The following is a 72089-nucleotide window of genomic DNA, read 5'->3' as shown; positions in this document are numbered from 1 at the left end:
GTATTAGTAGTAGTAGGAATACTGATAATAGTATTAGTAGAAGTAGTAGGAATACTAATAATAGTATTAGTAGTAGTAGGAATACTGATAATAGTATTAGTAGTAGTAGGAATACTGATAATAGTATTAGTAGTAGTAGGAATACTGATAATATGAATATCACGTTCTATGAGCCATGTTTCCATGTTTCCATGTTTTCAGTTGCTCTATATTATGGCTGTAGTATCCAGAACATTCCTACATCATCTATAGACGCTTTATATGGTTCTGTGTCAGATCCAGTTACTGAGATGATGACCCGGATATTTTATTTTCTCAGATCATGTGTAAGAGAACAGATGGATCTTCATCCTTAGAGAAAGGAACATGAAAGTATCAGAGGTAAATCGGAGGTGATCATGGTCAAGGCCGAGGGTCACGCATCACATAAGGGGTGGTTTATTAACTCATTTTAACAATTCCAAAAATCCGATTTTGACAGATTTTAACTTTTTGATTCTTCTATATTAAAGATAACAAATTTTCAGATATATGAATGTTACACAGCGGGAAAAGGCTTAAACCTCCCAAAACATTCAGTGTTCTTCAGATAATAAAAATTAACAGCCCGAACTTTTTTATTTGGTGCCTCAAAAAATTTTGAAAAAACAGCATTGATTTTATTGTGAGACAAATGTACTTAAAAAGCCAAAACGTTATTGGATTTTATTCATTTCAATATACCGTATATACTCGTGTATAAGCCGAGTTTTTCAGCACAAAAAATGTGCTGAAAAACCTCATCTCGGCTTATACACGAGTCAATAATAATAAAAAAAAAATTAATACTCACCCTCCGGCTCTCGGAACCTCGGCGTGGGCTCCCGATCCTCTGCGGCGGCTCCCGATCCTCTGCGGCGGCTTCTCTCTTCTATCTTCACTTGCCGGCAGTCGCCTCTATGCGATCTGCCGGCGGGCGCACAATATGATGTAGCAGTGTCACGGCGACACCGCCGCATCGCACTGTGCGCCCGTCGGCAGATCGCATGTACGCAACTGCCGGCAAGTGAAGAGAGAAGCCGCCGCAGAGGATCAGGAGCCGCCGCCGCCGAGGACCGGGAGCCGCCGCCGAGGAACGGGAGCCGCCGCCGCCGAGGACCAGGAGCCGCCACTAAGCATCAAAGGTGAGTATCGTCGGAGGGTGAGTATTAAGTTTATTTTTTTATTATTCGCTAGGCATACTGAGGGCAGGCTGTATACTTTTTGTGGCAGGCTGTATACTTTTTGGGGCAGGCTGTATACTTCTTGGGGCAGGCTGATTGTATACTACTTGGGACAGGCTGTATACTACAGGGGCTGGCTGGTTGTATACTACAGGGGGCTAGCTGGCTGTATACTACACCCTCGGCTTATACTCGAGTCAATAGTTTTTCCCAGTTTTGGTGGTAAAATTAGGGGTCTCGGCTTATACTCGGGTCGGCTTATACTCGAGTATATACAGTAATTTGAGGTGAAATTGCAAAGATTGAAAAATTACATTTTGTAAATAATTTTATAAAATTTTAATAATTGATATTTGATATTTAAAATTGATATTTAAAAAAAAATGTTGCTCTTCTTTGCCTTATTGATTATTATATAAACTGGAATTTGAATAAAAGGTTGGTCATGAAAGAATTGATTAACATAGTTCAATTTATTACAAGGCAGTCCCCTACTTACAGACACCCGACTTACAGACGACCCCTAGTTACAGACGGACCTCTCTCCCCACTGTAACCTCTGGTGAAGTCTCTGAAAGCTTTACTATAATCCCAGGCTGCAATGATCAGCTGTAAGGTGTCTGTAAGAAGCTTTATTGATAATCTTTGGTCCAATTACAGCAAAGAAATTTGAAACTCCAATTGTCACAGAGGCAAAAAAAAAATGTCTGTATATAAGATTATAAATCTTATAGAAATCTACCACCAGGAAGAAGGATTGTGAACAAAGCAGCTATGGAGCTTGGAGCCCCTCAGGATCTTTTGCATTAATTCTAAACCCTGTTTTGTAAAAACATGGGCATGGGAGCTAAAAGAAGAGCAGATCCTAGCAGAGAGGACACACACTAGCATGTAAGTGCACTTGGTCTATAACCCTTTATCCTGGTGGTAGGTTTCCTTTAATGTATAGTCTTAGACAAAGAGGTCAATAATAGTATGTTCTACATACAGGGGATATTTTAGTCTTGTCCTTTACTTGACTATTATAATCATTGGTGTAATTGATATTTGTATGATCCCTGGGGAATAATTCTGTTAGTTAAGTTGTCCACTACAAATGGGGCATCTACCAGAGCATTATCATTTCTATTGGACTAAGGTCAGGACTGCGACCGGTAGGTTTGTAGGAGTAGAGGAGGTTCACCAAGGCCGCTGAAGGAGTGGTGATTCTTTGTAAATACGATTAAAACTTAAAAAAAACTTGACTTAAGATTCAAATTCCTATTCAAATTGATAAGGAACAACTCAGAAGTTTATTGTTTAAATTGTTCCTACTTCCTGCGGAAAAAGAACAAGCACAGGAAGTGGCTGAAAAATAATATAACCCCCACATCGAAGCTAGTATTGGGTGGCCAGGGCCCATCTCTATCTAAGGTATTACACCTAGGAGATCCACCTACATTCTATTATGTTCTTCTAGGACTGTAACATTCTTTCTGTGGGACAATGCGTAGGTTCATTGCTCACCGTGTCAATAGCCTACTGGCCGGTCTTGGTGAAGCTTTGCAAATTCAAACTCACAGGGATAGGGGAGGGATAATAATATATGAAATGTTTCTAAAGCAGTTCTTACGGTTACATAAAACAATCACTGTGTACAGAGATGATGGGAACTTACACTGCACTCTAAATGCTTAAAGGAGAAATCAAACAAATGATATTTATTTTTTATGAATTTATTTAGGAGAAAAATCAAACAGTGGGCACCGAGTTTTTACTCTTAGGATTTCAAATCAGCCAACTTTCAAAAAACATCCTGTTCTGTCTTCTCCTGGTGGTTTATTGTGGAACCATATGTGGAAATCTCCTGATCATCACCCTGGTGTCCACCAGCAGGAACCTCCACACTCCCATGTACTTCTTCCTTACACAATTGTCCATCAGTGACATTTTGTTGACCACGACTATTGTCCCCAACACACTTCGGATTCTTTTGGATAATGGAGGGACCACCAGTTTTGTTGATTGTCTGACTCAGTTTTTTTTCTTTTGTGTCTCAGAGGTATTTGAATGTTTCCTCCTCACAGTGATGTCATATGACAGATATCTGGCCATCTGTAACCCCCTCCTGTACACCTCCATCATGATGAGTGGACACTGTGTGATTTTGGCTGGATTTTGTTGGCTGTTAAGTCTCTCAATTACATTGATTTACAGTATAACAATATCTATGCTGACGTTTTGTGGACCCAATATCACTGACCATTTCTTCTGTGATGTTGTTCCTTTAGTGGAAATTGCCTGCTCTAGTACTTATATTATTGAGTTAGAAGTCTTTATAATGTGTTTTGTTATTCTGTTTTTCCCCATGGCAATAATTATCATATCTTATATTAATATCATTGTCGCCATCTTACGGCTTCAGTCCAGCGTGAGCCGACAGAAAACCTTCTCCACCTGCAGCTCCCACCTCATTGTGGTCACTATATTCTTCATCACTTTACTGAGCGTTTACCTCTTCCCGGGAGGACAGACCCTGAACCTTAGTAAATTCCTCTCCCTGCTCTACACTGTATTTACTCCACTGATCAACCCCATCATATACAGTCTGCGGAATAAAGAGCTTCTAACATCTCTACACATAATAATCAACAGATGTGCCAAAAGTCATTCTGGACCTTGGGACTGACTTTTGTGTATTAACATTTACAGCTTTAGTCCTTAAATATTTTTGCCTCTTATTACAATGATATTCATGTTTTGCATTTCATATATTTTACTGCAAACTACATACACTTACATAATATGTGCCTTCCTCTCCCCCTCACCTGGATAAAGATCTTATCTGCCTGTCGCTTTACTCTTCTCAGGATATGTTGTTTGCCGGCAGGAAGTCAGTGTATAAGCTAGTCCTGGAATGCAGGATAGGGTATGGAGGAATGGAGCAGCTCGATGCAGCGTCAGACAGAAGAACAATGGGGCTCATTTACTAAGGGTCCGAATCGCTCGATTCCATCGGGTATCCCGACGATTTCCAATTTGCGCTGAATTTCGACGGGATTTTGGTGCACGAGATCGGATTGCGCCGGGTTGCATGCTACGGAAATTGAGGGGCGTGGCTGTAAGAAAACCTGACGGATTCGGAAAAAACACAGCATTTAAAAAAAAAGTGCCGCTTGACACGCGCTTACCTGCACCAAGAAATAGAAGGTGAACTCCGGTGAACTTCTGCAGACCTCGGCACAACAGCGACACGGACCTTAGTGAATCCCGGCCAGACCCGAAACAGCGTCAGAGAACTTGTCCCTGGATTGCGACTGGACTGGATAATTAAATGTGCCCCAATATGTCTGCCGACCCTAAAGTCAGAAGATCCAGAGTTGAGCCTCGAGACAACTGAAATTGTGTACAGCAGGACTAACGTTGGAATTATATCCGTGAAATGCAGAATTTTTGTTAATAACAGTGAATAAGAAAATGTGATTTTGTATTGTCCTTAGTACATTTAAGAATCTTGTCTTTGTGGGAATACCCAGGGGCTTAATTTTGAGACTTCCGTTAACCTCTTGAAACATTGTACTTCATGTTTGTTTAAACTTTGGTGTGATATGTTTCTGTGTTCATGAAAAAAGAAGCAAATCCCTCAAGTTAGTTTAAAACTAACATTTAACATTGGTTTGTCTTATGCTAAATTTCCCTTTCCCTTATTTTGGATGTTACAAGACCCATAATTTTAATGGCAATTTTTTACAGTTTAATTTTAATCACCAAAAACCTACATTTTGAGGGACCAGCTCAGGTTACAAAGGACTTTTAGAAGCCAAAAAAAAATAGAAACTCTAAAACTTTATTTTAGAAACTTCACCCCTCAAAATATTGAAAACAGTTTTCATGAAATCAACCTATTCAGTGTTTCACAAGTAATTAAAATTCTTGGAAGTCAAATTTTGAATTTGTTTAAATTGATTTATAATTTTTCAAATTTAGAATTCAAATTATTTTATTATTTATTAATTTAAAGTTTGCATAATCATAAAACGTTAAATTAAAAAAATACTCATAATTTTATTGTTTGCAATTTCTTCAAATTATGTCAAAACATCTTTTTAAACTGCTGTAGAGACAGCTGCCGGAGCACAGAAGGGATAGAGCCCATTGGGTTTCTGGAGAGCAGATTTAACTTGACTAATTTTCAGGGACCAAGAAGGCATTCGGGAGGCCAGTGAGTTTTCAGAACAATGATAATCCAAAAAAAAGTTTTAACATTTTGCAAACTGTACCCCACTATGAATTTATCACTGAGCAATATGAGCATTTTAGAGTTGCAAAAATGTAATATTCCATGCCATGTACTGGGAAGAAGAAAAAAATTCCAAATGCAGTTAAAAATTCCCCTGACGAAGGCTCATGTACTGAGCCGAAACATGTTGTATTGATAATTTTTAACATTCCTTTTATACAATTTTAAATTTAAAATAAAAACCTTTCTTTTTGGAACTAAGCACTTTGGTTCCTAGAGGTTTTGTCTTTTTCCCTAAGTGTCAGATTTACTCCTGCCTTTCACTGGGGATTCCCAATATACTTTTCTACAACCCCGTGCTCTGGATCGGGGATTGTGTAAAACCAGGGGATCGTCGGCTGCTACATGGGACTGCATATGCTCTCTTTATCCGGAATAAGGTGAGCAACTTTTTCCATCATTACCTACTTGGTTTATTACATACTTCACGAGGTCAGAGCCTCTTGTCTTTTCCTCTGCTCTCTCTATATCTGAACTCTAACAGACACGGATATAGCGACCTTCCAGACCTTCACTTTATTTTACTATAATCATTATTTCATTAATATTACTGACAGACTAAGCTCCCATAGCTATGGACTCTGGGTCCCCACCAGAACCACAAAACATAACTAAAAACCTTAAGTTTGTTTTGGCAATGTAGCTGAGCAGCAATAGATCCCATATGTGGATGTGCAGTGCAGATCTTTCTCTCTCCAAATATCAATATAGTTTTTATTCTGTCCCTTGATTTATAATTTTTTTTTCCTGTTACAAACCCTGCATAATGCGGCCGCCAAATTGTTATCAAGTTTCTCAGATTACATGGAATGGTGAGCGTGCAAGACCTGTTCACATGGTGTGGAACTGCTGTGTGGTGCTGATACGGACCCACTGAAGATGTGAGCTTAGCCTCCCAGTATGGGTTCTGGAGAGTAGCTTGGTCTTATCTCTCTCTCTTTAAATTTTATTTACTGGGTTAAATGCTCTTTTTTATACACTTTTTAATACATTTTTAGAAGGAACACTATGGAGAAAAATATTGATATTTTGGTGAATTTTGTTTATTATGTCTCCCATATGGGTTGTAAAAAGTTTCAGCATTTTTGATGCAGGTGACAACCTGGTCCCTACTCTAGCTAAGTGCACAGAAAAGTAAGATAGACAAACAAAGAGACACAATCTGGCAACAGGTTGAAGAAATTGTATCAAAAGCTAAGATGAAAGTAAGGTGAAAAAATGTAAGACAGAAGAGCAATCAAGGTTCACTCAAAAGGTCACAATAACAGCAGAGAATCTTAGAATATTGCATTGAGCAAAAAGACAAAGACAATAAGAAGCAGTAGCAGATTTTAATTTAGAGACCAGAGACCACACCTGCAGCTGATTGGATCGGACGTCCATCACTTCAATTGGTACAAGAGTTTTATTACCAGCTCAGAGAGGCTGCAAACCTGCATGGAATAAAGGAAGGTGCAGAAGGTGTTTAATATATATATATATATATATATATACATACATATTTTTGTCTTTTCTCTTTTTACTTTATCATTGTTTATGCGCTGTTATGAGAAAAAATATATATATTTTAGGGGTTCATCTTACTGGTGAAAGTCCAAACAGTTATCAGGAGACAGGGATAGTGAACCCAATGAAGCACCGCGAGCGATGACGTAAGCTGACACTTGGGAACAGAGTCTAAGTCTTCTGTAAAGCAGGTCGCTCTACAGGCACGACTTTGCCCACGGTGGTGGTCATGGGGAGGTACAGAATCGTATGGCTGAAACTGAGTTGACTGGAAGACTAGATGGCGGGGCAGGATTGGAGTCATGTACAAGGCAGAAGGCCAGGGATGGTAGCACCCTTGACAATGGAGACAGACTAATATTTTCCAACTGGTTGTCTTCTAGTATTTATTACTTGTTGTAGTCACAGGCCCAACATGTACATGCTCAAAACAAGTTCCAAAAAAAAATACAAAGACCTGCCCAGAGGCGCACTAACATGGTACTTTTCCTCTTTGGTTACTCAATACAGAAAATAAATGCAACAGCTGTACCTTCAGGCTTGCCTTACTCAGCACAACCTCTGGCTATGGTCAGGGAGCCCCTCCCATGGTGCATCTATGGTTACAAAGCCCAGGTGCAGGCTAATGAGCTGCACTAAGGCTGCCCCAGAATCTGGATTTATCATCAATGATCATCCCTTCACTAAGCATAGGTGAAAAACCTAGCTAGAACATACTTGCCATTGATGACCTTTCCAACCACTGCCTTACTATCTCTCTCTTTTCTGATAGCATTTGAGCATGTATGGGGAAATATTGTTTTACCTGGCTGGATCTAACATGCACTGAAGTTCTGGAGTACATCACCTAAAAGAACCAGAACCAGGAGAAAGAAAACTTTGGATGCCTGCTTGCGTACTAGCATCCATGCCTGGTATCGCGATCTGGCACAAGCTGGGAGCAGCGGCAAGTGTCAGGACCCACTGCAGCGTATAGCTTGATGTAGTAGTGCAGATCTCAGTGACCCAGATATCACTACCCAGCAGCTGGGTCACCTCACAGTATACTACATTGATGTGGATTTAGGTTCGTCAGGTCAAGTTTGTTTTTACAACTTGACACGGCAACCTAGCATGTTATTTATAGATCCCTTTGCATACTACACTGATAAGGGTTAATTATCCACATAAAAGAGAGTTTAACAATCCTTTCTTTTGTGATCGCTGAAAGATTTAATTCAGAAGTTGTGAATGTATTACTTTATATGGCATAGGCCATTCGGCAGTTGTCGGAGATAGGGGGCATCCAGGTGGGTGACAGGGACCACAGGAACTGACTTTTTGCCGACGATGTGGTTATTTGTCTCACTGATCCAGAAAGGTCACTGAGAGGATTCATAGCTATCGTAAAACAATTTAGCAATACAAGCTATAAGATCAAACCAATCAAATCCCTAATATTGGATATGGAGCTTCACCCAATGACTCAGACTATGTTAAAGGGGTCATATACATTCCAGTGGGCTGTAGGGGAAGTGCCATACCTTAGTGTCAAATTGATGTACCCTATAAGCAAGCTGTTCTCATCTAACTACACCCCACTGATTTCCCTATTGGCTGTAGAGCTTCAGTACTTTTCTAATTTGCCTATGACAATATTTCCGCAGGCTACAACCGCTTCTAACATCATTTATGTGGAAAGGGCTAGAGTTAAACTATCAGTATTCCTCCCATCTATAGCCCAATGAGGACTGGGGTGTCCAAGTTTAGAGAAATATTATCAGGCGGTGATAGCAGACCAGTTGCAAGCATGGTGGCATGAGGACTCTGATAAATTGTGGGTAAATATTGAACAACACATTTCAGGTCTGCCATCTTTACGTTCATTACTATGGGAATTCCGATTTACCTATAAACCAACTACACCAGTATCCCTTCCTATGCTAGCGGCACTATCCATGTGAAAACATGTTCTATCTAGAAACCCTACAGTCCCCCTGCGGCTTTGGGACAAGCCAATGTCAGCAACTACTGCAGTAATCCCCAATACCAACTACTCAAGCTGGATAGCAAAGGGGATCACTAAGATGGAGCATATCTATAGCGACTCAAACATAAAGTCATTTAGTGATCTAATACAGGAGTTTGACCTGCCTAGAAGTGACTTTCATCAGTACCTGCAGCTATGTCACTTTTTGCAGAACTATGAACCCACTAGCCCATTGGAGGAATCAAGCTTTGCTAAACATTTTTTCTCTAAGAAACGCAGTAAAGGGATCTCCAAATCATACTTTGCCTTACTACCTGCTTACTACCTGATGTAAAGCCAGACCAACTCCCATGCCAAGTAAAGTGAAAAGAGGAGACAAACTGTACCTTTACCAATGCCCAATGGCGAATAGTATTGAAGAGTAAATATTCTACAGATGGTACTATACCTGTATAGGATATCAAAAATATTTCCAAACACACCAGCTCATTGCTGGAGATGTAAAACGGCAATCGGTACCATATTACACACATGGTGGTCATGTAAAGTAATAACTAGAGATGAGCGAACACTAAAATGCTCGGGTACTCGTTATTCGAGACGAACTTTTCCCGATGCTCGAGTGCTCGTCTCGAATAACGAACCCCATTGAAGTCAATGGGAGACTCGAGCATTTTTCAAGGGGACCAAGGCTCTGCACAGGGAAGCTTGGCCAAACACCTGGGAACCTCAGAAAAGGATGGAAACACCACGGAAATGGACAGGAAACAGCAGGGGCAGCATGCATGGATGCCTCTGAGGCTGCATAATCGCACCATTATGCCAAAATTATGGGCAACAGCATGGCCATGACAGAGTGACAGAATGAAGCTAGATAGCATCTAAAACATCCAATAATTGACCCTGACACTATAGGGGACGGCATGCAGAGGCAGCGGCAGCAGCGGCAGGCATGGCAACATACCCTAAATGGACTCAGGCTTCAAACCAATGGGTAGCAGAGAGGAACCAAAGGAGGTGAGCAAGAAGCGCTCAAATAATATCGGTACATGATAAAAGTTTGCCAGTATATTTTGTGGATTACACAGCAGGGTGGCGACAAAGTTAACATGGAAGCCATGAAAACAACCCAAAATTCTGCCTGACACAGCTCGTTTGATAAGGGGACCATGTATGGAGGCAGTGAACTAGTAGTAGATTAAAGGTGCTGCAGTTAAAACTATGTTAGTTGGATCTTGGCATGGAGCTGGCGCTCCGCTGCCAGGCGAGCTTTCGCCAATCCAAGCCCGTGTCTCTAGGCTACTCCCCAAACAGCACTTCTAAGAACCTTTTGTATAAGATCAAGTGTAGTAGCGTTCTTATAAGTTTAGGATATGCCGGGTGAGGGGAATGTAAACAGATGCGCAAGAAGCGCTGAAATAATATCCCTAAATGGTAAAAGTTTGCAAGTATATTTTGGGGATTACACAGCAGGGTGGCGACAAAGTTAACAACTTTGATGTGGAATGCCCTGTAATAGCTCTTGGGCGGTGTGCCTTTTATCGCCTAGGCTCAGCAGTTTCAGCACCGCCTGCTGTCGCTTAGCGACGGCACTGCTGCTGTGCCTAGAGCTACCGACTGATGGCGCCATGCCCACGGATGGTAATTCGGAGGAGGAGGAGGTGGAGGAGGGGTGGGAGGAGGTATAGTAGGCCTTTGAGACCTGGACCGAGGTAGGCCCCGCAATTCTCTGCGTCGGCAGTATATGACCAGCCCCAGGGTCAGACTCGGTCCCAGCCTGCACCAAGTTAAGTGTAGTAGCGTTCTCATAAGTTTGGGATATGGCGGGTGAGGGGAATGTAAACAGATGCGCAAGAAGCGCATGATGCGCATGGAGCTGGCGTTCCGCTGCCAGGCGAGCTTTCGCCAATCCAAGCCCCTGTCTCTAGGCTACTCCCCAAACAGCACTTCTAAGAACCTTTTGTATAAGATCAAGTGTAGTAGCGTTCTTATAAGTTTAGGATATGCCGGGTGAGGGGAATGTAAACATCTGCGCAAGAAGCGCTGAAATAATATCCGTAAATGGTAAAAGTTTGCCAGTATATTTTGTGGATAACACAGCAGGGTGGCGACAAAGTTAACAACTTTGATGTGGAATCCATGAAAACAACCCAAATTTCTGCCTGACACACCTCGTTTGATAAAGGGACGATGTATGGAGGCAGCTATATGGACGACTTTTGGAGGTAGCAATGGAGACAACGTGTGGAGGCTGCTATGGAGACAATTTAATTTGGATAGTGCCTGTATGTGGCAGTCCCAAACATTTTTCAAACCAGAGGAGCAGGTAGGTGGCCCTCCAGTAAAATGGGATAGATTGAGTGCCTGTATGTGGCAGTCCCAAAAATGTTTCAAACCAGAGGAGCAGGTAGGTGGCCCTCCAGTAAAATGGAATAGATTGAGTGCCTGTATGTGGCAGTCCCAAAAATTGTTCAAACCAGAGGAGCAGGTAGGTGGCCCTCCAGTAAAATGGAATAGATTGAGTGCCTGTATGTGGCAGTCCCAAAAATTGTTCAAACCAGAGGAGCAGGTAGGTGGCCCTGCAGTAAAATGGAATAGATTGAGTGCCTGTATGTGGCAGTCCCAAAAATGTTTCAAACCAGAGGAGCAGGTAGGTGGCCCTCCAGTAAAATGGAATAGATTGAGTGCCTGTATGTGGCAGTCCCAAAAATTGTTTAAACCAGAGGAGCAGGTAGGTGGCCCTCCAGTAAAATGGAATAGATTGAGTGCCTGTATGTGGCAGTCCCAAAAATTGTTCAAACCAGAGGAGCAGGTAGGTGGCCCTGCAGTAAAATGGAATAGATTGAGTGCCTGTATGTGGCAGTCCCAAAAATGTTTCAAACCAGAGGAGCAGGTAGGTGGCCCTCCAGTAAAATGGAATAGATTGAGTGCCTGTATGTGGCAGTCCCAAAAATTGTTCAAACCAGAGGAGCAGGTAGGTGGCCCTGCAGTAAAATGGAATAGATTGAGTGCCTGTATGTGGCACTCACAAAAATTGTTTCAAACAGAGGACCGGGTAGGTGGCCCTCCAGAAAAATTAAATGCATGAAGTACTATAGCAAGAGCCAGTGGGCCCTGTCAAAAAATAGCCAGTTTCCTCTGCTTTACTGTACAAAGAGGAGGAGAAGGAGGAAAATGAGGAGGAGGAGGAGGAGTGGATCAATTATTCAGGTTGAGCTTCCTTCACCTGGTGGAGATTGGAAATTCTGAGAAATCCAGCCTTTATTCATTTTAATAAGCGTCAGCCTGTCAGCGCTGTCAGTCGACAGGCGTGTACGCTTATCGGTGATGATGCCACCAGCTGCACTGAAAACCCGCTCGGACAAGACGCTAGCGGCAGGGCAGGCAAGAACCTCCAAGGCGTACAGCGCCAGTTCGTGCCACATGTCCAGCTTTGAAACCCAGTAGTTGTAGGGAGCTGTGTGATCATTTAGGACGATGGTATGGTCAGCTACGTACTCCCTCACCATCTTTCTGTAAAGATCAGCCCTACTCTGCCGAGACTGGGGACAGGTGACAGTGTCTTGCTGGGGTGACATAAAGCTGGCAAAAGCCTTGTAAAGCGTACCCTTGCCAGTGCTGGACAAGCTGCCTGCTCGCCTACTCTCCCTCGCTACTTGTCCCGCAGAACTACGCACTCTGCCGCTAGCGCTGTCAGAAGGGAAATACTGTTTCAGCTTGTGCACCAGGGCCTGCTGGTATTCATGCATTCTCACACTCCTTTCCTCTCCAGGGATGAGAGTGGGAAGATTTTGCTTGTACCGTGGGTCCAGGAGAGTGAACACCCAGTAATCGGTGCTGGAATAAATTCTTTGAACGCGAGGGTCACGGGATAGGCAGCCTAGCATGAAATCTGCCATATGCGCCAGAGTACCAACGCGTAAGAATTCACTCCCCTCACTGGCCTGACTGTCCATTTCCTCCTCCTCCAACTCCTCCAACTCCTCTTCTTCTGCCCATACACGCTGAACAGTGAAGGACTCAACAATGGTCCCCTCTTGTGTCTCGCCAACATTCTCCTCCTCTTCCTCCTCATCCTCCTCCACCTCCACCTCCTCCGATATGCGCTGAGAAACAGACCTCAGGGTGCTTTGGCTATCAACAAGGGAATATTCTTCCCCCGTCTCTTGTGACGAGCGCAAAGCTTCCGACTTCATGCTGACCAGAGAGTTTTTCAACAGGCCAAGCAGCGGGATGGTGAGGCTGATGATGGCGGCATCGCCACTGACCATCTGTGTTGACTCCTCAAAGTTACTCAGCACCTGACAGATATCAGACATCCACGTCCACTCCTCATTGTAGACTTGAGGAAGCTGACTGACCTGACTACCAGTTCTGGTGGAAGTTGACATCTGGCAGTCTACAATCGCTCTGCGCTGCTGGTAAACTCTGGATAACATGGTCAGTGTTGAATTCCACCTCGTGGGCACGTCGCACAACAGTCGGTGAGCGGGCAGTTGGAGGCGGCGCTGCGCTGCCCTGAGAGTGGCAGCATCTGGGCTGGACTTCCTGAAATGCGCACAGATGCGGCGCACCTTCGTGAGCAAATCAGACAGATTGGGGTATGTCTTGAGGAAACGCTGCACTATCAGATTTAACACATGGGCCAGGCATGGCACATGTGTCAGTCTGCCGAGTTGCAGAGCCGCCACCAGGTTACGGCCGTTGTCACACACAACCATTCCCGGCTTGAGGTTCAGCGGTGCCAGCCACAGATCAGTCTGCGCCGTGATGCCCTGTAATAGCTCTTGGGCGGTGTGCCTTTTGTCGCCTAGGCTCAGCAGTTTGAGCACCGCCTGCTGTCGCTTAGCGACGGCACTGCTGCTGTGCCTAGAGCTACCGACTGATGGCGCCGTGCCCACGGATGGTAGTTCGGAGGAGGAGGTGGAGGAGGGGTGGGAGGAGGAGGAGGCATAGTAGGCCTGAAACACCTGGACCGAGGTAGGCCCCGCAATCCTCGGCGTCGGCAGTATATGAGCAGCCCCAGGGTCAGACTCGGTCCCAGCCTCCACCAAGTTAACCCAATGTGCCGTCAGCGATATATAGTGGCCCTGCCCGGCAGCACTCGTCCACGTGTCCGTGGTCAGGTGGACCTTGTCAGAAACGGCGTTGGTCAGGGCACGGATGATGTTGTCTGACACGTGCTGGTGCAGGGCTGGGACGGCACATCGGGAAAAGTAGTGGCGGCTGGGGACCGAATACCGAGGGGCGGCCGCCGCCATGAGGTTGCGAAAGGCCTCGGTCTCTACTAGCCTATAGGGCAGCATCTCCAGGCTAAGCAATCTGGAGATGTGCACATTAAGGGCTTGGGCGTGCGGGTGGGTTGCACTATATTTGCGTTTCCGCTCCAGCGTCTGGGGTATGGAGAGCTGAACGCTGGTGGATGCTGTGGAGGATCGTGGAGGCGACGATGGGGTTTTTGTGGCAGGGTCCTGGGCAGGGGGCTGACTAGCAGCTGACACAGGGGAAGGAGCAGTGGTGTGCACGGCCGGAGGTGAACGGGCTTGTTGCCACTGAGTGGGGTGCTTAGCATTCATATGCCTGCGCATACTGGTGGTAGTTAAGCTAGTAGTGGTGGAACCCCTGCTGAGCCTGGTTTGGCAAATGTTGCACACCACAGTCCGTCGGTCATCCGGTGTTTCCTTAAAGAACCTCCACACTTCTGAAGATCTAGCCCTCGCCGCAAGAGCCCTCACCACGGGAGCTTCACTAGTTGACAGTGGCGCTGATGCACCAGCTCTGGCCCTGCCTCTCCGTCTGGCCCCACCACTGCCTCTTCCAACCTGTTCAGGTCGAGGACTCTCCTCCGTCTCAGAAGCACTGTGTTCACCCGGCCTCTCAACCCAGCTTGGGTCTGTCACCTCATCATCCTCCGATCCCTCAGTCTGCTCCCCCCTCGGACTTCCTGCCCTGACAACAACTTCCCCACTGTCTGACAACCGTGTCTCCTCATCGTCGGACACCTCTTTACACACTTCCACTACGTCAAGAAGGTCATCATCACCCACAGACTGTGACTGGTGGAAAACCTGGGCATCGGAAAATTGCTCAGCAGCAACCGGACAAGTGGTTTGTGACTGTGGGAAGGGTCCAGAAAACAGTTCCTCAGAGTATGCCGGTTCAAATGCCAAATTTTCCTGGGAGGGGGCAGACTGGGGGGGAGGAGGCTGAGGTGCAGGAGCTGGAGGAGTGGCGATTTCGGTGACATGGGTGGACTGCGTGGAAGACTGACTGGTGGTGGACAAATTGCTCGAAGCATTGTCAGCAATCCACGACATCACCTGTTCGCACTGTTCTGGCCTCAACAGTGCTCTACCACGAGTCCCAGTAACTTCAGACATGAACCTAGGGAGTGTAGCTCTGCGGCGTTCCCCTGCTCCCTCATCAGCAGGTGGTGTCTCACCCCGCCCAGGACCACGGCCTCTGACCCCTGCAGTAGTTGGACGCCCACGTCCCCGCCCTCGTCCTCTACCCCTAGCCCTCTGGTTAAACATTTTTAAAATGAGAGTTATAACTTTATTTTTTTTTTTACTTTTTTTTGTTTTTTTTTGTGTTTTTTTTTTTTTTTTTGTGTTTTTTGTTTTTTTTTGAGTTTTTAAAACCAAACAATGCTATCCTATTGCTATGGCTATTTTCTAGCCAAGTATCAAAGGAAGCACAGTACTATGCCAGATGAGATGACACTGAGTTCTTGCCTAATAGAAATCCAACCCCTACTGAATTTTGCCACTTCAGCCTTTGCTATGGATATGTGCGCCACTAAGCGCAGAACACAGCGGTCGCAAGTCCCACTACAAATTGCTCAGAATTGGCAAGTACATGCACTGCAGAAACTACAGTCACCAGCAGATCAACCAGAAATCAAATATATAGAACGCTACTGTAGGCTTCAAGAAGCTGTTTGTATTCTCCTATGGCTATTTTCTAGCCAAGTATCAAAGGAAGCACAGTACTATGCCAGATGAGATGACACTGAGTTATTGCCTAATAGAAATCCAACCCCTACTGAATTTTGCCACTTCAGCCTTTGCTATGGATATGTGCGCCACTAAGCGCAGAACACAGCGGTCGCAAGTCCCACTACAAATTGCTCAGAATTGGCAAGTACATGCACTGCAGAAACTACAGTCACCAGCAGATCAACCAGAAATCAAATATATAGAACGCTACTGTAGGCTTCAAGAAGCTGTTTGTATTCTCCTATGGCTATTTTCTAGCCAAGTATCAAAGGAAGCACAGTACTATGCCAGATGAGATGACACTGAGTTATTGCCTAATAGAAATCCAACCCCTACTGAATTTTGCCACTTCAGCCTTTGCTATGGATATGTGCGCCACTAAGCGCAGAACACAGCGGTCGCAAGTCTCACTACAAATTGCTCAGAATTGGCAAGTACATGCACTGCAGAAACTACAGTCACCAGCAGATCAACCAGAAATCAAATATATAGAACGCTACTGTAGGCTTCAAGAAGCTGTTTGTATTCTCCTATGGCTATTTTCTAGCCAAGTATCAAAGGAAGCACAGTACTATGCCAGATGAGATGACACTGAGTTATTGCCTAATAGAAATCCAACCCCTACTGAATTTTGCCACTTCAGCCTTTGCTATGGATATGTGCGCCACTAAGCGCAGAACACAGCGGTCGCAAGTCCCACTACAAATTGCTCAGAATTGGCAAGTACATGCACTGCAGAAACTACAGTCACCAGCAGATCAACCAGAAATCAAATATATAGAACGCTACTGTAGGCTTCAAGAAGCTGTTTGTATTCTCCTATGGCTATTTTCTAGCCAAGTATCAAAGGAAGCACAGTACTATGCCAGATGAGATGACACTGAGTTATTGCCTAATAGAAATCCAACCCCTACTGAATTTTGCCACTTCAGCCTTTGCTATGGATATGTGCGCCACTAAGCGCAGAACACAGCGGTCGCAAGTCCCACTACAAATTGCTCAGAATTGGCAAGTACATGCACTGCAGAAACTACAGTCACCAGCAGATCAACCAGAAATCAAATATATAGAACGCTACTGTAGGCTTCAAGAAGCTGTTTGTATTCTCCTATGGCTATTTTCTAGCCAAGTATCAAAGGAAGCACAGTACTATGCCAGATGAGATGACACTGAGTTATTGCCTAATAGAAATCCAACCCCTACTGAATTTTCCCACTTCGGTCTTTGCTATGGATATGTGTGCCACTAAGAGCTAAACACAACGGTAGCAAGTCCCCCTGCTAATTCCTCACAAAATGGTAAAAGATGCAAATTAAAATAAAAAAAGTAGAACGTTATTGTAGCCCTAAGAAGGGCTGTTGGGTTCTTTGAGAATCACTCCTGCCTAACAGTAAGCTAATAGAACACCCTAACGCTTTCCCTGAGCAGCAGCAGCTCTCTCCCTAGCGGCATCCAGAGACAGAATGATCCGAGCAGCGCGGCCAGCGGCTAGTCTATCCCAGGGTCACCTGATCTGGCCAGCCAACCACTGCTATCGACGTGTAAGGGTACCACGTCATGCTGGGTGGAGTGCAGAGTCTCCTGGCTTGTGATTGGCTCTGTTTCTGGCCGCCAAAAAGCAAAACGGCGGGAGCTGCCATTTTCTCGAGCGGGCGAAGTATTCGTCCGAGTAACGAGCAGTTTCGAGTACCCTAATGCTCGACCGAGCATCAAGCTCGGACGAGCATGTTCGCTCATCTCTAGTAATAACCCCTTACTGATGGGAGATTTTTTTTCACTGATTATGAGGGTATCCCCCCTCCCTGGGGCCCACAAGGGGCCCTGCTTTCAGTGGGGTTAGAAGATCTGGACAAGTATGAAAGGGCGTTAGCATTCCAAATCCTCACAACAGCTAGAATCAGTCTAGCTAGATTATGGAAAACTTCTGATGTTCCAGCTGTAGGAAGCTCAATATAACTGCACTCTAGAGCATCTTATATCTAAGAGAATTCGGTCTTCAATAGTTTACTAAAAGGCGGAATAAGTGGTTTACTTTTATGGGCCTTGCTATGCCAACTACATGGAGAATTTAATAGAATTATATTTTATAGTGTACACACAATTAGTGCTGATGGATATAGGTGCTCAACCCGACTATGTATCTTTACAAGTCCTGCTATCAGTGATGACTTTTTCTCTGTTTTCCTTTTTCTTTTACCTTATTGCCCTGTTTTATGACCTCTCCCATAATCCTACTTCCTCACTACCCTCCTTCCCCAAAACAGAATGTTTACAGAAGATGACTCCTGATTGGGAGTCTCCCTCTGTTGTATGTATTATTGTTATTAAAACTCAATAAAAAATTTGTTGAAAAAAACATAATTGTACTTTTTGTTTCCATGGCCCAAGTGCATAACTTTACATTTATCTACATTGAACCTCAACAAATATATCTGTGCCCACTCCGCAAGCTTCCGAAAATCCCTCTGTAATGCTACACTATCCGCCTCTGTGTTAATTACTTTACAGAGCTTAGTATCATCTGAAAATATTGAAACTTGACTGTGTAAACCCACTACAATATCACTAAAAAAATATTAAAACGAAAAGGCAACAATACAGTGGCCCCCTCCACTGGTAATGTTAATCCAATCTGATAATGTGTCATTAATGATGAACTAAGCCAATTACTTACCCAAATACACAGATTTTCCACTAGTCCCAGCAGTCTCATTTTATGTACCTAGCTTTTATGCAGCACTGTATCAAATTCTTTGGGAAAGTCCAGATATAGATAATCCACAGCCTCCCCGAGGTCCAGTCTAGAACTTACCTCCTCATTAAAGCCACTCAGATTAGTCAGACAGGACTAATAACCCCATGCTGACGCTGGGTTATAAGGTTATGCACAGTGAGATACTCCAGGATAGCATCTCTAACAAACCCCTCAAATATCTCCCCCACCACAGAAATTAAACTCACAGGTTTCCAGGATCGCTGTTTTGCTTTGCGCCAGTCCTGTGGAACATAACCAGTCCCCAGGGAATCTTCAAATATTAAAAATAACGCTTTGTCTATCACCGTACATAATTCATGCAGAACCCGGGGGTGTATGCCATCTGGCCCCGGTGATTTATCTATCTTAGTGGTTGCGAGGCGGCGCCGTACCTCTTCCTGGGTTAAACTGTTGACATTATAAAAAGAATTAACATTATTCCTCATTGTGTCTTCCACCAGGGGATTTTCCTGGGTAAAGACAGTTGAGAAGGCGACATTCAGTAGATTGGCCCTTTCCTCGTCTCCTTCCACCATGACCCCCATGTTCTTCGTAAGGGGGCCGACACTCTTTTTTAGTTTCTTATCATTTATATGCTTAAAAAATAATTTGGGATTATTTTTGCTCTCCCAGGCAATATTTCTCTCAGTCTCTATTTTTGCAGCCTTTATCTGCTTTTTACAGGATTTATTTTTGTCACTATATTCCTGTAACGTCTCATAACTACCTTTGTGTTTTAGGAATTTAAACGCCTTATCCTTCAACTTTATTGTTCTCCTTACAGTACTAGTTGCCACATTGGCTTTTTCTTGTCTCTCTTATGCTTTTTCCTATATGGTATGTGGTGTCCAGGTAATGTTTGTGGCAGGTAAGGGGCACTGTTCTTAGGAAACGTGCCCCAATGTGTGCACAGGTCTCCAGGCTTGTCCTACACATCCCCCGCAACACACAGCACTATCCAAAAAAAATTATGTGCAGTTAGAATTGCTGGCCTCGGTCCGTGCTTAGTAAGCCACTTAGAGTAGGTTTATTTTAGCAACACCATAAGGGCAAGTATTAAAAACACTGAAAATATTTCAAGGTGAACACAAGAAAAAAGCAACAGACTGGAAGATAGATGCGGCACAACGAAGGAAGCCAATCTACTATGAGTAAAAAAACAATATATTATACCAATTTACTAGATGCATTGGTCTTCCCCAACAGAAACATGGTAGAATGGAAAAGTATCTACAGTATTCAGCATTGGGGGCTGATAAAACCAAAAAAGGGGATGAAATGAAAAAGGGAAGCACAGCACGGTGTAATGAATCCTGGGTAAAAGCGGCATATACTGCAATAGAGTACAGTACAGTAGTATTGCAGTATATGGTAGGAACGATTAGACTGAACGAGTAAAGTACCCTAGAGGGTCTATATAATAGGATTTTTTTTTTTTTTTTAAAGAAGTCAATGAAATAAAAAAATAAATAAAAATTGGAAATCCCATAAGAGAATAAACGCTGTGACGTGAAGGGGGTTATACTTCCCTGGGTTTATTATTAACCTTTATAGGGGCAAAGGATGAGAAATGCCATTTTATAAATGCAGATTTGAGGAGAAACCCCAAATGATTTTATTCTATGTGATTGCGGCAGAATGGAGCTTATTTACTAAGGGTCGCAGATCGCACTTTCGTCGAACTGTTTGCGGGTTTCGGGATTTGCGCCGCTTTGACAGGTGTTTAACAGGGGTTTGCACTGAGATTGTGTCGCACGCGATTGGATTGTAGCGCAGCTGTGCGGCTTTCATGCGATCCAGTGGCCACTGGATGATGCGACTGATTCGGATGGAGCGCGGGATTTAACCCCTTTGTGTCTAAGCCATTTTAGACTCTTAGGACCAGGCCTGATTTTTAAAATTTGCCCTGTGTCATTATAAGAGGTTCAAACTTTGTGACACTTTAACATATCCAGGGGATTTTGTGATTGTTTTCCCGTCACACATTGTACTTCAAAGTAATAAAAACATTTTGATGATATCTTTTGTGTTTAGTCATGAAAAAAATTGAAATTTGGCTAAAAATTCTAAAAATTATTCATTTTCAAAGTTCAAAATGTTCTGCTTTCCAGGCAGATAGTTATAAAGTTACTTGTGTGCTATAACTAACATTTCCCAAATGTCTGCTTTATATCAGCATGGAGTTTTACGCCTCCTCTCTCTTTTTTAGGTTGTTAGGATGTTCAGAATTGTGGGAGCAATTTTTCTCATTTTTATGAAAATCACCAAAACCCTTATTTAGAGGCACCTGCTCAGATGTAAGTGACTTTGAGAGGCCTAAATAACAGGAAAACCCCGTAAATGAGGCCATTTTAGAAACTGCACCCTTCAATGTGTGAAAAATCAACTATAAAAAGTGTGTTAACCCTTTAGATGCTTCACAGGGGTTAAAACAAAATGGAGGAGAAATTTACAAGCTGTAATTTATTTTAGAAAATATATTAATTTTGGCCAAAAATTAAACCGTCACAAAATATTAAATGATGAAAAACTCCACAAATTTTGATACCCAATTTCTCCCGAGTCAGAGGATCCCCCATATGTGGTGGTGACTGCTGTATGGGCGCACGGCCGGGCATGGAAGGGAAGGAGTCATTCACAGCAGATCTGCAATGTCACATTTTACAGGCTATAAAATGTTTATTTTTTTGTAATTTGGACATATGGGGGATTTTTTTTTAATTATGGATGAGATCTACGTTTCAGGTACATCATTTCTAGAGGGTTCTATAGCTAATAATCAGATTTTATTAACACTTTCTTGGTGGAGGTTAAAAAAAGCATTAATTCTTCTTTATGGTTTTTAGCATTTTTTTCCCTAGATGTTCACCTTATAATAAAAATAATGAGTTCTCTTTATTCTGTGGGTCATCACGATTACTGCGATGCCCCATTTATTTAGCGTTTTTATGGTTAACTTGTTTAGCAGAATATAGAACGCAATTTGTGAGAAATTTGCTAGTTTTTGCATCGCCATGTAACAACGGGCAGAACATTTATATATATTTTTTGTTTACAGAGCTGTTTTAGAGCTTATTTTTTGCGGGACAAGCTGTACTTTTTCTTGGTATCATGTTGGGGTAAATTTTACTTTTTGATCACTTTTTATGCACTTTTTATGCGGTCAGATGTGAAAATTTCATAATTGCTGTGAGGTTTTTTTGTGTGTGTTTTTTTACGGCGTTCACTGTACGGGTTTAGTGACAATTTTATTTTATTGTATGGGTTGTTACAGATGTTGTGATACCCAAGATGTTGTGCTTTTTTGGTGATTTTCACTTTTTTAATGTTTTAATTAATTACTGCATGGGACGGAACTTAAGGGGACTTTTATTCTTTTTTAATAATTTTTTAAAATTTTACTTTTATTTTTAAACTTTTCATTTATGCCAGGGTGGGACATGAACACGTGATCATTTGATTGCTTTTTCATTGTAATATACTGTAATACTAATGTATTACAGCATATTACATAGTCAGCCTATGCATTTTACATAGGGCTGACAGCTGCAATATTAGATCGTGCACAGTGCACAATCCTAACAGGAAGCTACTATAGGCAGCCCTGGGGTCCTTAACGGACATTAGGGTTGCCATGGTAATGATTGGCACCTCCGTGCCCTGCACGGAAGGTGGCGATCGTCGCGCCGATGCACCATAGACCCCGCGGTCACTATGACCGCGGAGTCTATAGGGTTAAACAGCCAGGATTGAGAGTATCGCAGGAAGAAGAAGGTGAACTCCAGGGACCTGAGCGGGGAAGCGACACATGCAGGATGTCAGGCGGACAATCTTAGTGACTCCCTGCACAGCGCATTATACACGGACAATGCACTTACATGCACCAGGAAGAAGAAGGTGAACTTCAGGGACCTGAGCGGGGAAGTGACACATGCAGGATATCGGGTGCAGGATCTTAGTGACTCCCCGCACAGGGCATTATACACGGACAATGCACTTACATGCACCAGGAAGAAGAAGGAGAACTCCAGGGACCTGAGCGGGAAAGTGACACATGCAGGATGTCAGGCACAAGATCTTAGTGAATCGCGGCACAGTGCATTATACACGGACAATGCACTTTTGGGAACTCTGAGGGACCGGGTAAGTAAATGTGCCCCAATGTCTATCTCTATTCCATATGATGTGAGAAATTTCATATTGGGTATGAAGTGTTATACACTTTCTTTACTAATTGCTTAGAAGGGGCTGATGCTGGCAAGAAAAGGGACATGATTTAGTTATAAAGCAGTATTTCCACCTGAGCCGCTGATCGTGAGGATAGGATGGATGTGCCGGAGGACACGGCTGAGAGACGGAAAGAAGGGATGAGGAAACCAAACTATAAAAAATTGGGGCTGGCATGGTCATCTAAAGAAACCAACATGGAATCATTATAGATGGCATCTTATTTTTATTTTTCTATGCCTAAATAGGGGGATAAGGGGTTTTATTCAAATTGCACCTGGAAAACTAATAGGGAGCCCACACAATGCGGATAGACCAATGATATCTGATGACATCTGATCTGAGGAGACAACAAAAACCACTAATAGAATGTTCATTGGGTAGGTGTGATCTATATGGAGGGAATGATAACTACCTGGCTACTACTTTATCCACAGTTATGGATTTCATTCACATTAAGTTTTACTTTGTTTTTACTTACTTTTTTTTTAGAAACTTCTGATCTCCTGACAATGATTTCTGTTGTTAGAAGTGTTTCCTCCAGAGATGTGTAGCACAGGAGACACATGAGGTCACGTCTACCATAGACCCCCCCCCATCCCTGTGATTATATATGAAGACAAGGGGTCACATTGTGCCTGATCACCTCACTGATCCCTACAGCTGCTGTGTCATAGGAAACAAAGTGACTTCTAATTCATACTTATCAAGAGGCAAAATGATTCAGGAGGAAGATTCCAAAATCTGATGTAAGTTTTATCTAATATTTTAATAATAATTAAAAAGTTTGCTATTATTGGGATCACATTAAAATTACTTGTTGTTGTTATCAGAAGTAGCAATAGCACAGTACATGTAGTCATAGTAGTAGTAGTAGCAGTAGTAATAGTAGTAATAGTAGTAATAGTAGTAGTAGTAGCAGTAGTAATAGTAGTAATAGTAGTAGTAGTAGCAGTAGTAGTAGTAGTAGCAGTAGAAGCAGAAGTAGATGTAGTGTTAGCAGTGGTAGTACTAGCAGGAGCATCTACTAGCAGAAAAACCGATAGCAGTAGTAGTAGATGCAGCAACAGTAGCTAGTAGTAGTAGTAGCTGTAGTTCTACCAATTCTACACTAGAATTGGTAGAAACAGTGGTAGTTGCAACAGTCGTAGCAATAGTAGTAGTAGTGCAGAACAGTTGCTGGAGGAGAAGGTGCATTTGAAGGTTTCTTTTTGTTTAATTAATTTTTCGAGAATATTTTTAGTGTCTTTCAGTCACCGACTTTTATATAATTCCCACATCATCTATAGCCGCTTCATATGGTTCTGTGTGAGATCCCGTTATCTTGGATGACGTCCTGGTGCATGTACTGACCCGGATATTTTATCTTCTCAGATCAGGTGTCACAGAACAGATGGATCTTCATCCAGACAAAGGAACATGAAAGTATCAGAGGTAAATCATATTCATGGTCAAAGCCAAATCTCACACATTGCATCAGGGCTGAATAAATAACCCATTTTATCAAATCCTAAAATCCTATTCTTTACAGATTTGAATTTTTTTGTGTCCAGATCGAATTAGAAAGAAGACGACTTATTTTCACATTTATGAATATTAAAAAGTGAAAAGGCTTAAATATCTCAAAACAACCGGGATTTTTTTAAAAATAGATTAATAGCCCTAACTTTTTTTTTACTTGGCGCACAACCTAAAATTTTTTAAATGCAATTGAAAAAAATCAGGTTTACTTAATAAAGAGCAATTTTTTTTTAAGTTCAATGTTATTTGGGCTTAACAAATACAGTGAAAAAATATCATAGTGGCAAAGAGTGAAAAAATATCATAGTGGCAAGTCCACATCAGTAGCACGTGTAATTTATGTTGTGATGAAGAGCTGCTTGTGGTGGGGTGTGGCCACGAGGATCAGGCATCCATCGGTCTCTTCTGGCGGCTAGAAGCATATCATAGTGGCAAGTCAAGGATTTCCATCTTGACTTGCATCTTCATATGGCTCTCGTCTTTTTATTTTGGTAGATAAAATATAACATGAACTACATATTTCGGCGCTGGACTAGCGCCTTCGTCAGCTTCAGAATCGAACCTGAAGTATTCTGAACCTGATGAAGGCGCTGGTCCAGCGCCGAAACGCGTAGTTCAAGTTATATTTTGTCTACTCTATGAAGATGTGCTACTGATGTGGAAATTCTTGACTTGGCACTATGATATGCTTCTAGCCGCCAGAAGAGACCGATGGACGCCTGATCCTCGTGGCCACACTCCACCACGAGCAGCTCTTCATCACAACATAAGTTACACGTTTGGCTACAAGGTGAGCACCGCAATTTTCTCATCTCTTAGAATTGATAATCTAACACTACACCTAAGTCGCTCGCACTCTGTGTTTCCTCTCTGTCTCTGATTCAGTGGATCAGTCCATATTAGCCTTTACCAAAGAGTGAAAAAGTACATTTTGAAAATAACTTTTTAAATGATTAAGTAATTGACAGTATAAATTAAATTACTCTTCTCTGCCATATTGAATATTGGAAAAAACCCAACGAAACAAGGGGAAGGGAGCTGACACGGCGCTGCTCTTTTTCATTCAACAGATGCAAGACGTATTTATGGAACACTGCACACTGAATTGAACAGCAGCACATCATTTCCAATTGTCTTTGAAGAAGGGTTTTAGTAACCCGAAATGCGTTTACACTATTTTGGAAAAAGAAACTTTTATATTATACTTACCTGCATGTGTTGAGTGAAAGAAGAGTAGCGTCGTGCCAGCTCCCTTCCCCTTGCTTCGTTGTTTTTTTTTTTTAAATATTCCTTTACTTGATTTACCGGAGATGAATCCATCCTGGATGATCATGCAGGCTAGCTGAAGGGCGACCACTTTAACACTCTTTTATATGCTCTTAATTGAGTGTACCAAGGTGAGCCAGGGCGGGACTTTTCTTGGATGTCTCTCTACCATCTAGAAAAAATCCCACTATTTTCATAACCATGAACACACACCTTAGAATACCTCCTGAAATACTACACGAGGCACCGTCCTCCTTGTTTGTCCATTTTTTGTTTTTCTTCATTTGTCTCTGCCATATTGACTATTATAAGTAACTTTATTCTGAGTAAAAGGCCGGTCATAAAAAAAAAAAAAATAAGAAAAAGCCAATGAATTAGCTAATTAGCAACAAAAGAGAGGTGATTGCGCCGAGGCTCCTTGGTTGAATGGTTTCTGCGTGATATGGGGTTATATGAGAGGGAAGAGTGGGTGTTCTGTAGGTTTATTGATTGTTAGTGTTGGTCATGAAATTTAGTTTTTTATTTTTTGTACTATACTTTTAAATAAATCTCATTAAATTAAAGATGACTTGTTTTCAGATTTATGTACGTTCTAGAGCGTGAAAAGGCTTCAGATGAAGTAAATTAATGGTAGAGATGGTCGGACCGAACATTCTTGTAACACCCCTGGCCAATCATAGCAATTGCTAGGTGCTGGAGGCATCAATTTGCCCCCACTTGGCGGTTCAACCACCAATCCCACAGTATATCTGGGTTAGAAGGTCGACCTAAACCCCAAACCTGGACTTGATTGTCAGGTCCACTCATCTCTATCAGTTGGTTGAAAAACCTTAAAAATGTAAGTTGCAGTTGCAATAAAAGTGCAATGATTTTATTGTGAGACAGGTTTGTTAAAAATTTGCAATTTTATTGTTTTTTTTTTATATTATCTGAGGTTGACAGTAATTTATGGATAAAAAATTGTTACTGTTCTTAGAAATATTGGGGCTTATTCACTAAGGGTCTGTGGAGTGCATTTTCGTCTGGTCTCCCGATGATTTCACGTGATCGGTATTTGGCGCATCGGCGCCGGCTTGCATGTGATGTGACAGAAACCGGGGGGCTGGCCGGCGGAGGACCTGACGGATTCGGACAAGGCGCAAGATTTAACATTTAGAATTATGTTTCAAGACACGCACTTTCAAGCACCAGAAAGAAAAAGGAGAACTCTGGTGGACCCCGGCGGGGAAGCGCCAGATGCAGGAACTCGGGTGCACGATCTTCATGAATCGCGCCGGACTTCATCCTCGTCAGACTGTCTGAATCAGGGATCGCGACAGGACCAGGTAATTTGCCCCATTGTTTGTTAAAAGGAACTTGAATTTTAGTAAAGGGTAAGTCAGGAAAGAAGAGATTAACATAGTTTAATTAGCACAAAATTTTATATAAAAAAAAAAGTGTGGAAAAAGCACCAAGGTGCCTTGGTTGAATTGTTTCGGTTTTGTTGCCCTTTATGGGGCTATGTAGGAGGGAAGAAGGGATTCATCTAACTAAATGGTGGACTTTCCAGCGCGACCACTGAAAAGTTGATCTTTTACTCCCTCAAATAAAGATTGGTCTACATTTAGGTCACTTCCCCTTGGATGTGTTTTCTCTCCTTGCATCTGACCTCCACCTCTTGCAATTTCTTTTGTTTTTATTTAATGCATTGGATTATGGTAGGTTTATCGATTGTTACGGGCGGTCATGAGATCTTGCTCAGCAATGGGAAATCACACACCATACCAAGTCTATCAAATGTATTACATTAAGGTGCAGCCCTTCTCTCCTGTTGTGTTTTTCTAGGACTGTGACTTGGACATTAGAAAATTAGAAAATAAATTTGCCTTTAGGACAATGAGTTGAGTATGTTGATTCGTTGCGCAATAGCCTACTGGCCGGTCTTGGTGATCTTTTCAGATCGCAACTCACAGGGTTTGGATAGGGGACGAATTGATATACATGTAATATTTCTATAGCAAATCTCATGACTATACAAAACAATCACTGAGTATAAGGATTGGGGGGTTCTCACGCTGTACTTTAAATACATAGAGAAGATCAAACAAATGATTCTTATTTCATATGAATTTATTCAGCAGAAAAATCAAACAGTGAGCACCGAGTTTTTACTCATAGGATTTCAAATCAGCCAACTTTCAAAAAACATCCTGTTCTGTCTTCTCCTGGTGGTTTATTGTGGAACCATATGTGGAAATCTCCTGATCATCGCCCTGGTGTCCACCAGCAGGAACCTCCACACTCCCATGTACTTCTTCCTTACTCAATTGTCCATCAGCGACATTTTGTTGACCACGACTATTGTCCCCAACACACTTGGGATTCTATTGGATAATGGAGGGACCATTATTTTTGTCAACTGTTTGACTCAGTTCTTTTTTTTTTGTATCTCAGAAGTATTTGAATTTTTTCTCCTCACGGTGATGTCTTATGACAGATATCTGGCCATCTGTAACCCCCTCCGGTACACCTCCATCATGATGAGTGGACACTGTGTGATTTTGGTTGCCCTTTGTTGGCTGTTAAGTTTCTCAATTACATTGATTTACAGTATAACAATATCTATGCTGACGTTTTGTGGACCCAATATCATTGACCATTTCTTTTGTGATGTTGTTCCCTTAGTGGAAATTGCCTGCTCTAGTACTTATATTATTGAGTTAGAAGTCTTTATAATGTGTTTTGTTATTCTGTTTTTCCCCATGGCAATAATTATCATATCTTATATTAATATCATAGTAACCATCCTACGGCTTCAGTCCAGCGTGAGCCGACAGAAAACCTTCTCCACCTGCAGCTCCCACCTCATTGTGGTCACTATATTCTTCATCACTTTACTGAGCGTTTACCTCTTCCCCGGAGGACAGACCCTGAACCTTAGTAAATTCCTCTCCCTGCTCTACACTGTATTTACTCCACTGATTAACCCCATCATATACAGTCTGCGGAATAAAGAGCTTCTAACATCTCTACACATAATAATCAACAGATGTGCCAAAAGTCATTCTGAAGATTAGGACAGACATTTTTTTTATCGATTTTTATAACTTCTGTGTGTTATTTAATGCTTTATTACAATTCTAGTCATATTTTGCATTTTTATACATTCATGTAGCAAACATTCATGGAAGAGCCTTTATTTATATTTCTGAGGGGACCCTTTATGTCCTCGAAGGTTCGTTATATACCTTTTAGTGTTCATGTGATGGGGCACTTCAAGGGTCCTTGATTAATCCAGACAATCCAGATGCAGCTCAATTTCTTTATTTGTAACCCACATATACAAGGAAATGCCTCAAGTCCGCTTCTTATCTTTAGCCTGGCCGTAACCTCAGATCCTTGTTCCTTCCAAGACACAGCACTCTGACCCCACAACCCCCGATCACATTGGCTCTACACCCTTCTCTCTGATCAGCCCATGGGCGGGTAGAGGAATACATAATGAGTACCCAGGCTCCAACTCCCTCCTCTACAGGGTCAACAAAGTCCTCTCCTACTCTAGACTCTACACAGAGAAGCAGCTCCACAATGTCTACCAGTGTAGTTGGTAGCTGGGCCCCTTGGTGAGTCCCTTGATACCGTACCCCCTTCCCCATAATAACATATTGGTAAGTCTCCTATACAAATCATAAGTACATAACATTCAAGAGTCCAAAGGGACATCACAGTTTATATCTTCTCAAAGCTGAAACATTGTAGTTTTTACTTTTATTACTTTTGTTGTTCTTGTTTGTTGCATTTTCACTAAAACTTTTATTGATATATATTTCACTGTGTATTGCAGTAAGATTTGAATATTTTGGAAAACCTGTAGATTATTCTTAATATTTTCACATTGAAAATAACAAAGGCAGTTAAGTTTGTGACATTTTGCCACTTTTTTGAAAAAGATTTGTAGAAAATTTGGAAACCTGTGGTGTTTTCGAAAATCAAAATCGGATAGTTGTTAGTCCGATAATCCAAGCACTCAAATTAATATATTTTATTTATGCTGAAATGATGTCAAGTCTATTTTCCATTTTTTAAGATGTTATGAAACATTTTTTAATGTTTAATGAAAAAGCCATTTGGTGGAAATAAGACTCCTGGCTTTGGAACAGCTAATGACAGTGCAGCCCATGGCAGGTATGGGAAAAGACGGGCAAAGCAAGCAGCCAACATGACTTGCCCCATCGACTGTTCAACCATGGATCAACTAAGAATAAAGAATTCCATTGAAAGTGATGATATAAGTGAAGCAAAGAACATCCAATACCAGAAGACCCATGGGTTCATGGCAATGGACAAGACTGAGGAAAAGTGTGCAGTGACAGTCCTCAAAGAGAGTGGACAATTTAGAATCAGGAGAGTGGACCCAAAAGAAACCTGGACTGCCAGTATCACTTCACCGCAGCAGCTAGTAATGCAAAATGTACTGAAAACAAAAGAGGTATTTCTGCCAGCTCTCGATGTCTAATATGCAGAACATGGTCCATTACAATCTTAGACCTCCCAAGGTATTGGAAATATTTGTAGCTGAATGGATGGAACATAGTTAATAGGGGGAGGGTATAGAGGAAGATATAGGTGTCAGTATAAAAAAGGAACCTGTACATGGGGAAATACATATCTGGAGGAGTGTGTTGAGACTTTAGAGATGACAGAATGGGTACAAAGAATTGTAAAGGGGAACATTTCTGGAGGGAAGATCAGCCCAACAGTAAATTTAGCACAAGATACAGGCAGGAGCTCAGAACAGACTTTTACTTCTTTCTTACACTAGTTAAGGAACTGTCAACTTTTTATGTGTGTATAATTATTAAAGCTTCTCTTTTTGACTTTGAAAACATTTGTGATCTTGTTGAATTCTGCCTCTGTTCACACAACCTCAGGTTTTCTATTTACTAATAAAATTCAGTGAGTGAGCTTAAATAAATCACACCAAGATAAAGTATGATATAGTCTCTCAATCTCGCTGGAGAAGTGATGCCATGCAAGGCTAGGCAGATGTGAGATGCTTTATTTGCATCACCAAGGATTGTACAGAAACTTTCAGTGTGGCAGGACCTGGGCTTGGTTAGTTAGTGATAATGAAGTAATGTCCATAGTTCATCAATTATTGAATTATCACATGGGCATCGCAGAATCCAAATGTGTTGTTTTCCCTGGAATTGGTAGGATTGTATATCAGCCCTGGGAGTCTTTCATTCTTAGCTGAACATGAGGCAGTTATCACAATGTCATCAATCTTCATCCACAGTTGAGCGCCCTCTTAGTTCAAGCATTTAGCAAGCATAAAAGCATTTTCATTAATTATACAGCAATACTTCACAATCTCTTGACCAAAAGTTGAGACGTGTAACACAAGAGACACATGTGGTCATGTCTGAAATTGAGGAGAAAGAGACCTGTCATAAGAAGCTAAGATAAGAGTGGATCCTGCCAGAGGGGGCACACCCCAGTATATAAATGTGCTTGGTTTAGGATCCTTGATGCTGTTGGTAGATGCCCTTTAAAGATTTTTTCACAAATCCGTTCTCAGTTTGCTATATGTTATTTCTATGACTACAAAATGTTAAAAATAATCTTTTAACATTTCTGTTCATTAAACTTTATTGAGGATTAACACATGGCAAGGTTCAAGGCATAACCAGTACATCAAGTGCATTCAGTGTGTACACATTTTCTTGCAACATGAGAAGCGAGCACCAAATATCCATCGGCCCGATAATATCGTACAAGCGTGGTCTTGTCTGGAACAAACAATATAAAGTCTATCTCTGTTCATGGGAAGCATATACATAAATGTTGTATATGACCATGTCTCAAGTTACAAGTGCTAATAGCAATACTAGCAACAAAACAAACATCAGTAACAAAGCACATTAAACACATAAATACAAAGGGATGCACACATGGGATGAAAAGGGATGGGAGAGGGTGGGTGAGCATTGGGAGGAGACACGTAAGGAAGAAGAAGAGGGAAAGAGGGTGATAAAGATACAACCAACTGAAACCCAAGTATCCACTGCTCGGCCTGCACCTAAATGGCAATTAATAAAGTATGGATCTACGAGCTACCTGCCACCCGCTATCCAGGATGCAGATTCCGTCGACCTAAGTCAATCCATGGGGACCAGATCTTGGTATATCTATCCATTTGTGAATCTACAACCCCTCCATAGCTCTCATCTCCTCCATTCTCAAAAAATATTTTAACTTTTAACAGAAAAACTTATGTGAATAAGAACTAAGGTCGGTGGACAAAACACATCTCCATCCTTTTCAATAATCCATTTACACATAAATGTATGCACAAAACATTTATTGCAAGTGTATTCCATGCTTTTGAGGGAATATGATTAAGACTGGAGTTTTAAACAACAGTCATAAGTTTACACCATCCGGCGCTCCAGCACCCATGTGTACCAAGAGGCTCCGGTCTCTTTGTAGATCAGGCCCAATCTATTCCACTTCAGACCTAATACCAGTGCTGGACTGGGGAAGATTCCTGCTACAGCCTCTGCTGGTTTTCCAGTGGACTATGATAAATGTGGTGGCCTGGTGCATTCAGGTCTCTGCCCGGCCCGTTCCTACAGCCATCCCCAACAAGTGGCATCGGAGACAGGGAAACAGTGAAACTGGTGGGGATGGGGAGATTTATGTTCATTTTCACCAGAAGTCAAAATGAATCTCTCACATTGGGCCACATTTATAGAAACTCGTTCATTCTGTACTATGTGCGGTTTGCCTGTGGAGTGGGCAGAGTTTGGAAGTGGTGCAGAGTCTTCATAATTCGGGAGCAATCGGCATGCAACACTATTCTGTCTATAAGTACGTATTCATGCACATGTATACTAGCAGGTATCTATCAACGCACTGAGCTGCTCGTCACTTCTGATGCCAGTGCTGAAATTCTGGCTTATACATGGACCTATTTTCCCCAGGATTATGAGTAAGCGTGTGCTAACACTGTGGCTGTCCCTTCTACTAGAGCATCTGCTCCCCCACCATCTAGCAATCCGCGCTCCCGTGGTCACTACACACCATGTTTCAGGTGAATTTAATGCCCCAGCAGGCTCATATGAAGACAATGACAATGGGCCTCGAAGGACGAACATGCATCTGGGTCTATTCTAGAGGATACACCGAAAATCAATAAAAGAACACAATGAAGGCTAAATCTACTGCAATAATCTTTATTGTTCATATATAAAAATGTCCCCTACAGACAGGGATAGGAACATGTGGTAGACCATACAAAAACAACAGTCAGACAAAAACAAAACTCACTACCCTAATGGTGGTATAAATAATGCCGCTATAATCCCTGTAAAAGTATAAAAATACAAACAGTGCCAACAAGTCATAAACAAATGACCAGTAATAATATACAGGGCCGGACTACGCATTAGAATGTGCTCTAACAGGGAATGGCTGGTGACGTAAAACATATCGCGAGACCATGTTACTCGCGATGCCATCGGGTATCCAGCTCACATTTCTAAAAATCTCGCGGGATTACGTGCGCATCGGGAGAAGAGCATTATAGGTAACCAAGGACGCCCAGCCCTGCTTCCATATAAAATGCAAAGTGCAAGAAGGTAATATCATATGAGTGGTGAATAGGATACAAATAATTATTAATGATGTTAATATAAAAATATATTACACAAATACAAAATGTATAAATATATTTATAAGTGAGTTAGGCAAATTACTAGTGATACGACGATTAATACAATGAATTAGTGCCTAAAACACCATTATCATAAATCCATGCAAAAAATACATAAAAATATAAAAATAGCCCTATAAAAACAGGCAGCCATTTCCAATCTCGTCATTTCACACTGCATGTGCTATCTCTGGCATCTATCTGCTTGTACACAGTAGCTGCTGGAGTGATTTTTGCTCCAATTCTAGGGTGTCCATTTTTGGGGGATCTGTACACCACAAATTTCAGTTCTTTTTTGTTGCTGAATTTAATAGAAGGAAATCTGTGTAAAATCCACAGAGTTGATTAAACAATGTGTCAGACAGAGAGGTTGCAGGTGGAGCAGGCACAGGTTGCCGCACAGTAAGGAGACATCGCAGGAGGGGTGACTCTGTGAGGCCAGAACTGCCATTGTCATCTAGAGGCAGTGTGTTAATAAACAACCCAAAGGGTCTCAATTGGTTAACTAGGTCATCCACCTCCTCCCAAATGACATCTGGCAACCCTAACCAAGAGTCTGTGGGTTCGTCAGATCCCACTGGCATGGCCCAGGAGCAGGTCAGAGGCCTTCACTTGTCCTCAACCAGACTCTTTCCTGTTCATTTCCCTCAGCCAGAGATTTACTAAGTGGTCTGGTCTCAGTGCCACTATACAGTGAGGATGAACTCTTAGAGGACAGTCAGCAGCTGCTTGGCAGTGAAGAAGTTGGGCAGACATCCTCTGCTTTGTGCAGTAGGCGGGAAAGAATAGATGTGGAGAGTGGCACGGGAGGTTATGTTGCATTTGCCAGTAGTCAGGTTGTGCATACTGAGACTGTTGAGGAGAATAGCAGTGACAGGGAAAAACAAATCCATGATGATGTAACGGATCACACTTGGGAGCCGGGTGAAGCAAGGGCTTCATCATCATCGTCAGGCGAAGAGGGCGTCAGCTTGTGTGACATATTTTTAAATATGGGCAATTTTCCTCACTCTGCTTCTTGTTTTTTCAGGCCTGCAACAACCCCTGAGCTAGATTGATGAGTTCAGGGCTCTAACTTTTCGGGAAAACATGTATCATTCTGTATTTGAATAACTGGATCTGAACACCCACAGCACCTTTAGCTACAGTGCGATGAAGGGCCTTTGGTTTTCCCATAGTTTTTTTTTATTCCTATGTTGAAATCAACATGATTAAATTTCATATCAAATAAAGTAAAGTAGCAAGAAGGTAACAGAATGGGCAACACCCTGATAGGGATCACAAATGGACAGTTGGACTATTGTAAACCAACTGATGGTATCAAACTCCTGGAGTTGGTCTCTCCCATTATTATGGGGTGTAAATCAGCCATATTCTGTAATTTACAAGAAAGTAGTGGAATGCGGTGCCCTCTTATCATGGTTATGTGAGGAGAACACCTGGAGGGCCAACTGTGGTTGTTTACTGGGTTGCTGATATTGCCATAGGCCATTATGACACAGAGTCTACCAGAAGGACAAGGACGCCATCCAAAGGAGAACACTTTGAGAATGGTGAACTGGGTCTGAACATCCCTTACACCATTAACCAGTGTGATCATTTTTCAAAAAGTATATTTAATTAAATCCAGGTTTTTTATTAAAAGGTTCTGGTTAGAGATGGCCACGAGCACAATGGGGGTCATTTACTAAGGGCCCGATTCCCGTTTTTGTGACGGGTTAACCAAATTTTTCCGTTTTGCGCCGATTTTCCCTGTATTGCCCTGGGCGCATCGGCGCCTGCATGCACGCAACGGAAATTGGAGGGGCGTGGTCATAAAAAACCTGACGGATTTGGAAATACTGCCACATTTAAAAAAAAAAAGGGTCGCTCGGCACGCGCTTACCTTCACCGACGATGGCTCGGTGAACTTCAGTGCGTTCCAAAGCTCTTCAGCGCAGCAGCGACACCTGGTGGACGTCGGAGAAACTGCCTTAGTGAATCGCCGGAAGACCCGAATCCACCGCAGAGAACGCGCCACTGGATCGCAAATGGACCGGGTAAGTAAATCTGCCCCAATGTGTTACATAGGGCAGAGAACTCTGGCAAAAATAAAGGAACACGGTGTCTGTGTCAAATCAACATAGTTGATGGAGTGAGTTTCGCTCAAAAATCCAGATGGGTCTGATGGTGCTTGAACACTAGTCTTATCACCTCCCATTGAGAAGATATAATTCATGGTAGTTCTGATTATGTTCCAGCCAGGAGGTGTTTCTGCCTAGAGGTGGTGGGTTCTTTTGTCTTCCTGGATGGACAACACCAAGATAATAACAAAAGGCATGAAGAATCTTCCGGTGCAGGTCATCCCTCTACATTGGTGCAGCAAACTCTAATTAATTTTATTGTGATTGATTTATTGTGATTTTAATTAATTGCTTATACTTGTTTTATGCCTCCGTGTCAACGTATATCACCATGTTCACACTGCATTAGTTTTGAAAGGCATTTAGATATGATCCACACCACCTTAGTCACATACAATGGACAGAGAATGAAACAGATGTAAAAGTAAGGTAATTTTTTTCTCGCTCTCCCACTAATGATCTTACTAATAATCTTATATCTAGATTTCTCTGTAGACGTTTACTCAGGAGAATATTGAAGACAAAGACAAATCATCTCCATGGAGGATTTGGCACAGGATATATATGTAGGGGCGGCACAGTGTAATATAATATTGATTCTTCTGTTTATCATCTCATACAAATGTGGTGAAACCGGGGAATTAAATAAAAGAATAGAATAAAAGATGAATAAATATGAGGTGAGTCCTGGCTGCAATCACTTGGTGAAGCGGAATTAGATTCTTTTCATTTTAGGCATTGAGCTACAATGTAGGATCAAGCATGAAACGGGCCGTCACCTCCAGTGGGCTCCTGCTCTACTCTTCTCTCCTGCAGCTTATGTTTTAACGCAATGGGGCTGATTTACTAAGGGTCCTGCGGTCGTGATTCCATCGGGTTTTCCCGAATATTTACGATTTGCTCCGTTTAGCGCCAAATTGCCCCAGGATTTTGGAGCATGCGATCGGATTGTGGCTCATTAGTGCCGGCTTTCATGCGACAGAAATCGGGGGGCTTGGCCATCGGACAACCCAAAGGATTTGGAAAAACCGCGGAATATAAAAACGCTTTGTGTCACAAGATCAGCACTTACATGCACCGGGAAGAAGAAGGTGAACTCCGGCGGACCTCAGTGCAGCAGGTGACATCTGCTGGATATCGGGCGCATGATCTTAGTGAATTCCGGCAGACCCGAATCCACGTTGGACAATGCGCTGCGGGATCGGGACTGGACCGGGTAAGTAAATCTGCCCCAATGTTAGAATAAATACTGTACGTTTACGTTGGTGAGTCAGCTCTTTTCTTTCTTTTTTATTATTGGCATATAAACTTCACAGATTTTTGAGCTGGAGCACCTCCATTTCTCCTTATGATCTGCACCCCGCACTTCATCTCCTTATGATATCTCTGAGGACACATCCTGAGGACACATACAGTGTGCCCCTCATATGTCTCTTCCACTTTGAAATGCTTTAACATATCCAGGTGATTTTGAAATTGTTTTCTGGTGATACTTTGCATTTCATTTTATTTTACAAAACTTTCTGGTATGTTTTGTGTTTATTTATGGAAAAAAGGCTTGTTTAGTGATAAATTGGAAAAATTCTCAATTTTCTAATTTCAAAAAGTTCTATTTTTTCGACACAATCCTAACAACAAAAAAACTTGATTACTAACATTTACCAAATGCCTGCTTTATGCTGACATGATTTTTTATGCATCCTCTCATTTTTGTAGAATGTTATGGGGCAGTGGACTTTAGGTGCAATTTTTTACATTTTCATAAAAAGGCAAAATCAGACTTTTGCAGGACCTGCTCAGCTTTCAAGTCACTTTGAGAGACCTAAAAAAATAGTAAAACCACACTGTTTTACAGGGGTTAAAACAAAATTTTGTGCAGTCATTGTATTTGTTTTCTTGTATTTTTTTGGGCCTGTAGAACATACCATAAAATTTTATTTTGTCTCATACCTCATTAATATAGTTTATTTATATATTTTTATAATTGTACTGAAGAAAAACGAATACAGGCAGTCCCCTAGTTAAGGACACCCGACCTACAGACGACCCCTAGTTACAGACGAACCCTTCTTTCTTCTGTGATCTCTCGTGAAGATCTCTGGATGCTTTCCTTTAGTACCAGGCTGTACCGACCAGCTGTAAGGTGTCTGTTATAAAGTATTATTGATAATCCTTGGTCCCACTACTGCAAACAAAAATTGAAAATCCTATTGTCACTGGGACTAAATAACCTTTTTGTCTGGAGCTACAATTATAAAATATACAGTTATGACTTACATACAAATTCAACTTAAAAACAAACCTAAGGAAACTATCTTGTACATAACCCCGGGACTACCTGTATAGAGAAAATATCATTTGTTTTTGTATTGCTATCTTTTCGGAGATATAACTTCAATATTTTTTTGTATGATGTTGTTTTCCTAAGATCCTATATATTGTATTGAAATTATTGCTACTTTTCCTATTTGTACTTTCTCTATTTGCAGGTTAACAATGTGACTGAATTTTTGGAGTTTGTTCTTTTGGGTTTTCAGGGTCTCCAATACCTAAGGATCCTACTCTTCTCTTTACTCTTTGTAATATTCTGTGGGACAATATGTGGGAACCTAATGATCATCATCCTGGTGTTCACCAGCAGGAGCCTCCACACTCCCATGTACTTCTTCATCTCACAACTGTCCATCAGTGACATCTTACTGATGTCAGATATTGTCCCCAACCTCCTCTACATTATATTACATGATGGGGGAGTTATTACATTTATTGACTGCTTAACACAATGTTTTTTCTTCCTAACTATAGAAGGGTTTGAATGTTTCCTCCTCACGGTGATGTCCTACGACAGATATGTGGCCATCTGTAACCCCCTCCGATATACCTCCATCATGACGAGTACACGTTGTGTGACCTTGGTCATCATATTATGGTTACTTGGAGCTTTCTTTGGACTTACTTACACTTTACCATTATCTAGGCTCAAGTTCTGTAGACAAAATACCATTGACCATGTGTTCTGTGATGGTGTTCCATTATTAGAACTTACCTGTTCTGATACATTTTTTATAAAACTTCAAGTATATTTACTGAGTATTCCCTTTGTGATTATCCCCAGTATAATAATTATTATTTCTTATGTGAATATTGTCTGGGCCATCCTACGGATCCCATCTAATATCAGTAGACAGAAAGCCTTCTCCACCTGCAGCTCCCACCTCATTGTGGTCTCCATATTCTTTTGGACTCTATTAGGTGTTTATGTTTTTTCAAAAAACGGACAAACACCAGATATTAATAAAACTCTATCCCTGATATATACTGTCTTTACCCCATTGGTTAATCCCATTATATACAGCTTTAGAAATAAAGACATGAAGAAAGCTGCCCAGGAATTGATTCAGAAACATATTTCCACCTTTACTTAAGCTTGAGGTTAACAAAAGGCTCCAATTTCTCAGTAAAACCAATTGAAAAGATTATTCCATGCCCCCACCTCTATTTTTTATAGGTGGTCATCATCTGCCATGTACTTGCTTGTGTTTCTGCTAATTTAAGGTTTGACAACATTTTTTTCTAATCTATGAAGTCCACTTTACTCTCAATTCGATTTACAAGCCCCTCCCCTTCCCTCATATCTAATAACTTTGTAATACAACCAGTACTTTACCATTTGCATATATGATTTACTACACTGTTATCTGTTGCTTTTTAACAAAGGGGTTGTTTGGAGGAGCATCAAAAGCTTTTACAAAATCTGAGCTCAACATTTTTCACGAGCTGAACTCGAATATGTAAGATTTTTTCCATTGAGAGTTATTTTTCTCTCAAATATTTTTTTAAATAAGTCTGGTGTGTTGACTGCTCATAATGCCTTAATATAATACCCATGGATGCATTATGTCCGACCATTTTTCATTTTCTGACTATCTTTCTTTAGACTGTGGTATTTTAAGTAGACTCTTATTCAAAAATTTTGATGGTCTCAAAAACCACCAGATATATTTCCTTCACAGGGAGCTACACCAGCGCTATACTTAACATGATATAAGCTGGAGACTCAACTACTTATTTGTTTGAGAGAAGACAGGCAAAGGTCATTAACTAATACATAGGGTCTCCATACTCCTCTACATGGCTGGCAAGTCCATGTCTGTGTCTATGTCAGTTTACACTAACAGGTTGAGGAAATGTTGACTGTGGCTTACTCTCGCCTGGCAGTGTGAGCTATGTTAGTATTAGTAGCTAATGTGAGTATTTTCACCACACCCATCCCTCTGCAGCCAGGCTCTGCACCAGGAAGAGTTAAGACCATGTGACTATGAGTACCCGCTCCAACCACCTGTGGCAGAGTTTCTCATTATTATAAATATCCTGAATGCTGGTCACTCCTTGCTGTTCAAATTCTTTTGCTACCTCATTTTCTGCTGTTCTGTAGATTTCTACCTCAGGACTCTTTCTAGTTGATTCTTGTCTTTGTTTTATGACTATTCTTCTGTATTGACAATTCTGTTTCTTGTATGGTCTCTTGCTTATGACCTGGGCTGTTTACTACCCTTTAATGTTTATTTGTTTATCTTATTAAGTGTCTGCACAGTAAAATTGCTAAGGATTGTTTTTGTGGTTGTCCAGTTTCAATAGAATATGCAGAGGCTATTGTCCCTTTTAGAATGTCTTAGTGACAAATTTTGGTCTGATTGATAAATTATTAATAACCCGTAACCCTAACTACAGAGCTTATATGGACTATGTTCTGATGAATCCTGGTCTCAATCCTGGTCCATGTCAAAAACATTTTTAGAATGAACCCATTTTTACAATTGAAACCTCTAAAATGCTAATTGTCACTCTGATTCAGTCTCGCCTAGACTACTGTAACTCCAAAATAATCGGCCTTCCATTTACTAAACTGTCTCCTGTTTGTAAGGATCTAAAATTATGTAGCAGCTATAGGCCAATATAGTTATTAAATGCAGACGTAAAGTGGTGGGCAAAAGTGTTAGCAGCAAGATTCCACACATCTCCCCGGATCATCCTGGATTTGTAGGTGGGGTGGCAATAATGGGACAATACATGCCGGGAAATATGCTAAATAGAACATGCTAAGAAACATACACTGTCGCTGGTCCTTCTCGGCACAGATGCCTTCAACAGGGTGAGCTGGATGTTCATGAAACAAACCCTTCTAAAGTTTGGTTTACCAGAAATTATTTCCAGAATTATTTAATTATGCTCTGCCCCCCCAAGCTAGAGTAAAGGTAAATGGCACCCTGTCAACTGCCTTTAGAATTACTAAGGCCCTTTGTCATCGAGTCTGTTCATCATTGTGATGGAGACACATATCCAGGGAATAATATAGGAAAACAAAGTTGGGGGGAGGGGGGGTAGATAGTAGGTGAATTCACCTATAAAACAGCGGCTTTCTAGAAATCCAAAATTCCCAATTTCACATTGCCGCAAGAATAAGTTGAAAAATACATCTAAGTTTTAATGGCCAGATACCTCAATAAATTACTTGGGGATTAAATTGCCCAAAGACCCCTTAACCCCTTCATGACCAGGCCCCTTTTTGTTTTTGCATTTCAAAAATCTACAAAAATCTTTAACTTTTGTGTAACAAATTGTACTTTATAGTGATGGTATTTAATATCCCATGCTGTGTACTGGGAAGTGGGAAAAAAATCCAAATGCAGTGAAATTGGTGAAAAAAAGCAATTACGCCGATTTCTTGTGGGCTTGGATTTTACGGCTTTTACTGAGTGCCCCGCATGACTTGTCTAATTTATTCTTTGAGGCGGTGCGATCAAGGGAAATCAAATTTGAAACGATACATTTAAACCGCCTGCACAAAAAAAAAAAAAAAATTGCCATATTCTGGGGCTAATTACTTTTTCATAATGAATGTTGTATGGAGCTGTGGGTTGTGTAACTTATTGCGACTTTTGATGATGCTTCTATTTTTAAGACTGTATGACTTTTGATCACTTTTTCTTGAATTTTTAATATTTTTCTAAATGCCAAAATATGCTATTTTTCTTTACGGTGTTAAACGCTGTGAAAAACTGTTACTATAGTTTGATAGATCGGACTTATTGAGAAAGGGGGTGATTTGAATTTTTAGGTTTTTTAATAATCCTTTTTTTTTTTTACTTTTTTAATTAATTTTTTGTACTATTTTTCAGTGCCCCTAGGGTACTTTAACCCTAGCTTGTCTGATTGATCCTACCATATACTGCCATACTAGAGTATTGCAGTTTTGGGGATTTTCCTTCTCATTCATTGTAATGAATATGTTAAAACCCAAACGCCAGAGGCTGCTATGGCAACCGATCACTGACCCCTGATGACGTCACAGGGAGCAGCGATCTTCACTGGTACATGGGCAGGCAGAGATGGACAAGTTAACACTTTCTATGTTCAGCAAACACTTACCGGCTATAGAGAGTGCTCAGCCCGTGAGGCCACTCCATTCACCCGCAGCCAACACATGAAGTACTAGTATGTCACGTGTTGGTAGGGGGTTAAAGAGTATTGAAACTCACATATCATAGGTCACTAAGCATTCCTTATGTCTCCTGGTTCAGTAGAAAGAACTTGTTGAAAACTTACATAATGCCAAGGAGCACTTACCTTCTGCACACAGCACTGATATTACTACCTCATCAATATCTATATCCATATCTGATTCCGATACCAGATGCAGACTGCACTTAAAAATAAATTATGGCTGGGTTTGCCCAATTTTACAACTTGTTACTGGTTGGCCCAAATGCAAAGGTGGTTACAAATGGCTCATGTTCACTCTGATAACTTGTATACTAGTCTAGAGAAACATCTACTGAATAGAGCAGAGAAACTCCATTGTGGTTTGTCAGACACGGGGATCTGAAAGCGACATACAACAGCTGCCTAATACAAGGTGCATTATCAACCTGTTCTTTTCTAAACATGAGGTGGAAACTGCTGGGAACACTCTCTACATTAAGGCCTATACCTGTATTACCATATATAGACGATCTATCAAAAAAGCCGAAGCCATTTTTCTGGGATGACTATCATGACATTACTATAAGACATTGGCTTGGAGACTTCCAGGGAAAGATGGACTGGCTTTTGGACAAAGGAAGACAGCTTCGCTTTTAGCAAAACACACTTAAACAAACTTGTAAGAGGGTGATAGCTAAATTGAAAACACATTGCTGGAGTGCTACTCCCTTGAAAAACTACTGGTCAGCTTTATAAGTACCTACTCTTTTCAGACACTAGGGCCCCCTCCATAAATTGCAAAATGGGAAGCGGATATGGGGGTCCAATTTACGGAAAGTGAGGTGACACCCACACTCAGAAGAGCACATGTTTTTTTCCAGATGTATAAGAATTCAGCTTCAGCTTGTATCTAGGTGGTATAAGACCCCACATATCCTTTATAAGATAAACTCCTCCATCCCAGATGCATGTTGGAGATGCCAGAGGACTGGAATGGGCATCTATCACATCTTTTGGATAGTCGATCTTTGGAAAACCGTAGTGGCAGAGATAAAATAAGCTTGCCTTAACTACAGCTAGTTCTGGGGTTAATATGACTTTGGCTACCTAACAGTGCACAAACCTCGGAGGGACAACCTTAGGACACAATTGCTGTCGCAGCAAAATTGTTAATCCCAAAAATGTGGCTGCAAAAAGTAGAGGAGCCATATTGCATGGAATAGCTAGTGCACTGGGATCTGGGAAAGAGAGCCAACTTCCTCAAAATATAGACCGCTTTGCGAGACTAAATGTCGAAAAGCTATTAGTGCAATATTATTATAATCCTCTGCTTTCCAAATGAAATACCGCAAATTATGTGATGTACTCGCTTGTTTGTATGAGGCTCTGTTAAAACAATAAAGAGTATTTGAAAACAAGATCTTATGCCTCTTGTTTCACCTCCTCATCCTCATAGACTGTAAGCTCTTTTGTCACCTCCTCATCCTCATAGACTGTAAGCTCTTGTGTCACCTCCTCATCCTCACAGACTGTAAGATCTTGTTTCACCCCTTCACTCTTATAGACTGTAAGCTCTTGTTTGACCCCCCCATCCTCATAGAATGTAAGCTCTTTTGTCACCCCCATCATCCTCATAGATGTAAGCTCTTGTGTCATCCCTTTATCCTCATAGACTGTAAGCTCTTGTGTCACCCCCCTCATCCTCATAGACTGTAAGATCTTGTGTCACCCCTCATCCTCATAGACTGTAAGCTCTTGTCTCACCCCCTCAACTCCATAGACTGTACACTCTCGTGTCACCCCCTAATCCTCATAGACTGTAAGGTCTTGTTTTATCCCCTCATCATCATAGACTGTAAGCTCTTGTGTCACCCCCTCACCCTCATAGACTGTAAGCACTTGTGTCCTCCCTCATCCTCATAGATGGTAAGCTCTTGTGTCCTCCCTAATCCTCATAGACTGTAAGCACTTGTGTCACCCCTCATCCTCATAGATATCAGGATCGGTGGTAGTGGATCCTGTACCATCAAGGACGATGACTTATGCCGTCACCTGGGACTGGAGTCTAAGTGGTTACCAGTTTTCACCAGAGCCTGCCGCAAAGCGGGTTGCACTTGTTGCAGCATGGTACCAACAGGTCGTTACACAGGCATGACTTTGTCCACGGTGGTGGCCACGATGTAGCACAGAAACGTAAGGCAAATTCGTGGTCTGGGATGGGCAGGGGATCGAGACAGGCAGCACAGGATCAGAGGCGGGGACGTAGCGGTAGGTAGGAAAGGCAGCACGGAAATGGAGTCAGGAACGGAATTTAGGTCACAACTGGAAATCTGAATAATTGCAGAGGGCTTGGAATACAGCTTTCTCTCAGACATGGAAGCACAAAGATCTGGCAGGGGACATAGGAAGAGGCAGGAATTTATCAGGGCAGTCAGCTGGCCAGCGGTAATTAGTGGCCTGCTGGCCCTTTAAATTTTACAGAGCCAGTGCACCCTAAGACACGGGAGTGCGGACAGTACAGGGACCGCCGCTGGAGGCGGGACAGGTAAGTTAGGTCCCTTGGGCACACGGAGGTACACGTGTGCTCCTGCGACTCGGTATATGGGTCACAGGGGCACCCATAACAGTACCTTTCTTTTTGGACTGGAGGAACCTTTGCAGAAGAGCACGATTCAGGATGTTGTCCTAGGGTTCCCAAGACCTTTCCTCTGGCCTGAACCCCTTCCATTCAACAAGAAAGAACCGCTTCTCTCTCTGACTTCATACCCAGGACCTCTTTCACCTTATGACATTGGTGGAATGTGCCGTAGGTCCTTGAGGTGATACTTGCCGAGAGAAGCAGTTCATGATGACTGGCCTCAGAAGGGAGAGGTGGAAGGAATTCGGGATGCATATGGTGGGAGGAAGGTGGAGCAAATAGGGCATGGGATTGATGCGATCAGCACCTCAAACGGACCTAGATAGCGCGGACCAAGCTTGTAGCTGGGAACCTTCAGCCGGACAAATCTAGAAGACAGCCACACCTTAACTCCTGGAGAGAAGTCTGGAGGAGGCCTGTGTCTCTTGTCGGCCTGGGTCTTCCTGTGGACGGAGGCCCGAAGTAGTGACTGCAAAGGCAGACTTTATCTTGGTGAAGGTTTCTTCAGCTGCCGAATGCCAGAGTCTCAGATTGGCATTCTCCTTAGTCAGCGTAACAGGGGAAATACAAGAGAGTAGAAATGTGGAATAAATTCCCGGTAATAATTGGCAAAGCCCAGAAATCTCTGTATGGCACGTAGTCCCACTGGGCAAGGCCACTGAAGTACGGCAGAAAACTTGGCAGGATCCATCTGTAGTCCTTTGTCAGAAATGATGTAACCCATAAATGGAATACTACTCTGATGAAATCGGCATTTCTCGAGCTATGAGTAGGCACCTGAGAACTTGCCGAACGTGGATCAGATGAGATTGTAGGTCAGGAGAAAACACCAGAATATCGTCCAGGAAGACAACGACACAAGTCTCTGGAGATATCGTTGATGAACTCTTGGAACACTGCTGGGGCAGTGCAGAGTTCAACGGGGAATTCCCAAATACTCAAAATGCCCGTCAAGAGCAGTGAAGGCCATCTTTTTGGCTGCAAAGAATAATCCAGCACCAGCAGGAGAAGACGACTTGCGGGTGAATCCCTTCTGCAAATTCTACTTGATGTAAGCTGGCATGGCCATGGTCTGAGGCACAGATAATGGGTATACCCGACCACTTTGGGACAGTCATAGGGGCAGTGCGGTGGCAGAATCTCCACTTGACTCTCAGAGAAAACATCAGCAAAATCCTTATAAGCAGCGCAAAGGCCTGCCAGCTGCTTGGGAGTGTCCACAGAAGAAATTACAGACACCGGGTGAAGAGCCATGTAGCGGGAATGGGACTCCGGTCCCCAGCAAAAGATTTCCCCAGTCTGCCAGTCGAGCACAGGAGCATGTTGCTGCAACCACGGGAGGCTCAAAAGCACTGAGGACGTAGAGTGGGGGAGCACATAAAACAACACTCTCTATTTGCAGAGAAAGAGGCTAAGTACAATACTGGACATGGTCATGGAGAATCTGCGCACTGACAGAAGAGATAACCAGTGGCTTCTATAGGCAAACCACAGGAAAGTGATGCTGGGAGACCAAGGCAACATCCACAAAATGCCCTGCAGAGCCAGAGTCCAGGAAGGCTGAGACTTGAAGCGGGTTGACTGTTCCAAAACTGAGAAGAGCAGGGACATTCAAATGAGGGGCTTTGCTCTTACCTAGGGTCACTTCTCCAAAGAACCCTCGGCGCGGGCGTTTTCCCGAATGCTGTGGACAGACTGGACAAGATGAAAGAAAGTGCTCTGGGCTGGCACAATAGAGCCAGTGACCCTCCTGTCTTTGTCTGAATCATTTCTGGTGAGATAGACAAGTTTTATCCACTTGCGTGAGCTGTTCTGCAACAGGCACGGAAAGCGGCTGAGGCTGGAGCCAAGTGGGACAGACAACGGGTCCTGACTTGCGGTTGCTCCAGACGTCACTCCTCAGAGTGTTCAGCAAACCGGATGTGGCCAGAGAGATTAGTTCACTCAGCTTAGACGGAAGGTCCGGTGCAGACAGGGCGTCTTTCATCTGACCAGACAATCCATTTTTAAAAGTTGGGACCAAGGAGGCTTCATTCTAGGCGAGCTCAGAATCCAAGGTACGGAACTGAACCACATAATCACCGACAGATGGGTCCCCTTGACGCAAGTTCAGCAGGGCAGTCTCAGCAGAAGAAGCCCAGGCTTGTTCGTCAAAGACAGGCCGGAATTTGGCAAAGAAGGTGGTGATATTAGCCATGACCAGGTATTTCCTGTTCCAGAGGGGAGTAGCCCCAACACAACTTGGGATCTCCATCAAATTTAGATGGCATATATAGACGCAGTCTGGGTGCTGCAGAAGATAATGTGATCGCAGTAGCGCAGGATGCCACAGGAACCGGATGCTGCTGCCTCTGGGATGACAATATCTGCTATAGCATAGCGGAGACTTGTCTGAGTTGCTGACAGTGCACGGCAACTTGCTGGATCTGCTGAGCCATGATGGTAGGAATATCCGCCAGAACAGGTTGCGGAATCTAAGTGGGATCCATGGCCAGATCTTACTGTCAGGATCGGTGGTAGTGGATCCTCTGTACCACCGCAGACGATGGTGTAAGCCGACACCTTGGACCGGAGTCTAAGTGTTACCCGGTTTTTACCACAGCACGCCGCAAAGCAGGTTGGACTTGTCGCAGCATTTTGTCTGCAGTGGCAGCCAAGTCATAGTATAGAAACGTAAGGCAAACTTGTAGTCGGAGACATGCAGGAGGTCGAGACAGGCAGCATGGGATCAGAGTCAGGGATATTGGGGTAGGTCAGGACAGGCAGCATGGAATCGGAGTCAGGAACGGAATCGAGGTCACAACGGGAAATCAGGATAATCACAGGGGGCTTGGGTTTAGCAGCGCGCTGGCCCTTTAAATTTTACTCGCACCCTAGGACACGGGACTGCCACTGGAGCCAAGACAGTTGACTTAAGGCCTGGGGCACACAGAGGTACATGGGTGCGCCTGAGACCCAGGATATGGGTGGCAGGGGCACCCGTGACAATAGACTGTACACTACTGTAGTGGGAATCCATTGGTAATGTGGTGTTTTGCTATCAGCTCCTGGTAGACCAACAGTACCCAGTATGAACAACCCTACACCCTTTCTGGGAGTCTTGGAACAACTAGCCCAAATTGAACCTGCTGGCAATCCATAACATGGACCCCAAGGACCATCCCCTGACCCACTCTTCAGCATATTGCGTCTCCTGAAGGTTCGATGCACAAGAGCCAGAAGAATGACAGGATGCCAAAGCTGGGATATATTCAGGCATAAGGAATTAGTAAATGGGTGTATGGGGATACACAAAAGTGCTAGAGGATGTGCGCTAAATATAGAAGTATACAGCAAAGTAAGCATATGTCAGGTCATTTTATGTACATCAGTGCTTTACACATGTAGACTCATAGAATTCCCTACTAAAGTTCAAAAGCATATATGGCCAATGGGGCATATTTATCATACTCTGACGCTCAAGGGCCAGTGTATGATTGACCCACCACTGCATATTCAGGCAAAAAAGAAAAGTTTCTGGCGACAGTGAGTGCACTGCCTCGGGGAGAGTATCGCCCCACACTGGCCTGCCCCCCCCCTTTATTGGGGCAAATAATCACAAATGCTAGCCATAAGCTAGCATTTGAGATTAACTCAGGGCCTCTGCACCATGCCAGTCCTGATAAATATGCCCCAATAACTTCATATGCTCTATACAAGACAGATAACAGGACAAACATGCATCTAGGTCTCACTCTATTTCGGTTTTGTTTGGTTTTAAAAAGTAATGGAGATTCAGACAGGTTGTGTAGTGCTGGAAACAAAGTCCTATCACCTACCAGTAAGAAGCTATAATCTTGGGTCTGGTCCAGGTAGGAGGCATTCTTAGCTGGGGGGGGGGGGGGGGGGCATGGTGGTTGGCACCACCTTATTCGGCAACACGACATACAATGGACAGAGAATGATGATGACACAGATGTTACGCCAGGGTTAATTTTTTCTAGCCCTTTATTTATATTTTGCTCTATAATTAGCAATCTTTCGGGAATAATCTGTTAATTACAAATAATCATGTTTATTTCTTGCTCTGTACTTGACCTCAGGAGAATATTGAAGACAAAGACAAAGCCTCTCCACAAAGGTCACTGCACAGGATATATACAGCGAGACAATGTATAATGTGGGAGGAAATGCTGATATGTCCAATCATCATATCACAAAGAAAACTTGAAACAAAACAGGAATAATTCTTCTGAAAACTTAGAATAGGAAGATGAATAAACCTGAGGTCCTGGAAAGTGGAATGAGATTCTTCTCATCTTACATGCGGAGATAAAATGTATTTGGAATATTAGGAGGAGGTTCAATGATTATTATTTCATAATATTATATTACTATGAAAAATATATATCATTTGTTTTCATCTGTCTTTTACCCTAATATTTGATTCAAAACATGAATAAAAAGTCTCATCCAGGTCTGTAAATTGAGGAGAGTGCAGGGACAGATATGCATCTTCTCATGATGACTCCATAGAGCGTAGAATGTGCTCTACCATCACCTCATATTCATTCTCATTGAGGTGTTTTTTTATTTATTTACTTTTTTCATCATTTTATTCATATGTTATATTTTATACAAAGTTTAATAAGATAAGAGCTAAATTTATTTGCTTGAGGAACATGTAATATCTCTAAATATGATAGAAAATATCATTTCTTTGTTTCTTATGTTTGATTTGGATTTACTGAGAGCCTTTATATTATATTACAATGAGTGAAACTTTTCTTATTTTTACTTTCTCTAACTGCAGGATAACAATGTGACTGACATTATGGAGTTTTTTCTTGTGGGGTTTCAAGGAATCCAATACCTAAGGATCCTACTCTTCTCTTTACTCCTTGTAATATTCTGTGGGACATTATGTGGGAACCTCCTGATCATCACCCTGGTGTCCACCAGCAGGATCCTCCACACTCCCATGTACTTCTTCATCTCACAACTGTCCATCAGTGACATCTTACTGATCTCAGATATTGTCCCCAACCTCCTCTACATTATATTGAACGATGGGGGAGTCATTACATTTATTAATTGCTTGACACAATGTTTTTTCTTCCTTAATACAGAAGCATTTGAGTGTCTCCTCCTCACAGTGATGTCCTACGACAGATATGTGGCCATCTGTAACCCCCTCCGATACACCTCCATCATGACGAGTACACGTTGTGTGACCTTGGTCATCATATTTTGGTTACTTGGAGCTGTTTTTGGATTAACTTACATTGCACCATTATCAAGGCTGAAGTTCTGTAGACAAAATAACATTGACCATGTGTTCTGTGATGTTCTTCCATTATTAGAACTTACCTGCTCTGATACATTTATTATACAAGTACAGGTCTATGTATTAAGTATTCCATTTGTGATTATCCCCAGTATAATAATTGTTATTTCTTACGTGAAAATTATCCGGGCCATCCTAAGAATCCCAACAAACATCAGTAGACAGAAAGCCTTCTCCACCTGCAGCTCCCACCTCATTGTGGTCTCCATATTCTTCTTCTCTCTATTAGGGGTTTATGTTTTTTCAAAAAACGGACAAACACCAGATATTAATAAAACTCTATCCCTGATATATACTGTCTTTACCCCATTGGTTAATCCCATTATATACAGCTTTAGAAATAAAGACATGAAGAAAGCCGCACAGGAAGTGATACAGAAACATATTTCCACCATTATTTTAGCTTGAGGTTAACCAAAGGCTCCAATTTTTTATGAAGCTCATAAAAAGGCCACGGACAAGCCCCCAACTCCACTTGGTTGTTATCATCGGCCTTGTACTTGCTAATATTAATACTGAATTTTAGGATTCTACAATGTTCTACAAGCTTTACTTTATTCTGTCCACCCTCCCCTTTTCCTGAAGTACAATCATTCTTTTTCCATAACACGACCAGTTCTTTACCATTTGTATATCTGATTTCCTTCTTCTGCAGCTTTTAATTCCAATAGTTTTTATTGAAGATTTTAAAATTTTGAACACTTACAAAGGTAAAGTAAGAAAGATCTAAAACATGACAGGCATTGTAATAATAACATTTCACATATAGCAGTTAGAAGGGTATATTTGACCATCTAATTATTACCGTCTGTATAGCTTCGAGTAGGACGATATTGTATTATAGACAGAACATACAAACAAGACAGCGCGATGATGTTTTATATTAGTGTAAAGTAAGGAATATTTCCAAAGCTGTTATGTTGGGTATACATTCGGAATAGTCTCGGTCTACATCTCAAGTAATTACCCAAGTACAACATAGGTAACTAAATAAACTAAATAACTAACCAGATAAACTGAATAAACTTGGTTAGAAAAGGCGTTCCTTCCTAAGATACTGACTCTGTAATGGTCTTGAACTCTCTGGCCGAGGTTATGGGGGGGGTGCGGGGGGGGGGGGGAGGGAGAGTTACCACTGGGTATCGTGAAGGGGTTCAGTGAGAAAGAGGATGATGCTCAGGCATCCTCTTCAGGGTGGTCGGGCGCAGTTGGGATGTAGTTCTAGCCATTTGCACCAATCTCTTTCGAAGGTTTTAAGGGTATGACTCTTTTTCGCCCACATTTGTTCATATATGCAAGTTTGGTGCATTAGTGATACGATTTCCTCCATCTGAGGGATGGTCACAGACTTCCAATATCTGGTGAGGACCAGTTTAGCTGATATAAACAAAAAGGCTGTGAAGGGCCTCAGTTTTGTGGGGATCTGGTCGAGGTCTTGAAAGAGAAGGGCTTGGGCTGGGGAAGGGGTTATAGGAATATCTATAATGGTGTTTAGTAGGGAAAAGACTCTTTCCCAATAATCCATTATGAGAGGACATTGCCACAAAATATGGTAGAGAGATCCTCTACCACCACATTCTCTCCAGCATGAGTGCGATGTACCTGGAAACATTACACTCAGTCTCTCAGGGGTAAGATACCACCTCAAGATTGTTTTCATGGCTGCTTCGTAAAAGGTCATGCATTTAAAAGTTGAGTTTATGAGTCGAAATGTTCTTTTCCACTCCAGTGGAGAAAAAGTGATCCCTATCTCCTTTTCCCAGGTTAATAAGGGGGTTGATTTATTGAAGGTATCTTTAGATCCTAAGGCTCTATAAATGGTTCGAAGTTCCGATTGGGGAGTTTCTGGGTAGGACCATAACTCGAGAATGCGCCTGTTGGCCTCTACTCTATATATTTTGTGTTGTTGTAGTGCATGTCTGATTCTAAGGTATTTGAAATGGTCTTTGTGGGATATGGTATATTTTTGGACAATTTTGGAAAAGGGTAGCAAGGAGTCTCCCTGCATGAGATCACCTACGAAGACAATGCCCTTCTCTATCCAAGATGTTAGGTTTAAGTTATGGGTAAGGTTTTCTAGGGCAACCAGAGGGTAAACTTTCTCTAGGGGTATGAACTCTTTTTTGCAGCCTTGATGAAACTTCTTCCATATGGCTATAGATGTTGAGATCATGGTAGGGGTTGGGGGAAGAGCTGGTTTTGGATTTAAGGCCTCTAATAAGAGGGCTCGGAGGTTCCTCTTTGGGGTCAAGTGGCTTTCAATATGAGTCCAATGTTTGGTGTATTTCCCCAACCACCATTCTCTTAGTTGTTTAATTTGCGTGGCGATATAGTAGTCGTATAAATAGGGGACTCCCAGGCCTCCTAGGGGTCGGGGTGAGTACATAATAGATCTTGCAATTCTAGGTCTGTTCTTGCCCCAAATGTATTTCATTACTAAGGCTTGAGCCTCTCTAAAAAAGGATAGAGGAGCATAGATGGGAAGGATACAGAAAAGATATAGGAATGTGGCAATGCGACCAACCCATGAGGAATCTGATTTTGAAAATTTTTGTAGTTCATCCCCCAACGCCTTCAGGGAGCTGGGAAAGTTTGTTCTGTATAAATTGGAGACTTTGGAAGTGATGTTGATACCTAAATATTTTACTTGGTGGGTTTGCCAATCTAATTGAAATTTTCTTTTTAGTGTGTGTATAGAAGCCGGGGGAATGTTGATGGGCATGATTTGGGATTTTTGTATGTTGAGTTTGTAGCATGAGATTGCTCCATATTTTGAGATTTGTGCTAAGGCATTGTCTAGGGAGGTAGAAGGATTGGATAGGGTTAGGGTTAGGACAATATTGTCTGCGTAGAGGGAAATTAAATGTTCCCTATCTCCTATTTTGATCCCTGAAATGTCATCATGGGCTCGTAGAAGTTGGGCAAGGGGTTAAATAGATCGTATAAAAATCAGGGGGGAGAGGGGGCAGCCTTGTCTGGTTCCATTTGTTAATATCAAATCATCAGGTTCTGTTGGTAAAGACCTTAGCAGAAGGGCAGGAATATAGGGCTTTAATCGCCTGTAAAATGAGTCCTGAGAAGCCAAGTTTTTCTAATACCGAGAAGGCGAAAGACCAGTTAATTCGGTCAAACGCCTTCTCGGCATCCAATGTGACCACCACGGCTTCCTCCCCGGTTCTGCTGAGGTGGTCGATTATGTTTATAAGTCTTCTGGAATTATCAGTTATCTGTTTACCTTGTACAAATCCCGATTGGTCGAGGTTTATTAATGAGGGGATAACAGCTTTCTAGTCGGATAGCGAAGATCTTTGCATAAATCTTTAAATCTATATTAAGCAAAGAGATCGGGCGAAAGTTTTGGGGAGATGTTACCCAGGTTTAGGGATGGTGACAATGGTGGCTTGTATCATGTCCTTGGGGAAAGATCCCACTTTAGCTGCTTCTGAGAAAACTGCCTCGAGATGTGGGAGGAGGGTGTCCTGAAAGGTTTTAAAATATTGGTTTGTAAAGCCATCTGGCCCTGGGGCTTTCCTAGGAGAGAGTGAGTTTATTACTTTCTGTATTTCTTCTTGTGAGGGCGCCATATTTAGTTGGATTAACTGTTCCTCTGTTAGTGATGGCAATTGGATCTTGGCCAAGAAGTTTTTTATATCTTCTTTGGAAGGTTGGGGGGTGTTCGTATCGGAGTTTAGGTTATAAAGGGAGTTGTAGTAGTCCCTGAATTGGTTAGCTATCTTTTTGGCTAAGGGGTCCCCCGGTTTTGAGAGAAAGGGTATTCTGGCTCTGGCTTCAATATGTTTAACTTTGCTGGCTAATAGTTTCCCTGCTTTGTTATTTTGGGAGTAGTAGAGGGCTTTGGTTTTCTGGAGGTTTTTTTCATATATGTATAAAAGGCAATTTCTTAGCTCTTGTCTTTTTTCTATTAATTGGGCGGAAATGTTCGCCGTGGGTTGGGATTTGTTAGTAGCTTCTAAATTCTTTATTTGAGAGAGAATAGTGTCTATCTTCTTTTCCCTTTCCCTTCTTAATCTATCGCTTAGTTGCATGAATAAACCTCTGATGAAAACTTTATGTCCATTCCACGTTAGGAAGGGGTCATTTACTACTTTCTTTGTGAAGTAAAAATATTCCTGTAGTGCATTGGTAAATTTCTCTACTGTGGTTGGGTTCGTTAGGACATAATCATTACATCTCCAAATGCGACTGTCAGTATGGTTGTGGGATTCATCAATTACTAGTGTGACAGCGGCATGGTCCGACCATTTAATAATGTCTATTTCACATTCTTTGATTAGGTAAATAAGTGATCTAGATGTCAAAAACAGATCTATGCGGGAATACGAGTTATGTTTGCAGGAAAAGAAAGAGTAATCTCTGTCTGTGTCGTGTAGCAGTCTCCAGCTGTCAAATAGGTCGTGTTCAAATAGTGTTTTATTGAGGGACTGGGAAGGAGCTCTGTTAGGAGAGGAGGAGTCCATTGCCGTATCTGGTACCGAATTGAAATCTCCACACCATATGACATGACCGCCTTGGGATTTGTCTATTATGCGTAATAGTTTGTGAAAGAATCTTAAAGGGCATTTGTTAGGTGCATATACCCCTATCAGTGTGTACTCAACATCATTTATCAAGCATCTTAACACAATATATCTACCCATTGTATCTGTTTTGCATGAGATTAGGGAGAAGGCCACAGAGTCTTTGATAGCTAGTAGAACTCCGCATTGTTTTTTGTTATGGTGGCTATGGAATATGTGTGGAAATAGCGGATGTTTAATCCTCTGGGCATCCTTCTCAAGAAGATGGGTTTCCTGGGCGCAAAATACATCGCATCTTAAAGAGATTGCTTCTTTCCACATAAATGTTCTTTTACAGGGGTTGTTTAGTCCCTTCACGTTCAATGTGGCAAATTTAATCACCATTAGTGTAGTATAGTTGTCCGGTTATGTCGCTGTGGCAAATATTATAAATGCTTACCGTATAACACGGTTCAGTGGCCCTCTCCCCACTCTCCACATCCCCCCGTCCAGCCACGAGTTGGTTGGTGAAATTCAGTAAGAAGGAAGCCTTATAACATTAAACAAACAGAGAAATAACAAAGAAAAATAACATTATCACAATCAGTGAACTAAAACCCCTTCTCAGGGGTAACATTCAGGAGAGCTAATATAGCTGACCGCATAAGGGGGGGAAGAAAAAGGATATAGCCGGAGCTGGGAGAAACACAAATGTTCCGCAAAATCCAGCTTCTTATGGATTAGTGCTTGGTGGCACGCTTGGAGGTAACTGTCTTCCAGTCCTACGACAGAGTGTTAGAACGGAGATCTGGGGTATCCGGATGATGGAGGGCGATATTCCAATCTTTTAGGAGGCGCTGACCTTCTTCCATTGAATTGAGGGTGTGAGTGAGGCCTTCTCTCTGGATGATAATTTTCACAGGGAATCCCCATCTGTATGGGATTTTGTGGTCCCTCAATGCGAGTGTTATTGGTAGGAGCTCCCTCCTTTGACGCAGTGTGGCCGCGGAAAGGTCGGTAAACACTTTAAGTTGTTGGTACGGAGAAGGAAGGGTACCTTTTTTCCTGATGGCTGCCAAAAGTTTCTCTTTGATTTGGAAGAAATGGATCCGGGCCAGAGTGTCTCTGGGGGTTGTATCTGGGAGATGTTGTGGGCGCGGGACCCTGTGCGCTCTGTCAATGACCAGGTCTGACTCTGAGCATTCCGGGAGTAGCATTTTCATAAACCCTTGGATGTATTTGGGTAGGTCTTGTGCTTGCACGTCCTCTGGTATGCCCCTGAATTTTAAATTGTTGCGCCTGGAGCGATCTTCCAGATCAGTGATTTTAGCCTTCAGGGCTTCAAACTCTTCTGTTAACTCATTGTGAGCATTGGCTAATTGATTAAAGGTGGTGGCAAAGTCACTCATCTTATATTCTACATGGGAGACCCTGGCATCCATGTCTTTAATTTCCACCCGTATGGGAGTTAATAAACTAGTAAGGTTAAGTTGCATTGTGGCGCCCAGAGTTAAGAGCATTTCTCTTAGGAGGTTCCCCGATGCTGGCTCGTCAGATGTGTGAAAGCCCGAGAAGGCCTCAGATATTTGGGTTGGGCCTTAGGGTTGCAAAGGGGCCTCACTTACATGCTCTGCCTCTGTATGCTGGATTCTCTGGCGCTGCTTTGTCGGGCTTCTGGTCTCCGGGGATGGCGGGTCACCGTTGTCTCTCCTCTCCGTGGATCCTTGTGTGCCCATGTGTTGAGAGGGACTCCCCGAGGGAGATCGTGCCGGAGTGGAGTTGCTGCTTGTGGCATTACTCCTCTGAGAAGACGGCGGAGTGGTGAGTGAACTGCCAGATTGCGGCGAGGCCGCGTGCGTTGGAGTGCCGGCGCCATCTTTGCCGCGCTCCTTGTCAAAGTAAAATTCGAGTTTACCCTACTTTTGCAGCTTTCTTTTCGCCCGGTATCTCGTCATGGGCGGCTGGGACATCGGTAAGCACCCAAAGGAGTGATTTGGAAGCGTGCACAGCTGCTTTCTATTGTCGCTTTGTGCTGGAATCAGCGGAGCTCAGAGCTCAGACGTACATTCAGCTCGGCAGCTAAGCCACGCCCCCCTTCTGCAGCTTTTAAACTAAGTGGATGAGTCTCAAAATAGTTACAAAATCTAAACTTAACCCCTTGGTTTTGCAGTGTTTTTCCACTTATGTGTTGCTCCTCACCACCAAAAAGTTTTTCCCTTTTCCCTTTTTCCCATGTTTAGAGCTGTGTGAGGGCTTATGTTTTGCATAATAAACTTTACTTCTCAGTGATTAATTATTTATTTTTCCATGACGCCTACTGGGAGATGGGGAAAAAAATCCAAATGTGTTGAAATTGTCGAAAAAAAAATGCATTCCTGTGACCCTCTTCATACATCCAAAACACCTCGCTGGTGGATATATCCGTTAGTGACTGTTAAAGGGGTATTCTGGGAATATGAAGGTCTGATATAAAAACCCATGATGCTATAAATAAATAAATGTAACCAAACTTAATGTCATTAGTCACACAATGGAGCTTAAATAGTTTGATTTTATGATTCACAAAATTTTATGGCCTCTCTAAAGTTATCACCAAGATGGCTTCCACTGGAAACTACAAATCCCAAGATCCTTTAGTTCTCAGTAACTCCTCCTCCCTCTTATCCTCTGCTTCCATTGATGATATAACAGATTTTCTTGCTCTGTTACCATAGTAATGATGTGTAACTGCCCTCACCACACACCGGCCATACTGGATGAAGTGCAACCAACCGACTACAGCCAAACGTAGTGGTGATCACATGACCTGCCCAGGCAGTTGCAGGACATGTGATGTGGACATGTGACCAGCAGCCATCTTTTGTTCTCTGTATGCTCTACAAAGGACCGCGCAGAGGAAATTAACAGACTGATTAAAGGGTCATTAGCATTTTATTTCTTCATAACCGTCTATGTGATTAGCAATTTTCTGCTAATGGGAGCAACATTTTAAATAACAACTAATTACATATTAGCTTATATTTTAAGGACCCATTTGTACATGAGTTATGCTGATTCCTGGAATACCCCTTCAAGGAATTTACCATCTTCAGGACGCAGCCAGTTTGTACGTTAAGACTCGGCCTCTTTTTGTGTAATCTGTCATTTGTCGCTTTATGTGGTGATAACATTTGAACACTTTAACTTACCAAAATGTGATTTGTTTTTTGTTTATAACACATTGTACTTCGTGTTTTGGTTGCTGTGTTTTGTGTTTACTTAAGAAATAACTTTGCAATTTGTTTTAAAAAATGTGTTATTTTAAACAGTTTTGAATTATCTACTTTTGAAGGTTTTACCACCTAAATGAGTTACTTACTAACATTTCTCACATCTCAACTTTATGTTTTCATCTTTTTTTTAAAAGTTTTTTTTTTTTAAGTTTATTGGAAAACAACTTACAAATCAAATAAAGATTTTATTGATTTTTGCAGAATCTTTAAATTGTACATTTTCAAAAATACACCCCTCAAGCTACTAGAAACTGCTTTTAAAACAATATGGAGTTGAAATTTAGTCTAATTTTGTCGGTAATACATTCCTATAACCCTAAAATTTACACATTTTCAAAATATAAAAATAGACCCCCCCCCCTTAAAATTTGTTATGAAATTCCTCCCATGTACAGAGACACCCGATATGTGGATGTTACTTGTTGTAGGGAGCACTGCAAGGGGCAGAAGGGAAGGCGCGTCCTGCTGCTGCCAGTTTTGACCTATAGAACTTAGTGGATTTTGGTTTCCTCATTGGCACCTTTTGTAGGCTATAACATTTTGGTTTTTCCATGAGTGGGGGCAAGGTTGAGGCAGTTTTTTTTTTGCGGGATGAAATGTATTTTCCAGTGTTATTATTTTGGTGCTGCTATTCCCTATTGTTGAAATGTATTAACTTTTCTTTTTTTGGGTGGGGGGGGGGGGAGCATCAATTCTGTACTGGATTTTTTACTTTTTTCTTTTGCTTAATATGATTACACGAATACCAGACTTTTTTTACATTTTATTAAAATTGCGAAATAAAACCTAATGGGCACATTTACCAAGGTTCGTGCACTAGTTTTGTGTGAGATCTTTCACATTCTTTTTAGTGCAAACTAATTGCACAGCTTTATTTCTCAGCATTTTTTTTCATGCAACACAAATTTCTGCACTGAAGAGGTCGATCCGGGGCTCAGTCGGACCATGCGCCAGACTTAACATGCAAAGTCCGGCAGAAATGTGTTGCATGGCCCAGGGGGCACCATATTCATGAAGAACCTGCACCAGAAATCCTGAATCTGGCGCCCCCTGCATTATACACAGGCAACCTGCACATAATACACACTGCACTGTTCCTAGTAAATGAGCCCCAATGTGGGTAAAAATCTATCATTTCGCTGTCTTCCAAGTGGCATAACATTTTTATTTTTTTTGCCGGTTCAATAATATATTTTGTTATTCTACGGGTCGTTATGGATGTGATGATGCTATTTATGTGGGATTTGTGTTATATTTTGGAATCTTTTCATATTATATGGCTCTTTATATGTTTATGGTGCTTATGGGCATCTTTATAAATTTATTTTTATTTAGGTTTTTTTTTTTTTACTTTTTTATTACTTCCACCATGGGGCATGAACAGGCAATCATCTGATCTATTTTAGAGTATAAGCTCAGTCATGCACATGGATAGGCTGACACTGTGCCTTTTAAATCCTGCCTTACACGGGATCTTACAGGCACTAAATGTGGACCGCCTTGGGGTCCTGATCGGAACTCAGGGCTGTATAAAAATCATTCCGAATGATCGAGAGACCCCCAGCAGGCAATTTAAATGCAGAGGTTGCGCCAACTAACAGTTAAATTGCCCCCGATTGGAGCTCACTCTGATAATGGGTGTTGTAGTGGGGTGTCAGTATACCAATCTGGCCCAGCTCCGATTTCAAGCTGAATCAGCATCAATTCTGTGTATCAGATGCTGAGTGCTAAGAGGTTAGCAAGAATATAAACATCACTTTGTTACCGGTATGTTCATATTTTTAATGAGCTGAACTTAAAACTGATCAATGAAAATCAAAATTAATCTCCCATGGAGGTCTGGCACGGTAGTGTGTGGCCTCCAAGTACCTGTATGACCTCCCTACAACACCTGGGAATGTTCAGTATTGTTTGTTACCTCCACATACCTGTATGACCTATATTGCATGGCTATTCTCCTGACGAGGCTCGGTAGTGTCTGCAGCCTCATCATTTCTGTATGACCTTCCAAAAATGTCTAGACATGCTCCTGATAAACACAAAACCTATCTAAGAAAAAAACATTCCAACCAAAAAATGCAAAATACAGATATATCTTTATTAGCTAATCCAATAATACACAATTTAAAAACAGAAAGACAAGCTGGTCACATAAAAGGGAAGCGAGGACACTACACAAAATCATACGAATATTGCAGGGTGATATATGGGAATGGGTGCTACCCTCCTAGGAGAGGTGTGCCCAGAGAGATATACTGTGGATCCAAAAGGGGAAGTAATCCTAAGATGACCTAGAATCCGTATACAATGTTTAAAGTGCATAGTGCCTGTACATCCAAAAGGGGGCATATCTTGCTCTGGAAGCACATGAATTCATTGTAGCCTATCATGAAAGCAGTGAAACAGCCATATTGCACGTACCCATTGTGACTGGTTCACCTGCCGTCTGACACAGAAGCCCCGACGCACGTTTTGGCGCTAGCCTTCGTCTGGGGGTAATGTGTAACTGAGACCCCTGGGTTTTTAAATGAGCAGTGACCAATGATGAAAGAGGGAAAACGCCTCTGTACCTGTCAGGTAGTGGATATCATTTCCGGTCAACGTTACTGAGCGCACGCCATCCAGGAGGGACACCCCCCCCCCCCAACCCGCATCCCGCCCAGAACACATTACCCGCTACGTGATGGTGGCGTCACGGCGGGGCACGTGATGCGGGCAGTGGATCAGGTGATCGGGGAGCGTGTCACCTACCGAGCGCGTGCGCTGCTGATCGGAGCCTAACAGGTAAGAAGATCACTGAGAACCATTATGGTGGGAGCGCTGTCTATGGGAAACCGTATATATTTATGTAAAAAGGAAGGAAAAGAGGAAAACTGAAGCAAAAAATCTTAAAACGTGCTACATATATGAAAGAGAAATACATTGAAGTTCGATCCAAAAACAGCCACAAGCTCTCCTAATTTATAGGTATACATGACATTTTTCAAGTGCATACAGTGAATCTTGTGCTAAGAATTGATCATAATTAGGGGGTAATGAGTGACTATTAAAATGCTACAGGTCTGTTGTGAAGTGCTCACGACAGGTGATTACCAATGAAATTACTACTAAAAGAGCACATTAAAAAATTAAAACATGCAAAAAATACGCAAAAACACAAACATATAAATAAAAGTTACGTGAAGTGATGTTACATGTTGCATCCAGTCCCTACATGCCTAAGAGGTTATGGTAAGTATTTTATTATACTTCTATGTCCCAAAATCTACAAGGTGATAGGAGAATATATAACTGTATCTCTGTTAAACAATCGGATGTATAGATATAAATATATCTCTGTTAGACAATGCAGTGACTAGAAACATGGTGTGTACCCAAGTGATAAATCATGTGAAGGGGGCCATGTTGCAGGGAAATTTAAACAGCTGGTACGAGTGTCTTTCTATTTACCATTAGTAGTACAATCTCGTAAATGGGGCGGGTGGGTCCCGTCCCACATGAAAAAAAATGAAAAGAGAGAGGGGGGGGGGAGTGAGGGGGAGAAGGGGAAGGGAAAAAAACGGGAGGAGAACAAAAAAAGGGCGGCACGGTGGCTGAGTGAGTAGCACTTCTGCCTTGCAACACTGGGGTCCTGGGTTCGAATCCCACCCAGGTCAACATCTGCAAAGAGTTTGTATGTTCTCTCCGTGTTTGCGTGGGTTTCCTCCGGGTACTCCGGTTTCCTCCCACATTCAAAACATACTGTTAGGATGTTTAGATTGTGAGCCCCATGGGGACAGGGACCAATTTGACATGCTTTGTGCAGCGCTGCATAATCTGTGTGCGCTATATAAATAAAGAGTTATTATTATTATTAAAGAAGGGAAGGATGTGAAAAAAGGGGGGAATAAGGGCACAGTGTATTGATAAAGCTGGGATCTCCTCCCAAACCTGGAAAAAAGCATAGAAGTGCTTTTTTGGATTCAGGCCTGGGAGACAGACAAGGCAGTCAATAGCATCAATATCTTAATCATGATGGATCTATAGTTCTATAATTGTATGGCAACAGAACGGAACCAGGTCCCACTGTACCTGCAGGGACTGATAATCTCATCCAGTACCTAATTGTAGGGAGAATCACAAGCACATGGAGGGTTGGATGGTCCTGCAAAGAAATGCCTCCCCATACAATTAATAATATTTTTAATATTGTACAATGTATTAACACATATTCAAACATATGTCACAAACACAAAAGTAAAAGTAATCAGTACCCACCAGACGCCATGACAGCCCTACCAGTACACACTGTCCGACACCCCAACGCACGTTTCGCACCCTGCTTCGTCAGGGGGTGTGTGGTCCTTGTGTAACACTCAACCTTAAATCTAAAGTGGACAGGTGAACTACCTACCGCATTTAGTGGTTGGTGCATGTGCGGACACCACACGGAATCCGTGACTCCAAAAGGTCCTAATTGACACCCACCGGAAGCGGAACTGACCAAAGGACTACAGACATGCGCACAGCACCTTGCGGTAGCCATTTTTTAGAAGCCCTTTCAATTGTACAGAGTGGCCATCTTAGATGGGACAAAATCCAACATTTGACACATCTAGATCACATAAATGGTACCAGCCGATGGAGAATATATACTAAGGATATATGTGGTAATTTCAGATACATGATTACATTCTCTTTTGTTTAACCCCTTAAGGACGCAGGGTTTTTTCGCTCATTTCTCGCTCTCCACCTTCAAAAATCCATAACTTTTTCATTTTTCCGTGCACAGACCTGTGTGAGGGCTTATTTTGTGCGTAATAAATTTTACTTTCCCATAATGTTATTTATTTTAACATACCGTGTACTGCGAAGCTGAAAAAAAATTCCAAATGTGGAAAAATTGAAAAAAAAAACCGCATGTGCGTCACGTTCTTGTGGGCTCAGTTTTTTACGACTTTGACTGTGCACTAAAAATAACACCTCAGCTTTATTCTTTGGTTCGATGCGATCGCGGTGATACCAATTTTATATAGGTTTTATTGTGTTTTAATACATTTTCAAAAATTAAACGAATGTGTACAAAAAAGAAAAACATTTTTTGCCATTTTCTGACGCTAATAACTTTTTCATACTTTGTACGGAGCTGGGGGTGGTGTCATTTTTTGTGTAATCAGCCGACATTTTCATTGCTACCATTTTGAGGTCTGTGCGACATTTTGATCATTTTTAATTCCATTTTTTATGTGATGTAAAAAGGTGTAAAAGTCGCATTTCGGACATTTGGGCGCCATTTCCCGTCTTGTAGGTCACCGCCGCCCGTAACCGTTTTTATATTTTGATAGATCGGGCATTTTGGGACGCAGCGATACCTAATGTGTCTGTGATTTTTACTGTTTATTATGTTTTATATCAGTTCTAGGGAAAGGGGGGTGATTTGAATTTTTAACATTTTCTTAATTTTTTTTTTTTTTTAACTTTTTCTTTTCTTTTTTTTTCCCCACTATTTCTTAGACCCTCTAGGGTACATTAACCCTAGATGGTCTGATCGTTTCTACCATATGCTGCAATACTACTGTATTGCAATATATGGCATTTTTGCAGCTCATTCATTACAATGAGCCACTGTAATGGCGCATGGGCGCCACCATCTTTATTACGATCATCGCTCCCCCGAACGTCATCGGGGGGGGGGATCGGTTGCCATGCTAGCCTCGGGTCTTCGTTTGACCCTAGGCTACCATGGCAACCGATCGCTGCCCCCCGATGCCCACGCCCCACGATGCCCACGCGCCGCCGTCTTTTAAATGCGACTTTGCCGGGGGCAATGAAAGGGTTAATAGCCGTGATCAGTGCAATCACCGACCGCCGTAATTAGCGGTGGGGGTTTGCTGCAATATGCAACAACCCCCACCCTCGTATGAAGAGGGCTCAGCCCGTGAGCCCTCTTCATACATTCCCTGTACCTCTGCACCATTGAGCTACGGCGCAGAGCGTTGAGGGGTTAAAATAATCATAAAATGTGGAGAATTGACTGTTCGGAAGCTGGAGAATGAAATATGAGGAGCTACTGACTCGGTAAACCCATTTTTTTAGTTCATCTCCAATTAGAATAAATAATAATAATAATTATTATTATTTATATAGCGCACACAGATTACGCAGCGCTGCACAAAGTAGGTCAAATTGGTCCTTAGAACTTAGATATTTCCACACTCATGGTGTCTCTTAAGGCCAGGTGAGTAATGATTGTGACATTTTAGCTTTATGAAGTGAATATTATGAACATTTTAGGAAAAATATATCTTTAGAGAAATATTTGTGTCACGAGTGCTCCTGCGACCCATGTCCCACACTCCTGAGGGTTCGGTGACGTCACCGGTTCTCTAGAGCAAAGACGGGAGGGAGGCGGAGTCTCCATGCTACACATCTGCCCTATTACGCTATATGGAGAACATGGCACACACCAAACTTGATTTTTAAATGATTTTTATTCCAGTGATTATATCACATAGAAAAGCCTTCACCGTGGTATATGAAATATAAGAGTAATTTTTCACAGATTATAAATATTTGACAACGTTTCGGTCATCTCGACCTTTGTCAAGTAGGATCTGACATAGAAGAGCATGTCATGTGGAGGGATGGTATGCCACTCTTTTTACTTTAAAATCCCACAAAAGTCAGAAATCTCTCTCAAATTATTCCTGAGCTTATGCAAGGAGGGAACTGGGGTGGATTTGCACTTTCAATTTTTGATTTTTTTAAATTTTGCCCATCGTACTATAAATGACGTCATGGTGCATGTGACAACCCGCACGGGGACCTGGAGCCAATGTCGGAGCATCAATGTATAGAAGAGTACCTGTCGGGGGGAGTCGGAAGGTAAGTACACATGTTTCTTTTCCTTACACCTCAAGGAGGGGGCTACAGGGTGATGGATATATACTAGTGGCAGGGAAAGCAGGCTTTATACTCAGGGGGCAGGGGCTGCCGGCTGTATACTGGGAGGCAGATGCTTTAGGCTATATACCAGGAACCAGGTGACTGCAGGCTATATACTGGAGGGAAGGGGCTGCAATCTATATACTGGGAAGCAGGGGCTACCAGCTTTATACTAGGGGAAGGAGCTGCAGGCTATATACTGGGGGGCAGGGGCTTCAGACTATATACTGGGGGGCAGGAGAAGCAGGCTATACACTGGAGGGGCATAGGAAACAGGCTATATACTGGGAGGCAGGGGCTGCAGGCTATACAGTGGGAGACAGGGGCTGCAGGCTATATACTGGGGTGCAGGGGCTGCAGGCTATATACTGGGTGGCAGGGGCTGCAGGCTATATACTGGGGTGCAGGGGCTGCTGGCTCTATACTGGGGGCAAAGGGCTTCTGGATATATACTGGGGACATGAGCTGGCAGGCTATAAACTAGGCTTATACTCAAATCAATGTTTTTTTTTCCAGTTTTTGTGTTAAAATTAGGTACCTCGACTTATACTGGGGTTGTGATCCTTGGAATATTAAAAAAAAAAAATAAAATTGGGTGGACACATGTGACATTGTAAGAATAACATTTTTGGTTCTAAATAAATTTTCTACCTCATTCTACACTTCAGGTGCATTTTAAAAGCTTTCCTCAGGCTATTTCTTCTCTCTCAGACTTATCTGACTTGCATCTCATGAATAAATCTTTTGGGGAGCACCTCCTTTATAGTTCAGATGCCTGGATGCCGTATAGGAGGAAAAAGTAGATGAAAAATTGGATTCTTTCTGGAACAACCTTTGATAAATTGTAGCATGCTTATTTTTTAATAAATGTCACAAACACAACGTTCAGAGAAAAATTGATGATCATTCTAGGAAATAACATGACTCCAATAACTACAAAAATGTTCTTTTAAATTTTTCAACATAGTCCCCTTTTAGAAAGATACACTTCTCCCAATGTTCCTGCCATTTTTTAACCCCTCCAAAAAATAGGGTTTGTCAACCTCTCCAAAATACGTCTCTGTCTTGGCGATTTCTCTTTTGAGATAATTTTTTTTCCCGCAAACCATTTCTTCATGTTAGGGAACAAGAAAAAGTTGCAGGAGACAGTTCGGGTGAATACGGGGGGTGAGGCAGCAATTCATGCAGTTTGGCGGCGACAACTCCGGATGAATGTGATGGTGCGTTATTGTGGTGAAACAGCACCTTCTTTTTCGCCAAATGCAGTCGCGTCACCTACGATTTTTTGTGGAAGCGTTCCAATAACTCACTGTCGTATTTTCCAGTGTTCGATCTTCCTTTTTCGCTCGCATCCCAAAAAATTATCGCCATGACCGTCTTCGCCTTCTTTACAGCAGATTCACTGGGATAAATTCATTGTTCTGATTGTTGCTTAGTTTCTGGTGTGTAATGATGAATCCAGGTTTCATCAATGGTGACAACTCGATGCCAAAACTCCTTCAGATCTTTCTTAACCCCTTAGCGCTCCGCGCCGTAGCTGTACTGCGCAGCTTCCCACTATTGGCGCTCAGCGCAGTACAGCTACTGCGCAGAGACGATGCCGGTTCAGCGCTGCACAGCAGCCGAACCAGCATCGTTAGCCGCGGGATTTCAACGGTAATCTAGCGTTGACATCCCCGGCTAACACCCGCGGTCGGAGTGGGCTCTGATCGCGGGCGTTTAACCCATTAAATGCCGCGGTCAACGCGACCACGGCATTTAACATGCCTTCCTCGGGTCTTTACCCAACGATCGCCTCCCCCCTCACCCCCCCCACCGTTTTCGGGAGGCTGAGGCTGTCACTGCTAATACCCTGCAATACATCAGTATTGCAGAGTATTATCATGAACAAGCAATCAGATGATTGCTTGTTCATATCCCATGGTGGATCAAGTAAAAAATGTAAAAAAAAATGTTTTTCAATAAAAAATAACTTTATAAATCACTAAAAATGCCCATAAGCCCCAAAACATATAAAGAGACATATAACGCTCAAAAAAGTCTAAATCATAACACAAACCCCACATATATAGTATCACCACGTCCATAACAATCCATAGAATAAAACTAAATAACTATTGAACCCATATGATGAACGCCGTAAAAAAAACACGTTAAAAGCCCGCCCAAAATTATGATTTTTACCTATTATATCCCACTAAAAATGCAGTAAAAAGTGATCAACAAAACATATGTACTCCAGAATAATACTGGTGCAAAGTACAACATGTCCCGCAAAAAGCAAGCCATCAACCAGCTCTGTAGCCAAAAACGTAACAATGTTATGCCACTTGGAATACGGCGATGCAAAAATGATAGATTTTTCCCCACATTAGGGTTTTATTTGGCAAATTTAGTAAAACATAAGAAAAAATATTCATGTCTGGTATCCCCGTAATCGTATCGACCCATAGAATAAAGATAACAGGATCATTAGGCTATACGGTGAACACGAAAAAAAAAAAGTAAAAAATCCAATGTAGAATTGATGCTTTTCTACTCATGACCTCAAAAAAAGTTCCTAAATTTTCAACAATAGGTGATACCAACCCCAAAATGGTAACACTGGAAAAAGCATCTCAACTCGCAAAAAAAATACCATCACATGGCCCCAATAACGAAAAAGCGAAAATTTTATAGCCTTCAAAAGGGGCCAATGAGGAAACTAAAAACCTGGCAGCTGCAGGGTGCTCCTTCCTTTCTGCGCCTCGCTGTGCCCCCATAACACAAGTAATATCCACATTACGCTGTACTCAGGAGAAATTGTAGAACAAATTTTATGGTGGGTTTTCTCTTTTTATCTTTTGGAAATGTGTAAATTTTAGGGCTAAATGAACGTATAACCGACAAAATTTGACCATTCTAAATTTCACCGCCATTTTGATTCAATTGCTATGAAGATCTCAAGGGGTTAACAATCTTTGTAAATGCTGTTTCTGATAGTTTGTGGGGTGCAGATTTGAAAATGGGTTGGTTAAATGGGGGTTTTTGATGCTAAATATGTATAATTTAATTTCAAACAGTATTTATCCCCAAAATAGTCAATTCTGAAAATACGGAAAATCGCTATTTGATTTGTAAGCCGCGTGACGTCAAAATAAATTATCCAAACATTTCAAAAATTATGAAAATGTAAAGTAGACAAATGGGAAATGCTATTCGGCAAGTTATTTAGGTGGTAAATCGATCTGCCTGAAAACGCGGTGATTTTGAATTTCGAAAATGGCAAATTTTTCTAAAAATTCATCATTTTTTTCCTTTTTTTGTAAATAAACACAAAACTTATCAGCCAAAATTTACCACTAAAATGAAGTACAACATGTGGGGAAAAAACAATCTCAGAATCGCTTTGATAAGTAAAAGTGTTCAAAAGTTATAACCATATAAAGAGACGCAGGTCAGAATCCAAAAAATGGGACTGAGCCTTAAGCTGTAAAATGGCTGCGTCCTTAAGGGGTTAAGTTGCTCCAAACTCTGCTTGGAAGTTAACAGCCGTAACCGCTTGTTGTCCACTGTGAGCAATCACGGCGCCCATCGGGCCGACAATTTTTTCATCGCCAACTTATCGTGTAAAATAGTAATTGCCGTTCCACTCAACACACCTACGGCCTCTGCTACTTTGCTCACTTTAAATCGTTGATCAGCGAGTATCATGTCGTGGAATTTTTGAATGATTTCCTTAGTAACCACATCAGCTGGGGCGTCCTGGTCGCTCCTCATCAAAAACGGATGCTCGCCCACGTTTATTTAAATTTATTGAACCAGTATCTACCTGTGGTCATAGATGGCAAAGTGTCCCCATAAACAGCATCCAACTGCTTTTATCTCTTAATTTTTTCCCATCGAAAAACAAAAAGCGAATTACCGAAAAACAGGAAAAACACGTCTTACTCAAATGGCTGCCAAATCCAAACTAACCAATCAATCAGTCTGCAATTTGTTTTGCTGTCGTTTGATAGATGGAAGCACATGAGGATAACACAAACTTCCCTCCGGAACGCCCTCTGTCGTCAAACACTGGGACTTATTGAACCGCCCTTGTATATAGTATAAGAGCAAATAACAAAACTATTTTATTCTATGAAAATTTACTCTATATTATATTATTCTATATATAGTAAATATAAACTAAGAATGTAACGTTCTATGAATGTTGTATTTGTGATCTTTATGTTATGTTTTATTTTAATAATGATTGTGCCAGAGAGAATCCAATTTTATTATCTCAGGAATAATGAGATAATTACTAAAAATCTTATTTCTAGATTCCTCTCTAGACTTGACCTCAGGAGAATTTTGAAGACAAAGACGAAGATTCTCCGTAGAGGACACTGCCCGGGATATATACAGGGAGAAAATGGATAATGTGGGAGAAAATGTTGATGCGTCTGATCTTCATCTCGATTTGTTTCTTAAAATTTAGGACAAGAAGATGGATAAATCTCAGGTGAGTCCGGGCTGCAATCACTTAGGAGGAGGAATGAGATTCTTCTCATCTTAGATATTGAGATAATTGTATTCTGACTGTTAGTGGAAAGTTCAATGATTTTTTTTTTTTAATTCAGTGTCATAATATAGAATTTGTGCTCATCTGATATTAATTATTATTTTTTTTTTTTACTAAGTTTTGATTCAAAGTATTATTGATCAGTAAAAGTCTCAAATGTATCTGGCAAGAGACTTCAATACTATGATGAGTCTGTTGACTGTACAATGTCTCCACCTTCACCTCTTATTCATCCTCATTGAGTCATTTACATTTATCATTTTGTTTAATCATTTCTATTCAAGATTTTAGTCATTTGTTATATTTCAGACAACTTGAATAGGGACAAGATTTTTTGTTTTTGTTTGATTCAGGAACATGTAACATCCCTAAATATCATGGAAACTATGATTTCTTCTCCTTTCTAGTTCATGGTTTTATTAAGTTCCTGAGATCCTTTATATTATATTGAAACAAATGCACCTTTTCTTATTTGTATATTCTAACTGCAGGTTCACAATGTGACTGACCTCACAGCGTTCTTTCTTGTGGGTTTTCAAGGAAGCCAATATCTAAGGATTCTACTCTTCTCTTTACTCTTTGTCACATTCTGTGGGACAATATGTGGGAACCTCCTGATCATCTTCTTGGTGTCCACCAGTAGGATCCTCCACACTCCCATGTACTTCTTCATCTCACAACTGTCCATCAGTGACATCCTACTAACCTTAGATATTGTTCCCAACCTCCTCTACATTATATTTAATGATGGAGAGTTTATAACATTTATAGACTGTATGATACAGTGTTATTTCTTCCTTACTGTAGAATCATCTCAATGTTTCCTCCTCACAGCGATGTCCTATGACAGGTATGTGGCCATCTTTAATCCCCTCCGATACAATTCCATCATGACGAGTACACGTTGTGTGACCTTGGTCATCATATTTTGGTTACTTGGAGCTTTATTTGTTTTGACTTACATTGCACCATTATCGAGGCTAAAGTTCTGTGGGCGAAATATCATTGACCATGTGTTCTGTGATATTCTCCCGTTATTAGAACTTTCTTGTTCTGACACATTTCCTATTAAACTACAAATATATTTTCTGAGTTTTCCTATAGTGATTATCCCCTGTATAATAATTGTTATTTCCTATGTAAAAATTGTCCAGGCCATCCTACGGATTCCCTCTAATATCAGTAGACGGAAAGCCTTCTCCACCTGCAGCTCCCACCTCATTGTGGTCTCCATTTTTTACTGGACAATTTTTAGTGTTTATGTGCTTTCAAAAAATAAAAACTTACCAGATATGAATAAAATTTTACCCCTGCTCTATACTGTGTTTACCCCATTGGTCAATCCCATTATATACAGCTTTAGAAATAAAGACATGAAGAAAGCAATGGAGGAAGTGTTTCAGAAACATATATCCACCCTAAAGTTAGCCAGAAGTTGATCTCCAAGGACCTTAAGTGTTCATGAAGCCAATTAAAAAAAGCTTGGTCAAGTCCACCTCCTTCATTTGTTGTATTTAGTTATCACGTGCTATGAACCTGCCTACTCTGCTGCTGAATTTTATGTTTTGAACATAGTTTTGTGCCTAACTGTCTGGCACCGGTGTATCATTGGAGAACACTGACAAGGTGTTCGGGTTCACCATCTTAGCCTTTATCTTCATTTAAGCCTAACTTTCCATTTGCTTTCCTTCATTACCTTTAAGAAGAAACATCTCTTTTTTCACATTTTTGCATTTTAACCGGTCTAGTTAACAAGTTTTGGATTTGTATGATTTTCGGTTTTCATGACCACAGCAATATTGTACATCTCAATTCTGATTTATAATTCTATTTCCTCTTACTGATATGTGTCCTTGACCTGACATTTTCTGCCACACAGCCAGTTGTGTGGATTATCCAGGACTGATGCCTTCCCTGACCTTGGATTATGACTGAACACTGCTTATACCATATCTGGAGTATAATACATTATAATTATTATTATTATTCTTGGTATATTGCACCATTGTCATTTCATGGACCGGTTACAACGGCTACCAGTGCTGGAAACACTCCAAGAAGTAGCAGATCTTTTCAGCCAAACTCAAGAACTTCTCCATATTGCAGGGCGAAGGTCAAATAAGAATACTCCCCTTTCACACTGGTCTAGTAGCAGAGAAGGCCACAGTCAATTACTTGTTCTGGATTTTTATATTTCCACTTGTTTTGGAGATCTTATCAAGGCTGCATTGCTTGGCCCTCGATCTTTAAAATGCATTGTTCTTTTGTCTAATTATATTCAACCATGTTGGTTTCCTTATTTTTCTAGACATTTTGTTGGTACACGATTTGTTTATAATTAAACTTGTCTGTGAAGAATAGCTTTAATAATAAGGAATTTAGAATATCAGTTTTAAAGTTCTAAACTTAAAGGAATCCCGAAGATCATGTGGGGCATAAGGGAAGATGCTGGCTATTTATTAAAGGAAACCTACCATTTGAAATGGTAGGTGTAAGCTGTAAATACCGAGCACCAGCTCAGGGTGAGCTGGTGCCGGTACTTACTTTCGTTAGTGTTATTAACCGCTGTATCACGGTTTGAACACTTTTTAAAACCGTGCAACGTCTCCGGCAGCTCTTATGTAAGCGCGTGCACGGTCGCATGCAGCGCCTAAGGAGCTTCTGCTATAAAGTTTAAAAAGTGTTAAAACCGCGATACAGCGGTTAATAACATTAACGAAAGTAAGTACCGGCACCAGCTCATCCTGAGCTGGTGCTTGGTACTTACAGCTTACACCTACCATTTCAAATGGTAGGTTTCCTTTAAGGTTGAGGTGGGAGTTAGGGACAATTTCGGATATC

General features: G+C 41.8%; 2 protein-coding genes across 2 annotated transcripts; both read left to right on the top strand.

Moving 5' to 3' along the window:
• Nucleotides 1-29816: 29816 nt before the first annotated feature.
• Nucleotides 29817-38967, top strand: LOC140128719 (olfactory receptor 1500-like). The gene is made up of 2 exons (XM_072150416.1): nucleotides 29817-30191; nucleotides 38032-38967. The coding sequence occupies exons 1-2, from the start codon at nucleotides 29817-29819 to the stop codon at nucleotides 38965-38967; spliced, it is 1311 nt and encodes a 436-aa protein (XP_072006517.1).
• Nucleotides 38968-49476: 10509 nt separating this feature from the next.
• Nucleotides 49477-50397, top strand: LOC140128718 (olfactory receptor 11L1-like). Its single transcript, XM_072150415.1, has one exon. It carries the CDS (start codon nucleotides 49477-49479, stop codon nucleotides 50395-50397), a length of 921 nt encoding a protein of 306 aa, XP_072006516.1.
• Nucleotides 50398-72089: the final 21692 nt, after the last annotated feature.

The sequence above is a fragment of the Engystomops pustulosus genome, chromosome 4 (assembly GCF_040894005.1).
Source record: "Engystomops pustulosus chromosome 4, aEngPut4.maternal, whole genome shotgun sequence".
Lineage (NCBI taxonomy): Eukaryota > Metazoa > Chordata > Amphibia > Anura > Leptodactylidae > Engystomops > Engystomops pustulosus.
This window is presented reverse-complemented; position numbering and strand designations above follow the sequence as displayed.

Bases quoted from the DNA above. Each gene is read 5' to 3' on its own strand.
- LOC140128719 (XM_072150416.1), top strand. From the start codon at position 29,817: ATGAAAAAGCCATTTGGTGGAAATAAGACTCCTGGCTTTGGAACAGCT. The intron at 30,192-38,031 runs GTATTTCTGCCA...CTCTATTTGCAG, and splicing joins ATGTACTGAAAACAAAAGAG to GTTAACAATGTGACTGAATT.
- LOC140128718 (XM_072150415.1), top strand. From the start codon at position 49,477: ATGGAGTTTTTTCTTGTGGGGTTTCAAGGAATCCAATACCTAAGGATC.